We start from the raw sequence: 60,948 nt of genomic DNA, 5'->3' as shown, positions 1-60,948 counted from the left end.
TGTGTGCCAGAGCTGTCTTTAGGTGAGGCCTTGTGCTGGTCTGCAATGTGTCCAGCCTCCAGCTTCATCACCCTGCCCATCTTTGCTTCCACTCTGCCCAAACACCAGCCAAGGAGCTCTCTCCGCTTCTCTGTTCTCCTGCACATGCACACACAGGGACAGGTACACACTTTGCTGGGTAAAAATCTGGCTGGAGGGCTGAGCCCAGAGAGTAGTGGTGAATGGAGGTAAATCCAGCTGGTGACTGGTCAAAAGTGGTGTTCCCCAGGGGTTGGTAGTGGGGCCAGCCCTGTTTAATATATTTACAGATGATTTGGATAGGGGAATTCAGGGCACCCTCAGTAAGTTTGCAGATGACACCAAGTTGGCAGGAAGTGTCTATTGGCCTGAGAATAGGAAGGTCCAACAGAGGGACCTGGATAGGTTGGATCAATGGACTGAGGCCAATGGGATGAAGTTCATCAAGACCAAGGGCTGGGTCCTGCACTTTGGCCACAGCAACCCCAGGGAATGCTACAAACTTGAGACAGAGTGGCTGGAAAGCTGCATAGTAGAAAAGGACCTGGGGGTGTTGGTTGATGTGTAGCTGAATGCGAGCCAGCAGTGTGTTCAGGTGGCCAAGAAGGCCAATGGCATCCTGGCTTGTATCAGAAACAGTATTGCCAGCAGGAGCAGGGAGGTGATCTTCCGCCTCTACTCAGAACTCGTGAGTCTGCACTTTGAGTACTGTGTTCAGTTTTGGGCTTCTTCACTACAAGAGAGACATCAACGCTGTGGAGCATGTCCAGAGAAGGGCAACGAAGCTGTTGAGGTGTCTGGAGCACAGGCCTTACGAGGAGCGGCTGAGGGAGCTGGGATTGTTCAGCCTGGAGAAGAGGAGGCCCAGGGGAGACCTTATCTCTCCCTGCAACTCCCTGAAAGGAGGCTGTGGCAACACGGGAATTGGCCTCCCATGTAACTAGTGATAGGACAAGGGGGAATGGCCTCAAGTTGTGCCTGGGGAGGTTAAGGTTGAATATTAGGGTAAACTTCTCTGACAGATGGGTCAGGCGCTGGAATGGGCTGCCCAGGGAGGTGGAGGACTCACTGTCCCCGGAGGTGAACAAGAAGCATGTAGATGTGGTATGGAGGGACATAGTGGGCATGGTGGTGATGGGCTGATGGTTGGACTAGATGATCTTAGTGGTCTTTTCCAACCTTAATGATTCCATCCTACGATTCTGACTTAAAGCTCCTTGCAACCTCAGCAGTGGTGTACAGCTCTGCACGCCAGCTGCCAACAATGTCTTGAGAGCTCACCCCAAACAGGTTCTACCCCACGGCAGCACAAATATCCGCACCGCTGCAGCCAGAAGCCGTGCCCTCAGCAGCAGACAACCATTTCTTGAGGTGCGAGAGCTCGGCATTGAGCCACCGCGCATGCGCACCCGCCGGAGTCTACGGGGCGGGGACAGCGCGTCACGAAGGCGGGCGGGATGGGGTGGGGCTGTGCGGCTCCGCCGGGGCGGGGGTGGGGGCGGAGGGGAGGAGGCTCAGGCGCGGGGGGAAGGGCCGAGGCGGCGGCAGCGGCTGTGACGGAGCGGGTGGGGGAAGGGCGAGCGGCGGAGCTTCGGCGGCGGCGGCAGGGATGGAGCACCACCAGCCCGCCAGCCGCTACCAAGTGGTGAGCGCCGGGGCTCGCGTGGTGGGGGACAGCGGCTTTTTTTTTTTCTCCCCGTTTTGTCGGCGGTGCGTGGCTAAGGCCCTCGGGGGCGGCCGGCACGGCCCGTCTGGGCGGAAAGCCGCCGCCGCCCGCCCCCTCCCCACCTTCCGGCGGGGCCTCGTTCTCCGGGCTCGGCTCCGGGCGGCCCGGAGGGGCTGCGGCCGCCGTCTGCCCTCCGCACGGCGCGGTTCCTGCGGGAAGGCCGGGGGCTGCCGCGGGGATCCGGCGGGATGCGGGGAGCCGGGTGGTGTGTGACCGCTCTCCGCTTTGGGAGCCGTTCGTGGGGGTGGGCCGTGGTGTGCGCCGGGATCCGGCGGTCCGTGTGCAGGCACGCGGGAACGGGCGCTCAGCGGGGTCAGCCTGCAGCTCTCCGCGGCTCCTGGAGCCCCGTGTGAGTGCTCCTTCGTTCCTCCTAAAGCTCGCTCCGGAAAAGGCGATTTGGGATGTGAAGGCTTTGCCTCCTGCCCGAGTTGGTCGTGGTGTTTGTGTTTGCAGTTACCAGTGTACTGTCAGTTATACTCATCTTGCTATCATTACTTTAATGTAAGTTCTACTCAAAAGGTGCAAGTTTTAGCCGGTGTTGGCTGCAGAAATGGTGTGGGTGCAGTCAGTTTGCTCAGAAGTTTAGGTTTGATCCTTCGGTTCCTATACTTCGTGGCTTTGCTGAAGGTACACTGCAGAAGCCTGAAACTTGTGTTACTGGCCGTGGTTCAGGTTTCTAATACAGCCTTTTGCCTAAATCCTGGCTACATCACTGTTTGTTTTTTTGCTCCTTGAACAGGGAAACAATGTCTACAGAAGTAATTGCGTTTTCTGTGTTTCCTGTTGCCCTGTGTGTCTGAGTTACACATTTCCCTGGGCGTTAATGTTGCCTTCAGGTTCCAGGCCATAAACTCATGTTACTTTTTACATAACATAAATCAGTATTTATTTATCACACCGTTTCTAGGCTATGATGCAGAGAAAGTTAATAGGAAATCCCTTCTGTAGGTTTGGAGTGTTTCCGTTGAGGGCTCTAGGGACTGTGCGGGGCTTCTGTCTGCTCTTGGGTGACGATACATTGTGATCATCATACAGCTGACTAACACACTCAGCAGCCTGTGACCTCAGAGGGGCAATGCACGCCTTCAGAACAGCAGCGGGTCCCGAAGTGCTTTCCAAGTCCATGCTTTCCAGCACGCTTCTCTTCCCATGCCACATGACTGTAATTTAGAATCAGCAGACGTCTTGGAGTCATTCCTTGTTCTTTGCAAAGGAGAACGAAAATGCTGGCAGAGCCATTTCTTAAAAGCCTCCAAACACTGTGTCCTCCCTGAGACCTGAAATAACTTGGGTCTGTTTTAAAAGGCCTTAGAAATTGTAGTTCACTTACTCAAAGGAGTAGAAAAAAGCACAGGGGGATGAAGCAAAAAGATAACTTGTCTCTAATATTTTTGTTAAATTTGATTAGGAGCTTCCAGCTGTGGTGCTGGTACCTAATATTGGATAAATGCTTGGTGGTGTGGCCTTCCAAAAGGGCTGATACTAATGTTAGCTGTAGGAGTTGGCCCATTCGGTTTCCCATGTGTGATAAACTTTGTGGTCAGTTTATGTCACTGTATTTCATTATGGAAGTGTTCTCCGAAGCCTTCATGGTGACAATACTCTTTAGTTCCATTGAATTTTTTGTAAGTCATAACGAAACTGCAGCTTTAACCTCTAGTGTACTCCAGAGTTTAAAATACCTTATGATTACTATCCTGTAAGACCGTGCTGTTTTATCTTTTCTTCAATATATTTGTCTGCCAGACATTGAGAATTTGGTGATGTTATTTACTGTGTTGAGACAGAGAATGGTAGGACCTGAGCAGATGCAGATGTACTTAATTAGCACCTGTTTATTCCAGTTTGTGATTTTGTTATGAGGTATTTCCTTATGTAATATCTGTGATAGGTAGTAGGCGATAGATTACTGTAGATTTTATGGTTATGTACTAATCTTTAAGGGCAAAATACTGAGGTGAAATACAACTTGATGTGGCTAATACTGCATTAGTTTTGTGAGCGTACCGTTCCTTAGTGCTAAGCTTATGAAAACTGATCAGTTTTGATGTGTTCGTTGTATGTCTTTATTTGTTTTGCTTCATGAAAAATAAGCACTCCACACACTTCATCCTCCCACCCCATTTTTGCCAATCTGCCTTTGCTTCTGACTAATCTTTCGTTGCTCTATTCAGTGCAGGTTCTCAGTCGTAACAGAATTACCAGTTTACGTCTCTGTTCATGTCAGTGACAGTAGGTCTTCAGTGAAGTTAAAGGATCTGCATTACTGCTGCCTCTTTTTGCTGGTGCTTTCTCTAAATACATTCGACTAAAAGTCTTTAAGAATGGTGGACGCTTTAATTTTAAGCTTTACACCACAAGCTACTATGAGCAGACATTTTGTTTCATATAGTTAGCCCTCGGTTTGTCTTTGCTGATTTACGGCCAACTACTAGTGCTAAATTCTCCTTCTCATTCTTTCTTTTCCTCTGTGTTTTATTAAGAAACAAACAGTTTAAAAACGTTCAAAAGGTGCAACTGTGAAAAAGCTGCTATTTGGAACTGTAACGAAGTGTTGTAAACTCAGAGCAGTCAGTAAATCAGCATTACGTAACTATCTGCCGCAGGCGTGTGTGACTTGTATGGCTTTCTGCCCCCTCCTTTTTGTCCTCCCTTCATAGGGCAAAAAGACAACTAATTGATGGGTAAGAATTTGTCATGCTTCCCTGCAGGAGCATGACATCAGAAACAAATTAGCCAATCTTGGTTGTCTTGCTTTACTACCTTTTTATTTTTTTTCCCCTTAGTCACATACTGCAATCCCTTTGATAAATGTCTTAAATTTTAAATTTATTCAGGGCATTTTCAGTTGTTTCCCCTTCTTATTTTACCTGTTTTTTTTTTCTTTCTTTCTCTATTCTGTTCCTTGTTGGACAGAGGGACTGAGGCATCAGTACCAGGAAATTACAATGAAATTTCTGCATTGAGTGATCGCTGTCATCTTTACCTTCTTGCTCTTTGTCGTCTGACCTTAATTTGTGCATTGCTATCTTGCTGTTTGAGATGTCTGCTCCTAGTGCAGCTTGTTTGAGGAAAAAGTGATATGAATGATGCTTTGTGAATCCATACTGAAGCAAAGCAGAAGAAATGCTTTCTTTTCCTGCAGCGTGTAAAACGGAGTGAGTAACTAAGTGCTAGAGCTTGGGATGGCCTTTTCCTGTGAAAGGATTTGCCAGGTAAATGAGTCACGAGGGAGGACTTCAAATGCATATCAGTGATTTAGGTGCATAAACCCTACTGTAAGTTAAGAATTTGTATGTTCAACTGTTTAAGAATTGTAATAAACTCCTCCCAAGTCTTTTTGATTAAGGCTTTGGGTTGTTGTTCTGGGATCAGGTAGCCATCAATCTTTGACTTATGGGGGGGTCAAGGCTTCCAAACCTCAGCTTGCTGTTGTACAGCACTATAAGGATGAAAGACACTGATTTTATTTTTTTTAAAGGTGCCAATCTTATGAATGTAAAGTTGTGTGTACTTCTTAGAAACAGGATGAAGAGATCAAAGTTGATACCATAAATAGTTTATTCTAATTAATTTCCCTGTATAGTGATACATGATGTGAATAGCTTTGCAATTATCTTAGAAGATGTTTAATGTTCTGCGTCTCTTATGCAGTGGGTTGACCCTGGCTGGCAGCCAGTTGCTGGCCATGTTGCTCTTGCACTCCCCCTCCTCAGCAAGGAAATTAGATGAGAAACCTCATGGGCTGAGATAAGGAGAGGGAGATGGCTCAGCAATTACTATCACAGGCAAAACAGACTTAACCTGGGGAAGACAAATTTATTGCTAATGAATAAGAGTAGGGCAGTGAGAAATACAACTAAAAGCACGTTCCTTCCCCATCCATTTTTCTCAGGCTCAACTTCAGTCTTGATTCTTCTACCTCCTCTCTCAACCCTGAGTGGCACAGCAGGGCAGTGAATGAGGCTTGCGGAAAGTTTCTAAGAATTTCTCTGCTGCTCCTTTTCCTCCTCAGGCTCTGCTCTCGCTCCAGCTTGGGATCCCTCCCACGGGATGCCGTCCTTCCCAAACTGATCCTGTGTGGGCTTCCCACAGGCTGCAGCTCCATACTGTGGGCCCATCCTTCAGGAGCTGCTCCAGCATGGGTCCCCACGGGCAGCGGTTCCCCCAGCCTTCCTATCTCTCCGCAGTTCCTCTCCGGGCCTGCTCCTGCTTGGGCTCTCCATGGGCTGTGCCTCCTTCAGGCCTCATCCACGGCTCTCCCGTGGGCTCCTCCATGACTGCATGTGGAGATCTGCTCTGCATGGTGCCCATGGGCTGCAGGGGGACAGCCTGCTCCGCTATGGACCTCTCCTGGGCTGTGAGGAACTACTTCTCCATGCTTGGAACATCTCCTGCCCTCTCTCTGCACTGACCTGTCTGTCTGTGGGATGGTTTCCCTACATTTTCTCCTTCTTTTTCACATTTGCTCTACAGCATTTTTTATCCTTTCGCAAATCTCCTCTCCTGGAGGCACAATCAGCATTAGCGTTGCTTATGGCTCAGCTTTGGCCGGTGGCACATCCCTTTTGCATCCAGCTGGAGCTGGCTAAGTCTGAAATGCAGGGGCAACTCCCAGTCTCTTTTCAGAGAAAACACCCCTGGACCTCTCCACTGCCAAAAACTTGGCATGTAAACCCTGTACATCTTAAATCCGTTGTCACTGACTCTTTTCTTTTACAGTGTTGCCTGGTTAATCCTTACTTGACTTTAAGTTGTCTGTAAGTCATGGCATGACAGTCAACCTATACAGGAAATGTGCACAGAGAAAACTTTCTCCTTCCTCTCTTGTCATGACACTAAGCCTAGCAGTGATAGGCAAATAAATAAAACCAAATATTGATTATTCTACGTCTTTGATTTAAGAGCTCTAGCCTAGATGTAGTATATTTTATGTAGTATTTATTCTCTGTGGAAAACTCTTACCTAGTCTCTAAACAGACTGAGCTTGCTTACATGAGGGAAATTCTGTTGCTTTCCACGTATCTGATGGTGAAGTCATAACTGGAAGATAAGATGCTACATTTAGGAGACTCAGTGTATGGTACTGAAGAATATTGAGTAAAGATGCGTTAAGTGATAAGCTTTACTGTTGCTTGTCTGCAATGGTTATGGTGACGCTTTTAGTAGACAGACTTCTTATCCATTGATGATAAAGTCCTTTCAGTGCATTTTGTCTAAATTTTGTCTAAACTTGAAGTTTAGAAGGGCTAAAAAGGATCTTTTCAAATGAGGTAAATTATCTTTTTTATAAGAGTAGGCTGACCTTGCATCTTGTTTATTATTAAATTGTAAAAAATAACTTAAATTTTGGATTTTTCTGTAATATTTTTACTTGTGACAAAATTGTCCATTAAATGGAGCATGGTGTTTCTCTCTTGAAGCTATCATAATGTTTTTATAAACACTTTGACTGTTTTTGTGAATAATCTTGCCACAAATGAAGATGAAAATTTGCAAATGTTTAAGTGTGTTTTCCAATGCAGCAATGATGCACTGAACATTTTAGAAAGTTATAAATTTCACATTTTTTTTAGTTAGGTTTTTGAATATTTTTGTTTCATATGAAACAAGGGAATAAACTTCAAGTCTGCATGCTCTTCCCTAGTTAAGGAGTTGAGATACCAGATAGGTACAGTTTTTTCTGACTCTTTGTAAACTTGAAGCAGGGTGATCTAACTTGTTTTGTTGTCCTGATGGTGTTTTTGGGAGGGCCACGGATGTAATACCCAGCTCAGTATCTGTTTCGCTGGGAGAGATGCTGTCTCACTGACCCAGCAGTCACAGAAGCTTGCTGCTGCTTTGTGGGTGCAGACTGTGGGCATGTGGGCTGTCCCCATCTCTTTGGCGGGGACGTAAGGGGAAGTAAGGTGGTTTTTATCAGCCCTGTGTTCAAAACAGATGAGTTATATAGGACACTAGTGCTAGTGTACTGGAAAAAAAAAAAAGAGTAGTAAAAAAAAAACAATAGAAATGTACCTGGGTTATCTACTTCTGTTTTTTTTTCCAAAAGGCTTTTTAGACCTTAATTTAAGGTTGCGTCAGCACAAGGGAAATAGAAGGAGGAAGAGATGAGAACAGCACTGTCCTTTCTGGTGGTAGCAAGCTGTTGGCTTGGATGAGCCTATCTTGTGAAACTAGGGTTTTTCTTAGGTTTCATAAAAGAAAGATGTACCTGCTCTGAGCAGTGACACAAGGCTGTGAAATGTAAGAGTAAAGCTTCAGGCTATGTTGTGTAAATGTCACATCTTGTAAGTCTCATAATTCCTTTTAAAAATATAATAAAAGGCAGAAGTTGAGGTAGCAGGAACAAAATGCTTTCAAATAACAGGGTTCTCAGCAGAAGATACCTGTAAAGTGACCATTCATGATCTGCTCTGATCGTGGTACAATAAAAATGAGGAACTCTGAGTCCTCTGTCAGCTTCTCTGAAAAATAAGTTAGAAACTACATAAGGAGAGCCTCAGAAACCTTGTACTTAAAAAGTACTGTGATAATGCAAAATGTTAGTAGCTGTCTTCCATATAGGAGAAGATGAGGTACTTAGGAAAAATTACTAATTCTATGCCATTTTGAAATGTTCTTCCTGATGACAATGTTGACAGAAAAAGGAAGATGTGCCAACTGGTCAAGTCATCATACCTAACTTATTGTGACCTCATCTTCAGTTCAGTGTTGTAGATTTGATCACACTTGAGTTTCATAGTCTCCAAACCTCCTAGGCCTAAGGTGCTTAAGCTGATGTAGAAAGGCAAATGAGCAAATGGGCCTGTGCCAACACAGCCACGGTGAGTAAATAGTTTTTGAACTGAGAAGGAAAGTAATCCAAAGAGGAGATGAGCAAAAAGGAGTGAAAAAATTGGCAACTTGTTAGGCTGGAGAGGCACTGCCAATACTTCCTACTGAAGCCGAGCTACTGTACAGCCAAGACTGTGGGTTTGAGCTGCCTCAGGCTTGGTTCTCCCACCTCCTGGGCAAGCACTGTAACAGCTAGCATATTTTAGTAAAATGGGCGTACCCTTTGCCAGCTGCATTCTTAACGAAAATGACTAATTTCTTCTGTTTTCTACTAAAGTCATTTCAAACCTCCTCAGCCAGGGCTCACAGCACACGTCAGGATGTGGATGCCTTATGGCTTTCAGATTTGTAATGAAAGTGGAAAATAAATTTCCATTTTAACATTTAACTGTTCATTCCACTTAAGCATTTCCATCACCTTAGACTGATTAGCCTTTAACTGATACAGTCTAACTTTCCAATCACTCTATAACCAAAACATAATAGCATATCCTGAGTTGGAATGGACCCATGATGGATCCAATCCAACTCCAATTAGGTACCGAGTCACCCTCCAACCCTTTTCCTCTCGGTACTTTGTCCAGCTGAATTTGGAACGGACACAAGGATTTAGCTTTGAATCTGTAGTGTAGACACACACACACACACACACACACATCCAGTCATATCCTGTGTACTACTTTATTTCTGTTTGTAATCCCATTTTTCTTTTCCTTCAGTTATGGTTTGAGGTGCTTGGCAGAGATTTGTTGTGTTCCTTCTCGTATAAAGCAGTTTTTCAGGAAAAAAAAAATAGAGATCTCAGTCTCTAACTTCTGTGTGGTAACTTAACACATTCACAAAAATAGTTTGTCCATTTCAGCTTTGAATATTTTACCTTTTGGCAGTAAACCTGTTTATGTTGACTGATTGTAAGAGAGGTCAGGATCATGTTCTTGGTAAATCTGTACATGTAGCCTGAATTGTTGAACTTGTTTTTGCTTTTCCTTGCTTAATCTGAAAAGGTTATGTGGAACAGATTTGAGGAAAAGTTACTAACAGGAAGATGTTTATAGTATCAGTTAGCTCCTTATTGCAGGAAAAAAACTTTCTTTTTTTCTGAAGTAGCACAAGTTCACACTGAAGCATTGCTCTTGTAATGCTTAGCATGGTTGATACTTCTCTTAGTTAGGAAGTGAGCGATGCCTTAGATAAAGCAAAGATTAGAATAACAATGGTGGGTGTTCCTGAGGCCTGTTGTCCATTTGATCATGGTATTTTGGGCTACTAAAGCCCTGCAGTGTTGGGCTACAGTTGATGAGCAGTGGCCTGTGTTCCTTCCTCGGTGTCTGTTAGTTTTACGTACTTCCTGTGGTTTAGAGGTAGCCCTAGCTTGGTCACCTGCTACTCTCGAGCAGTTCAGCTTCCTCCTAGACTGCTAAGCTCATTTGTTTAGTTTAATTAGCTTAACTAGTCAAAAATCTGATCTGCTGAAAAGTACCTGTCTCTGGATATCTGTATCATGATATCATGTAAGGATTCAGAGGTCTGGAGTCTTGTCCTTTCAGGCCACGTGTTACACAGACTTGCTTTAAAACCCTTAGCCGATGCTCTAAATCCGTCTCCCAGTAGGGCTGAAAAAACTCAGTGCTCTTTACTGAGACATAAAAACTCATTCTTTAAAGAAAGGGCCTGAAGTTCGTTTTTGCTGTGTGTGTTGTACTTACTGAAGCTGTGAGTCCCCTGGTGGATGGAGAAGGGTAAGACCACAAATGAAAGGGACAATCTGTTCAGTAGAGCCTATTCTGCATGTAACACTGATGTCGTAAATTGAGGAGCTTGAGTACTCCACTTCCCATTACCAAAACAATGAACTATGCTCAAAAAGTCACGCATGACTGACCTGTTAATAAGAATAATGTGGTCTTTATCAATATAATAATTTATAGAATCATAGTAAAATCCCAAGTTGAAATGGATCCATAAGGATAATCAAGTCCAACTCCTGGCTCCACAAAGTACCACCCGAAATTCAAACCCTATGTCTGAAAGTGTAGTCCAGATGCTTCTTGAACTCTGGCAGCTCGGTGCCATGACCACTGCCCTGGGCAGCCTGTTCCAGTGCCCGACCACCCTCTGGTGCAGAACCTTTCCCTAACCCCCACCTGACCCTCCCCTGACTCCAAGGACTGACTCCTGCAGCTCCATGCCGTTCCCTCGGGCCCTGTCGCTCTCACAGAGAGCAGAGCTCAGCGCTGCCCCTCCGCTCCCTGTGAAGAGCTGCAGCCGCCATGAGGCCTCCCCTCAGCTCCTCTGCTCTGCACTGAGCAAACCAAGAGACCTCACCTGCTCCTCATACATCTTGACCTCTAGACCCTTCACCATCTTTGTAGGCCTCCTCTGGACACTCTGATTTTCTGACTTACATATTTCATTGATCTTTTCATTTTTGGGCTACTTTGTAGTGTTGAATAGAAAACTGCTCCTGCTTGACTGGGTTTTTCAAATACAGAAGAGATGAAACCTCAGTGTTGTTAACAAAGCTGGGACATTGGAAGCTTTTCTTAAGGTTTTACTCCAGAATTTTTATGGATGCTTACTTACTGCAATATAGGAGACACAAACTAGAGTCTTATTTTTCAGCCACTCTTCAGTCAGAGACTTGAGGTGAAACTTCATGCCTTCTGCAGTTCAGTTACCATAACACTTTTCCGGAGAGGCAGGGAAACCCAACCAATAAATTATTCTTTTTCCTTACTCTTCCCCCCGCCACCACCTAAAACAATAAACAAAAATTCATCATTTTTAGCATCCTTTTGCATTGTCCTCATTAGGAAGATGTGTGTGAGCTATCCTACTGCACTTGGACTTCAAGTGAAACATGCAGCATAACATTTACAGAAGTGCTCAACATTTTGCATGAACCTTGAATTTCTTGGCTTACATGGATGTAGGCTAAAATAGAAGCTGAATCTAACTGTTTAACATTGAGATTGCTTTTGGGTGTCAGCCCTGTCTGTTTTCCAGTTTTACAGGCTTTCCTATTCCTGCTTACAGTTTACATTTTTTTGTGTATTTAGAATGGCGGGAATTTTCTTTATGAACTGATTCTGTAAAGCTGCTGGTATGTCAAGATGTGGCACTTGGATTTCCCAATTCTTGGAGCTGTTGGTTAGTGGTAGCTGCCAGCAAATCTTTTCAATGCATTTTCCTGTTATCAGGAGAAATACTGAGAAGGAGCAAGAAGCATCATTGTATGAAAGCTGGGAACTGCTTTCATGTTGGGAACCATATGCAGTTTTGGTCTCTCACAGGAAGAGCCTAGTGAAGCTACAGAATGTGAAGGGAAGCAGCCTTTTTGAAAGCGCAGTATGAAATGAGTGGTGGGAGTTGGAAGTGACTGATGCTGGCAAAGTCATCAAAGCAGCAGATAAAGCAATTGCAGAACTGTTATTCAACAAATTGTACTATATTAAAGCTGGAGAATGCTTGCTGAAATTTGGTTTATATCACAGCAAGTAAACTACATGAGGAGAAATGAATAGAAGCAGTTTGTTACTACACAAGGTCATTGAGGCGCAGAGTATCAGCAGATTCAAGAATGCAAATTCGTATGCATCGAATCCATAACAGAAGCGAGATGGAGTAGGCAGAGATAGGCCCTTTACCAACTGTGCCATAACAGCTGTGAGTGTTAGGGAAGTTTGGGTAAAATGGAGGGCAAGTAAGTGACTAAGGCTTGTGTGCTTTCCATGTATCTCCTGATGGTTGTACTGGAAATGGTACACTTCCTTAAACTGAACTCTGGTCAGAGTAACATACTTCTTTTTTTTTTTTTTTTTTAACTGGTAGGTCTGTATTTTATGTTTTTATTTCTATCTAGGAAGTATTCAAGGAGGAGAGTCTTTTCTGCTTTTTTTTTTTAAGTAAAATTCAAACTAGCTTCCTCAAGCTGTTCTAGAGTTAACATCTGACAGAAGGCTATGTGGTTCATGGCAATTTTTAAAATAACTTCAAAATTCTACAGTAAGACAGAATTGCAGTTTCTTACTGTGTACAAGCTTTAGAGTAAGCTTTACAAATAATTTATTCTAGAAATGTTTTTACACTCGTGCTTGAAGTTTTCAAAGATGCTGGTCACGGTTGTTCTCTTCATTAATACTAGAGACACCGGTTCTTTGTTGGCAGACTTCACAATTAATTCCTATAATCACTCAATAGGAAGAACACTTGGAGACTATGCCTGACTTGAAATTTTACAACAAATATGAAAGGTATATCTGTTTGGATCATATCAAAATTACAGTGTTTGGAATTCTGAGTAATTCTGTAATAGAAGAGAAACCTAAAGAAGCGGTAAGCAGGTAATGTTAAGTCTTCAAACTCTTTTCTAACAGTAAATATTCTAGTATTGACACATAATATGTTTACTGTAATTTACTAACAGGATGCTTGCTGTTAATGTTGGGGAGATGGGAAAGAATGTATACCTCAGATGTCAAAGGAAATGAATGCGAATGTGCACACTGTGCTATCAAATATATAATTGTTTAAATTTGGATTATAATCCTTAAAAAAAAAAAAGAAACGAACAGGTAAAACTGACCGTGTAAAATAGCAACCGTGGAGATGCACGTTTTTGGTCCAGGAAGCCCTGATCACTATTTCTGATTCCTGTCTTCCCCCAAAATGCTAGTATGTTTCTTTGAAGAGTAACTTGGAAAATCCAATAGTCTAGATTTCAAGTTAAACAGAACTGACTAAAATGATTTAATTATTTCGTAAGTTAAGTGCCTATAAAGCATTTTCAGTGGCTATGGCTCGCTTCATTTTTGCATGAGAAGACTAACTTCAGCGGAAGAGCCATCCTGTTGCGACATACTTTTCAACAACATTCAGTATAAATCTCTCCAGATTCTTTTCTGTACAAGTTTGCCTCCAGAGGTTGTGGGTTTCCATGGTACCTAATCCTTATTTAGCAGACACATTTGGTATTTCTACACAGCTGTGGAATGGCAGCAATGGACTTCTGTTCTGCTTTTCTGCTTCTACTGCAGATTTTACATCTTTGACCTTTTAACACAGTGACTACTGTTGAAAACTTTCTACAGAGATGTATCATTTTAAAGACAAATGAAAACCTAACGACAAAAAAGAAGTCCTCTGTAATGAAGGACTGTCACTAGATTTCAGTATGTGATAGTTGAGACTTGCCAAGGGATGGGATGGGGGAGAAAAAAAACTACGTGGATCTGTTCTGTGCACTTCGGAATGCTGATTACATTTGTTGAGTTATAGCTAAGAATGTAATAATTAAAAGCAAAAGGTTGCTGGACTTCTCTGTTATACTAGAATGTACTGAAGTGCCCTAGAATCTTCACTGTATAGTATTCTAGTATTCATTAGAATATTTTATTGTTTTATTTTATTGAATTCTGTGGCTGGTACTGTATGTTTCAGGAGAATGCATTTGATGATGAAGTACACGGAGCTTATTGGAGCTGATTGATCTTAACACTTAAATGGCATTGATAGGTTAGTGGTATAGGTTTTTTGCTTATTCTTCTAAAAATGAGAAAACTGTAGCCTGTAGTGTGAACTGTTGATCACTGTGTCATTTCTTTTTTACCCCTACAAAATCCAAAGACAAACACTTTGCTATTTGCAGATAAGTAAACTTACTTCTATACTACTGAAGCTGAAAAAAAGAGCAATGTAAGATGCAGTTACAAGACTAGCATTTAATACACAACTCGTATGTAGTCTAGTGAGATTATTTTTATGTACATGGAGCATTCTGCTTTAAAGCCTAAATTTCTTATGAGTAGCACCTTGCATGTAGGGAAGAGTTTTCAGTATAGATTTGCAAATCATTACCAGTAGGTAGGTGTAATACACCTTTAAGCTTTTCAAAAGATTCAAAAAAGGGGAGAAGCTTCCTCAAAGCTTCAATGGAGATGACAGAGTTTTTGTTCTGAACCTATTGTTGGTTCCACCTTTACTATTTACTATGTTAAAATTCCTGTGGAATAAATGCTTGTGTAGCAGTATGGAAGAGGTCGTGAATCTGATGCAGCAGTGTTGAAATAGCTGTTGTGCACTGCAGAGGCAATCTTGAGATAAGTTCTTCTCTACGGCACTAGAAGCCGTGGTAAGTGGATAGTTCTGGTTGACCTTTTGCTGTCTGAAACTTACTCTAGGAAACTATAAATGTAGAAGTGTCAGCTTCTGCCCAGTGAAAAAGATGAACCTGTGTTTCTAAGAGTGTTGCTTTTTGTAGAGCAGGTGTACCAATTGACTGGCTTAGCATATGGAGTTTGAACTTGTATGATCTACTTATGTCCATGCATTCAGTCAAAGCATAATGTAAGTCCAGTGTTACAGAGCTTTTATGCATTGTTTGTTTGAATGGAAAATGGAAAGAACTCATCAGAACTCATCCAATCATGAATTCATCAGTGTGAAGTCAAAACTGGAAGCCAAGCTTATTGAAGAATGTAGTAGTAATATCATTTGAAAGGCTAGAAAGGACACATTAAAAGTACTTCTAATTTAAGACTGCTGGTGAGAATGCTGCTCTACACCTTTGATGACCCATGCAGAACAATTACTCCTGAAACTTATTCATAAGCTTACCTAAAAGTCAGGCTTTGCTAAGATGTGTTGGTAATAAAGGTAAAAAGGAAAACAGAAAAAGCAAGCTAGCTAGGTGTTTTTTTTTTTCCGGTGACAACACTCCTTACAGAATACTCCAGCATAAAAATTATAAGAAGTGGCTTAAGAATCATAAGTATTTACAGCTAGAATGATAAACAGTAGTTGTCTCAAGGACAGAAACAAGCTTTTGTTAGCAATGGATCAAGTGCTGTTTCCTACTTTGTCCTCAAGGCAGTAACTTCAGCTCTTCTCTCAGTAGACTCCAGAGGAAGACAAACAAACAAACCCAAAAAGCAGAACTTGCTCTGGCAGGCTGGAAGATCTGCTCATGCCAAAAGGGTAGGCATTTGTGAGAAGACAGTGTCGCCACTTCTTCCTGCCTTGTTCACAGGGCACTGATCCTCCTCTGTGGAGTCACCAGTTCGCTTGAAATCTGTAGGAACCCAACTCTCTTTGAGCCTCTCCCTTCTCGTTTAATTTTGGCTTATGCTGGCTGGTAAATTTAGAAGCTATTTCTGGAGGCAGGGGAAGAAGAGGCCCAACATGCTGCATAGGTTTCATTTCCATAGAAACCAAGCTAAAAAATATCCAGAAGGGAACAGAAAATGTCTGTTCAAGGTATTACTTAAGCTATGTACTTAAACATTACCTTTTCAGCATTTAACATTAAAAGAAAAAAAATAAGACCTGGAAACTTTTCCAGTAGTAGGATTACTTTGCCTGCTATTTTAATTAAGAATAAAGAGAAGTTACAGCTCATCTGCCTAAAAAAAATTATGGAGGTGTAAGCACTACGGCTGCTTTTGCCAAGATGAAGGTCCTTTACATCTTAGCTTGTACGCAACGTATCTGGCTGACTACAGGAGATTTACAATTAAAAAGGAATATTTTAGAGATTTAATTTCTTGTAATCTATATGCACAAGTGTTTCAACCCCTGCTTTCACGGCCCTTGAACTACAGCACACCGAAGAGTGAGGAGTCATAATGCATATATTTGCAGGCTGTATTTATCTTGGCACAGTTAAAATTCAGAGCTAGATACAGAAGCAATGGCTCTTCTGACACCAGCAGCTCAACGTGTCATGGAGGCTACCAGAGGTTCCGTATCTAAATATTGTGGAAAATATGGGTATCTTTATTTTAGCATTTCATTCTCATCATAAATCGCTTCTTTAAGGAAGTACTCCTTCTCTTCCTTTCCTTAAATCGTCTTTTCTGTTTGTGTAATTGTTTCCAAAGTAATCGGGTGCAATACCTGAAATACATCGACACTAAAAAGAATATGAGCCAGGAGGAAGTGCTTGGTGAAGAGTCCCTTACTGAGGGGATTGACGTGGGTGCTTTTATCCATAAGCCTTTAAAAAAAGAAAAATCCAACCAAACCAAGACTGAGACTTCACTCTGCTTACGCTTTTCTTTTGCTGACAGATCGAGATGCCAAATTTTCTTAAAAGCACAAGAAAACATAGCAACATCTAATGCCCTGTGCATTACATTCGCACAATTAGAATAATGTTTTCTGATGAAGTGAATTGAAGTAGCACGTGCTTGCTCTAGCTAGCTTAACATACAAACAGCTATTTCTGTTAACTGATTTTATACACTTCTTTCAAAAAATGCTGTTTCCCATTTTATAGAATGATTTATAATGTGTATTTAATTTCAACAGCACATTTATAGTGCTTGTAAAATAAAATTCTTAGCATGGAAATAGCTTATATTTTTAAGTATCTAGCGTAGCATAAAGTTATTTCATTAGAATGACCTTGATGCGCTTCAGAATGTCTGACAGATCTGTAGAGTAAATTCCAGGATAAATTGAAATGTTTAGTCCCTGTTTGTGAGTCATACAAAATAAAGACCAGAACTATGCCTTTTCAGTGCACTACAGGTCATAACAGGACTCTTTTGAATAGAGCCTTTAGTATGGAGTTTCTCTGTTTCTCAGACTTTCTGTAACAGTAGAATGAATCGTTAACACTGTCTATAAAGGAAAGAAATCTTAGGTGCATATTCTCCCACTGTAGTGTTACCTCCATCATTTGTTAGTGCTTCTAAGTCTCAAATCTGGAGAAAAGTAGCTTCCAAGAAACGAGGCAGAAGAGACAAAATTAATGTTCTCGGTAAAGGCAAAATGAGCAGTGCTGTGTCTCTTGACTGGTGGGTGCTGTGGATCTTTGTGCATTGGTAGTACGGTCACAACACAAACTGTGTATTGATAGGGAGAGAAATAAAATAACTGAGCTGTTATTGAAGTGGAGGGCGAGAAGAGAGGAGGAATGAAGATAACCAACAGAGCCCTATTACCTAGGCTGTGCTGCTTGCCCTGTTCATAGACCGGAACAACACACACATCCCAAATACCTCTTGATATTTTGTGTACCAGGTGTTGACACAAAAGGGTAGTAATTTTCTGTTGTTTCACTGCTAATATAATAACAGTTTTATTTTAAAATGATTTTGTTGGCTGTATCTGTTTCAGCATCAGATTTTTCTTGCAAATGACTGTACTTAATTTAGAACCATGTTTCTAACTCTTGGGCTATTTTTTCTGACCTGTTTTAGCTTTTTTGGATTCAAGTGTTTTGTCTTTTCACATGCTTTCTGTATCCCTAAATATATTAGGTTATTTTGAAATTGTTTTCTTTTCTCTGACCTTAACTACTATGAATAGATTTGCATATTTCTCAGTTTACTGCTTTTTCTGGATCGCTGATTAGATGTTAAATGACCTAATTGCTCAGTACCCAAAAACCTTCAATAACCTCTATCAGTTCTTTTCAAAGTGACCTTTCCTTAATAGTCTGTGCTTGTGAATAGTGTGTGTGTATATATATATATCTATATGCACTTACGCACGGTATGCTGATGTATGTGTAAACTTATATAAGCTTGCTTATGCTTGTATAGTTAAGCTTGTACTTTATGTCTAGATAAAGCCTTTCCTATTTAAGTTGTTCTCAGAATACAATTTTTGGGGGAGCTCATGAAAAAAGGCTTCAAATAACTATCCCTTTTGAGTTTGACATGTTTCAAGAGATAGTATTTGTAGCAGAAGCCATATGAAAATTGCATGAAGTTGTTTAATTAAATTATTGTATTTTATTTTGTTTTCCCTTGAACTACCTTTTCAATGTACCTGCCTTTTGTAGAATGTCATATTGGCTTGTAATTCCTGCAGTTATTGCTAGCTTAGAAAGAATAGCACAGAATTTATAACCTCCAGAACTTTGATATGCTGTGGACATCAAGTAATTATCGTAAGAGCATGGCGCTACTTAGCAAAACTTACTGAGCATTCTTTCTTCTGAAACTAATCTTTTCCAATAATTTGATTACACTTTGTTTAATAGAAAAATAACTACTTTTTTTTTTTTGCTAGGACAACAATATTCTGTCAGATGTTTTTAGGAATGGAAAATTGCATTTTAGGTCTTTTCAGTCTGTTCATCTGATTGAGTTTTGAATATGAGTGCTTCAGTAGTAGGACAGGTCCCTTTTGGGCTATATTTAAAGAAACAGACATCCAAGCAAGTTAAAGTTGTATAGGAGAAGGATTCTTTCCAGAATGTAGAAAAATTCAGAATATTTTAGAAAGTATAAGAATTTGGATGAAGAAGCTATCTGATGAAATGCAAGAATGTAAAGGTCACTCTTATACAAGTAGTGTTATTTGTACTGCAGCAATCTAGAGGAAATCAAGAAATAGTGTTGCTCGCTTGTATTTTAAAATGGATTTAAATATTTTAGAAACATCTAAGGAAAAAATAATACGTTGAACTACTTTCTATTACATGAATATTTTAAATTTTCATTTTCCCATATAGATAACATTAAAAATGCACATTTCTGAAATTATGTGAACATCACACTGAGCAGAAGTAATCTGTTTTTGGGAGGGGGAAGAAAAAGACATTTAAGGCTGCTTTTGACTGTTTGCTTAAGGAGTATTTCACTGGGTTCCTTAGTGATTATGTGCTGTGTTTGTAAGCAATTTTTGGTTTTGTTGAAGAGCATTTTTTTTCTTTCTTGATGATAGTCCTGTGCGTATGAGGTTATCAGGCAGTTGTTTCCATGACTTTTGTGTTTTTCTTTGAAGCTTCACAATGAGGATGACCCTCCAGAATCTTCGGTGGCTGAGCAGCCTTCTACTTCTACAGAGTCTACACAGACTCCTCAGACAGCAGCCTTATCTGAAGCAGATACCTCCCCTCCACCTTACTGTAGCATAGACGTAGAAGCAGCTGCAACCTCAGGTATTTTTCTTGCATAACAGCTTGTCAGAGAGGAGTGTGAGTGAATCAGCACTCGGTCGACGTGGTACGTGCTGCAGTATTTTTTCTACGCACACAATTGCAGCAAAAAGCGAGGCTTTCATGCACAGCCCTTTGTTAAGTTTGTTCACAAGAAGCATGCTTCTAAATTATGCTAATTGTTCCAAATTACTAGACTAAAGGGTTGTTCATTAATTAGTGTAATGGTTAGCTTTTATTTAAGTCTGTGTGTAGTTCAGTTCCACATTTAATCTACATACTTCAGTGCTCCTTATTAGACCTCATTAGCAATTTTCATTGCTCTTTTAACTGCCACCTCCACCCCACCCCTGAAAGCCAAAGTATGTGCCACGTTTGGTGGAAAATACTGCCTTGAAAAGATGCATTTTTGCTTTAAAGGCTCTTGATGAAACCTCCTGAAGAAAATTAGAATAAAAAAAGTGGGGCTTTTTATTCACTACTCCCTTTCTGATGAGGTTGTGACTTCCCTTTAGGGTATAGGAGACTTAACAGCAGGCAACATCAAAGGCCTTGCTCAAGCAAAGTTGCCTGGATTTGCATCTCACATTCACCAAGTAAATGTTTCAGAATTACTATGACCTAGGTCTTTAATGTTGATTGAAAGAACAATTTCCTGTCCCTATTCTATCACACAGTGTTTGTAACTGTGATAACATGTAGCTATGCTGAATTATCCCTACACTTAATAACCTCGCAGTGTTGTGCTGACGTATTTTTACCTTGTAAGCAATCTCGTTATAAACTGCTACTAGCAGTAGGCAGAAAGTATATTTTAAATGTTTTTGTTTTGTTAATGATGGGATTCTATATGCTGGCATTTTACTAGTTTGATATGTAACAATGGAGTCTGTGGTTCATTTTGATAGAAGGAATATTTTTAAAAGAGTGGTGAAAATGAATTGCTGGAAAAACTGATTTTCATGGAGCAGCTGGAGATAGCAACCAGGTCCTGCTGATAAGAATGTCATGATTGTTACTATACCTGACTAATCAATTGATGCTAATTTTTAGGATGTTTCTTTGCATGTCTCTTGTATGATAAAATGACTGATAGAAACACATAGACATATAATTAGACTCATGAATTCTTTTCCTAACTTGTTTGATCCTTGTAACATTTAGATTGAAAGGCAATTGAAATAACCATTAATTTGTTGACTTTAATTTTATAAAAATATAGTTTTTTTCTCAAAGCTTGTAAGAAATTGAACTATAATATCAATTTTAACCTCTTGAAAGAATGCACTTTAAAGTTAAGTAGTTTTGTGCACATAAATTTTATTGTTCTTGACATCTTTCTAGTTTAAAAATGCATAACCTCTTTATTTTGAACAGAAACACACAATGAATTTTATCCTGTACCACCTCCATACAGTGTAGCTACCTCTCTTCCTACTTATGATGAAGCAGAGAAGGCCAAAGCTGCAGCAATGGCGGCTGCTGCAGCAGAAGTTGCCCAGCGAGTAAGTAACGTAGTCCTTTGTTTCAGCTTTATGAAACTTGTAAGATTTATCTAATGAGTTACAACAATTGGGACCATATCATGGCCTATTCACTAAAATAACGGTGGGCAGGCGATTTTAAATATTTTAAATATTTGTTTTTTTATCAGTAGTGTAAGTTAATACTAGAGAAGCTGTATAGTGTTTGCACTCTTGTGAGGTTTAGTAGGTGGCTAAATATTTCTGAAAGCCAAATATTGCCCTGTTTTGATAGTTTATTCAGTATCTTGTCAACTTTTAATTAAGTGTCCACTAATAATGTTAATTTCTAGAGCTGTGCTGGTATTGTTTCATATGGTTTAAAAAAAAAAAAAAGACTAGTAAAGTAAGCAGAGCTTTGGAGAGGAACGAAATTCTGGTAGTCTGGGAGAGTCAAAACACCAAACAGTGTAGATCTTCATAAGAGAAAAATCCGTGTTACTTGTTACATGAAAGTTTAAATACTGGAAAGCCATGACAGGTTGGAAGAAATGTTCCAAGTATTTAAAGAAAATGTCACATACCACAAGTATGGTAAATGGTAAATTAATAGGTATGCCTTCAGTACTTACGCTTTTGTAAGAGTTAACATTGTAATGAATGCAGTCTTCAAAGAAAAAACAAAAACAAAAAACAAACAAAACCCCACACAACTGACACGATTATTGTTAATGTTAGTTTTGTAAACAATCAATGACTTTGTTTTCTTTTTTCTCTCTGAAATTTTGAAAGTATGCTATTTTATAGGATTGGCTGTAATATGCCATAATTAAACTAAGCTTCCAGTGCTTTCTCTAGTAATCCTCACTTTGAGATTAAGGTGATTGAGTTTGAGATGCTTTTAAAATCTTTCTAACTGGGTTGTACGTGTCAAGTACAACATGCTTTTGAATGGAAAACTTCAGCTTGTGCAGCTGGAATTGGTTTCCTCCTTGACTGCCATGCAGTACTCACAGTGCACAGCAGTTAGCAGGTACACACAGCTGTAGTTAAAATAGATTTATGTGATATCACCAGTGAAGGTGTTACACAAGTCTGTTTTACTAAATGTAGCTATGAATGCAAAATATTTGCATGGTTACTTGCCAAGTTTTTGCTAGGAGGTGATGATTTTGTAACCTTTTAACTGCTTTAACAGAAGCATGGATTATATCTAGTCTGTTACTGCTTGCAATGTAAGTAAGACTTAGGCTGAAACTTCAGTCTGAATGCAACTCTCAATCTGAAGTTAGAAAACTTTAAGTTTATTTGAAGTGTTAGCAACTGAAACATTAACTTCACAGGTACTGTAAGCAGCCTTACAATACTTCAGATGGGGCATATGCAACTCTTGCAATATTCCTGTTGCTTTTAACTTTGTACATCTGGAACCCTGTGGAGGGAAAGCTTTAGACATAGATGCAGTTGTCTCAGACCTGCATTTAATTGGGGGGGAAAAGAAACAAAAAACCTTAGGCTGAGGTATAGACAATTTAAGAATGAATCTAAGTAAAAGACTGGTTTTCTGCTTGTGTTCTTAAGCCTTTTATTGTGAAGTGCTCTAATTCTCACATGTTTAGATTGCTGTGTCAGAAACATCTTTTACCCTGCCTCAGAAAATATGCCTGGCTTTGGCCAAAGTAAGTTACTGAAAAATGAGTTTCCACAGTTGATACACAGAGCTTTAAAATGAGTAAGTTTGTGGAGATTGTCTTCCAGGAACAAGTTCAGACTGTTCATAGCTCTGCAAGGGATGGGCCTGCAGATGTGTTGTCTCCAAGAACATTTACAGATGTCCTATATCAGAACAGCATTATGAGACTAAAAAAGATAGACCGTATGACTGCCCTTCAGTACTTTCAGTACTGGAACTGTGAGTTTCTGATGTGCCATAGATAGTCTTATTATTCTTGGCCTTTGATCAGTAGGGAAGAGGAAGGCCAGTTGACTCAACCGTAAGAACGTCAGCAGTAGGTAGAGCAAAGTAGGGCAAAGACTTTGAGACTCTGAAGCTTAAGTGTTGCAGGAAGAGAAGTCTAGATTTAGCTGGGCAAAGAGATGGCTAACAAAATGAACACAGGCAGGATGAGAGAGGATGGGTCTGAGTTGTAATGAGAAAAGGCAAGGCTGAATGTAAATCTAATTATGTGTAAAGAGTACAGAGAAATCTTAGAGAAGCAAGAGGGAACAGAATAAACGGAGGTTAGTGGAGAAAAGAATGAGGGTTGAAACCAAATGTGCACTGGAAAGGGAGCTGAAGTTGGTGAGTGAGAAAATGGTTATAGAAGTGGAGAAAGAACACTGATAGGATTGTGTTTCTCTAGACACTTTTGGAGCCGAGGAAGGGAAATAACTTTATTTGGAAAATATACAATGTGAGAATAGTAAAAAATCAAATGCATTAGTAAAACTTGAACAGTCAATCAGTCAAGAAAGAATTGCCAGGACAGGAAAGCAAGTAAAATGGAGGCAAGGGGCAGGAATCTAGGTTTCAGAGGCAGGATTGCAGGATATGGTGACAGAGTAATAAATGAACTTCTGCATAAAATCTGACAGTATACATTCTTTTCCAAAATACACAGAAGAACTTGGGAAGTAAGTGCTGATGCTTACTGAAATTCATAAAAATTTCACCTACTTAGGAAAAAATCAGTAGGAACACACCATCATTCCCCCAAGGCAGAAACTTGCTAAATGATTTGTAGACTAAGTCAGTACTGTTAATATCAGAAGCTTTGTCAATGTACCTAAAAGCGTTAGGTCCTGCTGACTGCTAAGGATATCCAGTTTGATGATAGTCTCTGGTCATTTTGCTTCTTATTCTTTTCTTTATTTTCCTGTAAAGGGCACACTGAAGCTACATTAATGAAACAGTATTAAGGTTATGGAAAAAGTCACATAATGGTTAGGGTGGTGATTTGCCATCCTGAGGGGAAACATTTTGATTTTTAGCTCTGAGTACCTGCAAAAGAACAATTAAGTCACTTGAACTTTGCACTACTGGTCTATAATTATTTTCTTGCTTTCACTTTGAGATTACAATCAGTGACATCTGCATATGGTGTATAAGTTACTTATTACATACCTGAAAAACATACATAAAACATGTAGCTTCAATTTCTGATTTCCAGCTTTATGAAATCAGTGCTCGTAAGATTGTGAACTGTGTTAGGAGCTGTGCTTCTAACTTCTTGCTTCTTGAATAAGGATATTTTGCCTCTTTGCCACAAAAATGAGAACAGTTTAAAATGTTAGATGACCTTATGTTACCTTGAGCAATACATGAAGTTGATAACTCTTTCATGATATAGTCTAAAATGTGCAGCAGAGAAGGCTACAAGCCTGTTAATTGACCAAAAGGGAGAAAAACTGTATGCAAAGTGCATTTAATGAACTGATTTCATACTTTTTTTTTCCTGAATGAGATAGGGAAGTTATGGAAAAAAATAACTGTGATCATATTAAAGGCTTCATCATAGTCCTTGAATCTGCAGATCATGTGAGCAATCAGAACTTAAAATTTGCTGACACTTTTGATACTTGATTTTGTAGACCTTTGTGTATTTTGTCTTAGAAGAATGGATTGTGTAAACATTCATTTCTTTCATATGCTCCTAGTTATATGCTCAGCATATCAAAGAAATTGTAGCAATCCTTTGTCGTCAGCTGTAATAGCACTAGTTATGCTGACTTTTCACGTCTGCCTTTTCTTATTCTCAACATCAGTTTTCAAAGGTTAATTTAAACAGGCAAACATACTGCTAACAGGTAAATGACTTGTATGTTGCAATGAATGGCTTTTACTTAATGCTCTTTAGTTGCGTTTGTCTTATGTTTTTTTGTTTTTACATGCTTAGCACGCCCAGTTTAGGGAGTCTAGGAGTCTGTTTGATGAAATATTCCACAGTCGTCCCGAGGTATGGTATAGTTCTCTTTAGTTTAGACTTTAATTGTGAATTTTCCTGCTGGCAAACAAATACTCCTGGGTTTCATTGTGCCCTTTTCCCCCCTCCCATCATTAAGTTTTCCATTTTTGTTTTGTATGCCGAAGATCTCATTTCTAGGTTTTACCAAGTTATTTAATCCTTTTTCCTTCTCAGTTTTCCTCTGTAAACCTCCTGTATTGAGAATAGGTTTTTATCAGTTTAGTTATCCACCAGGTTCCTGAAAACTCTGACTCTTTCCTTGATTAAAGGTGGTTGTCTCACTATATGCCATGGCAGGTTTCAGTTCTAAAGAAGTTATAAAACCTTTGCGGGGGGTGGAAAACAAACAAACAAGCAGCCTTCTCTTCCATAAATAGCTATGGAGAACACTATGGTTCCAGAGGAGCAAATAGGTTTGACTTAAATGCTGTGTACTGTTTGAAGCTCTTTAGCTTATAGATTTAGCTTACAGCAATTCCTCTGTGTGATTTGCCATTCGTATCGATAATATATTTTGCCATTTAACTGTTTCCCTGCTCATAGGAATATTAAATTGTCTGTTTATACAAATTTCAACATGTCCAGCAATGAAAAAAAATTTGTCCATGATCCTTAACATGGCCGTTTTGTCAAAAACAGTATAAGAAATTGAAAAAAAGATTTTTTTTTTTTAGGAATTTGTGTGTAGGTATAGTACTAGATTATCAATGACATTCACATTAAGAAGAATATAAACAAAAGCATAAAATTATTCTCATTGAGTAAAATATTAATATCTAATCGAAGTATGATTATGAAACTATTCAGTTTATAAGCATCAGTTGAGGGGACAGTCATTTTGCATTGTCCCTTTTCATTTCCAAAAACTGGAACCAAAAAGGTGGCAAGTAATTATACTCTGAAGAAAGTTTGATGGCTTTCGTGCTAAGTATACTGAATGAGAGCACTGGTTTGTGAAGGGCAACCTGTATTTGTAAGACTTGAGCAGTGGCCAATTAACGTATTTGATCCCTGGGACTGATGATAAAACCAAGTACAAAGTGATACAAAAGATAAAAGATATGGGCTGAATATGGATTAAAGGTCGGAAACTATTTCACTGAAGATTCTGATAACTTGAATATGCCAATTCTTGAAGACAGTAAATAGAACATAGTTCACTATAATTTCCTTTTGGCATAGAGTATGACAAATAAGTTGCTCACACTGCAAGTGCCTGTTTTCATCTCCCTAGGTTACCTATTGATGCATGTTTATTACATATGCAAGCCTTAGTAATGTGTATATAGATAAGCATGCTAAACTTGTTATTGTAACTAAGCGAAATCATTTCATGAAGGACAGAGGGAGTTAGAGAACTGATTTGTAAAAGCCAGCATGACGTACAGCAGCTAGCAAGTAACTTAAGGGGGGAAAAAAGGAGATTTTACGGACCTTCTGAAATTGAAATTGGAAACTTTTCTTGCTGGAACTTGGAAAAAATAAGCTTCTGAGGCATATACATTTTAAATGTAAGCATATTCAAATGTGTCCTTTTGTTGAATGCATTTTCAGCCTTCCCTTCCCCTCATCAGTCTTGCAGCTGCAGCAAAGTCACGCTAAATAAACTAATGCTTTCATAGCTGCTTAGGAAGACCACTGATGGACATTTGACATTATCTAGACCTGAGTTATACTCTCTTAAGATTGCTGTTCAACTCTCTCTTTTTTTTTTTTTTGTAATTTAATTGGAATTGTCCTTGTGAACAGCAGTGTTTTCAAATTTATTTGAGATACAAAGACCTGGTAAATGAACTGAAATGGAAGATAGCAACTGGAACTTCATTGACCATGTTATAAAGGTTAATACTGGCTGCCTGGAGTTGGTACAGTTTGTTCTAGCACGTTTAACTGTAATCACCATACCTTGGTAAATTTTTTTTGCACTGTTCACAGAAGAATATATGGCAATCGCACGACAGATCATTGTGATTTTTAATTACCTTTTAGTTATGAATAGATGTAAGTATAAAAATACATGTAAAGTAACATTTGGTACAGTGAGTGGATAATACGTTAAAATCAGAAGTACATTATTTCAGTAATAATTGTTTCTCTGAGTAAAACAGCTAAATAAATCTCACTTTAAGCTGATTTTATTTTTTTATTATTTTTAATAAGATATTTCTTACTTCAATTCTAAGCTGTTATGATCAGTTGGAGAGGAAGTGCAGGGGAAGTAAATAAATGCTGCTCGTGTTTCTGCCTAGACTGTATTGCTGCTGTTACTGACAGCCATTATTTAATTTATTACCCTGCGCTGTTTTGCTGTTACTCACTTAACATAATTTTAGGTGTTTTCTACAGTTTTCGTCAGACTCTCTTTACGAATCTGTCACAGTGTAATTTCGGTTTCCCTGCACAACTGTACATTAATTAGATCTGCCAAGTCCTGCTGAAAATAAAGTACTGCGAAACAGTACAGGCCCATACTTTCAGTATGATAAGATTTAGGTTTTTGACACGACCAGAGAATTTTCTGCACTGTTTTGACTGACATCTGTTTACTTTTGTTTAGCTTAATAAAATATTGTGTTTTGAGTCTAGATGTTTAAACAATTTTAATGTGCTCACGCCCTCTAGTGTCTCTAGAGGTTTTGTTTCCTTTACGTATATTTTACAGTGGTTTGAAGGATAATCTATTAATTGATTAGTGCTGTGCTTCACATTTTTAAGATACTAACCTTATTCTAAATCTTTATTCTGTGACTTGAAGCATTAAAAGATCTTTCTGTTAGGGGAGAAAAATAAAACACAAACTTTTTGGAAAAAAAAATCGTTATGGTAACAACATGGCTGCATGTTAAAATAAATATAATAAGAGAGGATTTTTATTGATTTAGATTACCAAAGTAGTTATTGGAAATTTAAGTTAAGATGAATAGACAGTATCTGCAGAAACTGTTCAGTTAAATCCATGCTCTGTCAACATAAGTAACGTAGGCCTTGTTTGCAGATATTATTTTTCTTTAAAGTTCCTTGATGTGGACGTGTTACAGAAATGTCAGTTCTTTTCTAGATTTAGAAACATGATTAATACTTTAATCCTACAGTTAGTTATTCTAAAATAAACTTTTCACTAAATTATCACTAACCTGTAAATCCAGGAAGAAGAGTATCCACCACGGGATGATTTCAGTGATGCAGATCAGCTTAGAGTGGGCAATGATGGCATCTTCATGTTGGCATTTTTCAGTAAGTTATCTTGTATCCCAGACCTACGGAGGTATCTATTAATTGTACCTTATTTCTATGGAATATAAAAGAGAACTGTGATAAAACTGCATTAATTAATTGTAATTTATTTTTTTACCTGTATGCAGATATAAGTACATCCTGTTTCAGATGTAGCAAGTGTTTTGCTTTTTCCTGTGACACCTTTTGCAAATTAGGAGACAAAAATAATCAGTGTTTTGAGATGCAGCAAGACTGTAATATTTGACTGTATTATGGTGTTATACTGTAAGTTGTGTAGTTGTGCCGTCTTTTAGTTGGACTACCAGCTCTAAAGACTGGATCACAGAGACCTGGCAAACAATTTTTAGGTAAAAGAAATTTGAGAGAGCAAGCATGTGCCATATAAAAGTTGCCTACGTTAGTACAGTGAATTAAGTAGTTGTGGGTGGCCTCGTGGAACAAATCCAGCCACGCAATTTCAAACTGAGCTACCCACTAGCACATAACTATGTAGTGTCTTCAGGTAATCTCTGATTACAGCCAGCACTACTTCAGCAATTATTCAGGCACTGTTTCTGTGTGCTGTGCATTCTTTGCCTTGTACTTTACCTACTGTCTTGTGCAAACTTGGATTTAGGCACTGGAAGTTACTTGTAGGAAAAAAAGCTGCTTCAGTTTCACTAATTACATAATTATAAATAATTTTAAGGGTATTTCCCCATTCTGAAATGGATGGGTTTTTGGCAACCTGTATAAAAGTTTGGTGTGGGGGATGCAGCTATTCTTCTTAGCAGTCATCAGGATGAAAGCTGATTATTCATTGAAATCCTTTTTATGCCTTTCAACCTGAATTTCATTTTAGTTCATGTAGCTTTTATGTCTTCCTTAATTTCTTGGTTTGACAACTGGAGATGTAGGTTATAGAACTTCAGCAAACTTTTTTTCATGCTAGTGTATGATGCACAGCTTGGGGATTGCATCTTGGGAGGAGAATAATTGGCCTACCTCACATAGCAAATATACAAATATTTGTTTGGTGACAAAGTGTCTTGTATTCTAATCTGTTTCTGTAATTGGACCATTAAAAAGGGTCCAGTTTGGGGGGATGAAGGGATTTCTTCTTTTTCTCTTTCTTCATCTGGCCATCTGTGCTGCAACCATTTGTATTTAACCTGTTTAGGTTCTTGTATTGTATGAACTTGCTCTTGCTTTGAAGTCCTGATTCAAGCCTTCATTAGCACTGTACTTGGAAGTCAAGTGGGTGAATTGTTGGCTCCAAAATGTTTTAAGTCCTTTATATCACAAGTGAAAGCACTTTACTTTGCAGCTAAGAGTGTGGTAGTAAAAATCATGCTGTGCAGAAGCTGAGCTAGAAGCAAATGGTTTTGGCTATTATACATACTATTTACATATGGGAGTTTACGTAGTTTGCTTGGTATTTATGTTCGTTATATGAGGAGTTAACGACTCACTGCATATATAGATCTGTAGTACTCACTTTCAGTGCTTTTTTTTTGGGGGGGGGGGGAATAGAAGAATTAGATGAAAAATGAACTTAACAACTTAGTAGGTATAGATCTTAAATAGTGTGTGTTATGTATTCCTGTCTCTTCTTCCAAGGAGATAAGTCTCCATAAATTTGATGCATGTAAGGTCGGGAGCGGGAGTTAAGATGAAATTTCCAGAACAGGTTTCTTTTTTTTTTTTTTTCCCTACATGGGTTAGGTTTAAATGCTGGAAACAGAGGTGGCAGATCAGTGAGAACCTAGAACAAGTTTCCTCATGTAGTTAAAACGCAGGAAAACAATATCAGGAACTGTGAGAGGATCACGGAAAGAAAAACTTGTTCTAGGTGTGCTCCTTCACATCCTTTTTGTGACTGTTATGTACGGCACTTGTAGGAAGATCTTGAGATGGTTGCCTTTAACTATGAAACAGGAATTGGCTTTTGTTATTCAATTTATTCAATGAAGTATAATCAAATACGTGTTTTTTCTTTTTTTACTGTTCCTGCCTACTTATTGACATTAATTAGTGATGTGTAGCTACCATCTAGTGGTAGTTGCTGAACCTGCAAAAATATTTGTCTTGAGGCCATCTAGTGGCCAGATATTTCTTTTGTAGGAGCTTGGTAAGTGCAAGTTACAAACCTCTTTCCCAACTAAGTTGAAAAGTACTATTGTGTTTAGCATAACTAAATAGAAGGAGATGATATAGTATAAAGAATAAGTCTTTTACATTAGCGTTTTACTTTGTTTGCAAAATGACTTAGGGTTTTGTGTGTTGTTTGCTATAGCACTTGTATCAGGAACTTAGGTTGGCTTCCAAATTTTTTCCTCTATTTTATCTTGAAGAGGTGAAATCATATGTTTTAAGAAACTGTTGCTTTTGGAATTTGTGATTGTGCTGGTGAGAAAAGGATCCGCTCTCTAGTGATCAGGGCTGGATTTGTATCAGTTCTAATGTCATAGAATGGCTTAGGTTGGAGGGGACCTTAAAGATCATCTAGTTCCAAACCCCCTGCCATGGGCAGAGCTGCCACCCACTAGATCAAGCTGCCCAGGATCCAATCCAACCTGGCTCTTGAAACCTCCAGAGATGGAGTATCCACAACTCTGGGCAACCTGTTCCAGCACCTTACCACCCTCTGAGTTTAAAAAAAAAAAAAAAAAAAAAAATCTTCCTAGTATTTAACTTAAATCTCCCCTCTTTTAAAATTTGAAGTCATTCCTCCTTGTCCTATGATCATCAGACAGTGTAAAAAGTCAGTCTCCCTAATGCTTGTAAGTACTGGGAGGCTGTGATGAGGTCTCCCTGGAGCCTTGTCTTCTCCAAGCTGAACGAGCCCAACTCCCTCAACTCTTGTTCATGGGAGAGGTGCTCCAGCCCTCTGACCATCTTGGTGGCCCTCCCCTGGACCCATTCCAAGAGCTCTGCATTCATTCTCTACCGGGGGCAGCAGGGTTGAACACTGTACTCCAGATGGGGCCTCAGGAGGTCAGAGTAGAGGGGAACAATCACCTCCCTCTCCCTGCTGGCCACCTTTCTTTTGATGCAGTGCAGGATGCTGTTGGCCTTCTGGGCTGCAAGTACGCACTGCTGGCTCATGTCCAGCTTCGTGTCCACCAGGATCCACAAGTCCTTCTCCCCAGGGCTGCTCTCAAGGAGTTCTTCCCCCAGTCTGTATAAATACCCGAGACTGCCCCGGCCCAAGTGCAGCACCTTGCATTTTGCCTTGTTGATCCTCATTAGGTTCTCATGGACCCACTTCTCCAGCCTGTCCAGGTCCCTCTGGATGGCTTCCCTTCCTTCTACTGTATTGACTGCACCTCTCAGCCTGGTGTTGTCTACAAACTTGCTGAGGGTGCACTCGATGCCATCATCTGTGTCACTGATGAAGATGTCGAAGAGCACCGGTCCCAAGACTGACCCCTGAGGGACACCACTCGTGACCAGCCTCCACCCAGACATAGAACTGTTGATCACAACCCTTTGGCTGCATCCAACCAACCAATTTTTAATCCACCAAACAGTCCGTTCTTCAAATCCATACCTCTCCAATTTGGAGAGAAGGATATGATGAGGGACCATGTTGAAGGCTTTGCAGAAGTCCAGGAAGATGGCATCTGTCGCCCTTCCCCCATCCACCAATGCCATCACTCCATCATAGAAGGCCACCAGATTGGTCAGGCAAGATCAGCCCTTGGTGAAGCCGTGCTGACTGTCTCAGATCACCTCTTTGTCTCATATGTGCCTTAACATGGTAACCAGGAGGATCTGCTCCATGATCTTCTCAGGGACAGAGGTGGGGCTCACCGGCCTGTAGTTCCCTGGGTCATCCTTTCTCCCTTTCTGAAAAATGGGAGTAATGTTTCCCTTTTTCCAGTCACTGGGGATTTCACCTGACAGCCATGATTTTTCAAATATGATGGAGAGCGGCTTGGCAACCACATCAGCCATCTCCCTCAGAACCCTGGGATGCATATCATCTGGCCCCATGGACTTATATACACTCCGTTTCGTGAGAAAGTCTTGGACTTATTCCACTGTTACAGTGGGATGGAATCTGCCCCCTACACCCTCATGTAGAGGTTCTAGGTCCTGGCAAATTAGTAACTGGACCAGGAAGTTATCTTCAACAGACTCCAGGAATCTCCTGGATTGTCTGCCACCCACCATGCCGCTATCCCAGCAGATATCTGGGTGAAATCCCCCATCAGGACAAGAGCCTGAGAGCGTGACACCTCCTGCAATTGAAGCAAGAAGGCCTCGTCAGCAGGCTCCCCCTGATCAGGTGGCCTGTAGCAGACCCCAACCTCCAGATGTCCTTTCCTGATCCGATCCTTGATTGGAACCCATAAGCTCTCAGCTGGTCGTGGCTGTTTCTGAGACACAGCTCTTTGCAATCTATCCACTTCCTAACATAGAAGACAACTCCCCCTCCTCTCCTACCCTGTCTATCCCTTCTGAAGAGCCTGTAGCTCTCAGTCACAGTGTGCCAGTAGTGAGATTTGTCCCACCACGTTTCCGTGATAGCAACCAGATCATAATTTTCCAAGCACATCATGGTTTCCAACTCCTCCTGCTTATTTCCCATGCTGCATGCATGAGTGTAAAGGCACTTCAGCTGGGCTTTCTGGCACACTGCCTTTCTAGAAGGGCCCTCCCTCAAGCCTCCAAAAGAAATCTGGAGTTTTTCCCCACTGCTTCCTGGAGGGACACGAGAAGGTTTTGGACGGGGGTTCAGCAACATTATTTCCTCTGAGGAATTCCCAGAAGATCCTACAGGACAGTTTGGAGGCTTTTCCCCACAGTCTCCTGGTGTGACAGCAACCCCAAGCCTTTCTCTGTCCCGCCGCACTCGACTCTCTTGCCCCATCAGATCCAGTATAAAATCCCAGACTACCTGCTCTGCGCTAGCAAGTCTCATTGCATCCCCTTCCCCCTTCCTACCTAGTTTAAAGCCCTCTCAGTGAGCCCTGCTAGCTCTTGGGCTGGGATCTGTTTCCCTCTTAGAGACAAGTGACACTCATCTGCGGCCATTAGACCAGGTGCTGAGTAAATTGCCCCATGGTTGAAAAACCCCAAATTCCTGTGGCTGCACCAGCCTCTCAGCCACTTATTCATTACCTGGCTTTTCCTAGCCCACTCATGTCTCTTGTCACCCCAGGAGGGGTAGAAGAAAATACGAGTTGTGCTCCCGCTCCGTGAACCAACCACCCTAAAGCCTTGAAGTCTTTTTTGGTAGTTCTCAGGCTGCTCTGAGCTACTTCTGAACTATCAGGAATGGGCAGTAATCAGAGGGGTGGACCAGATCTGGGAGTTTTCTAGTTATGTCCTTGATGCGGGCCCCAGGGAGGCAGCACACCTCCCTGTGAGTCAGGTCCGGTCTGCATATGGGGCCCTCCATTCCCACGAGGAGGGAATCACCTCCGAGAATAACCCTTCTGTCTTTCTTAGCAGAGGCAATCTGGAGGCACAGAGTTGACCACCTCGCCCTTGGCAACGTCTCAGGCAAACCTTTCCGTGCCTCCTCGCTCACCTCCCCTCAATTTCCAGTGCCTCAAATCTATTACTTAGGGGCACCTGGGGAAGTGAGGTTGGCAGGGAAGGGGTTCGGCCACGATGCCAAGCTGGGACTGTCTTCTAGCTCTCCCCGTCTCTCAGGTCCTTCCTCTCTGCCCGACAGGGACAGGGCTTGGGGTCCATCACTTTCTGGGGGTATCTCCCTGGTGCCTTTCTCTCTGGCATGCCAGGGAGTTACTCCACCAGTCAATCTCCTGCTCACACTCCCTGATGGTCCTTAACCTCTCCACCTCCTCCTTGAGCTCTGCCACTATGCTGAGCAGATCTTCCACCTGCTCACACCTCATACAGGTGGAGTTCCTGCCTCTCTCCCTGGGCAGCAGCAGGCTCAGGCACTCCCTCCAGCCGGAGACCTGAATAGCCACGTTCTTGGGATGGATCGCCACAGTCTCTGTGGGGCGAGCTCATTGCCTGGTGGAGACCATGGTAAATCTGTGGTGTTGGAGACTGCCAGTAGGTAAGCTGGTCTCCCGAGCAAGGCGGGACAGTACTTCTGTGCTCTGCTGCACAAGCTCCCACACCTGCTCCTGCAGTACGTTGTGGGCGCTGTGCACATGCTTCCTTCTCCTCACCGCACATGGATGCCTTGCTGCCCTCTCGAAAGCTTCTTCTAAGACAAGAGGAGCAGATGTGTTTCTGTTGCCCTGGCAAGATAATGCTGAGCTGAGTGGGGGCTCGATAGATGAAAAAGCCAGACGTGAGCCAGTAGTGTGCTCTTGCAGCCTGGAATGCCAGCAGAAAACACCAGAATTTTAGCCTATTGCTCTTCTTGAAAAGTGGCTTCTTAGCTGTTGCTCTGTATGAGTGTTGTTTTCATGAAATAACTCTAATGGCTGTTTTGTTTTTTTTTTAATATAGTTTGAAATACATTCACATGTGCTTATTCTGCTTGTTTTCACTTCAAGGGTTTATTAAAAATAAAAACCTCATCCTTTAACAGTCCTGCTTGTCTGTGTGTGGTTAGAGTAGTAAAGAGAGAGATTAAAGTCATGGCTTCAGTGCATCCAGTGGACGTTTCATCTGAATATCTTAAATTCATTAAAGAGGAGAGGACAGTAGCTGAGAGTGAGGATCAAATATGAATATGACCTTCGGGATAGGAAACAGTTCTTGTTGCATAATGCAGAAGGTCGAATTTGTTGCAGCAAGAAGCTTGCACACTTTAGTCCTCTCTAAGCTGTAGACAGAGTTGCTTCATTTTGGCAGTCTCTCCCTCTTCTAGTCTGAAAGAAGTAGAAACTTACATAGGGAAGGCAAATCTCCCTACTTAGATTAGTTTTATTAGGATGTGTGAACTTGCATAGTTTATAGCTTTTATGCAGTTAGTGCTTTTTGTTTCCTACTTTCATTGTCTACTGCTAACTTGATGGAACAACACACTGAATAAAGCAAAGGGGAAAAAAGTTATTGTGTGCAGTACTGGAAAATGTTGATGCCTTGTCTTTCAGGCGTTGTGCAAATAGCTCAGTGTTACATATTTTCCTGATAATCAGTTACTGTTGATTCTATTTTGAATTTTTGTTTAGGTTAACTTGAAAGGAATGTAAAATTGTGTTTAAAATTTGATTGTAAGAACTTATTTCCCTTTGTATGCTTGGGTAAATTATTTTTTTGCAATATACACAAAATTTAGGTGCTGTAAGTCCTAACCTTTATATAACCATTGAAGTGGTAGGTATTATGCTTAGTCCATTAGAAACTTGTCTTCTTTTTCCTTGCTGGCTTGCCTGTCAGAGCCACAATCAGTCACACTTTGTAGCCTGAGTAATGAGGAGAGGAGGAAGAGCAGTAACTAGTTATGCTGAGGCAGGAACAGGCACTCTGAAGAACTAGCTTCTGTAAATCTGTTACTCTTGAGAGTATGGTGAATTTGGAAAGTATGCTTAAAAATGGGAATTCCTGCTTCCAGAACGATGTGTCCAAGCTTTCTCAAGTGTAAATGCTGTCTGTTTTGGAAAGCTGTGTAAATGTTAGGATTGCTAATGTGTTGTTCTGCAGCTGATATGTAATTAAATGCTGGAAATATAAAATATATTAAAAATACAGAAATACATATAATACATATTTATTGTATATATAACATAAATTTATATAATATAAAATATATAGAATAATTTTTTATTTCCTTTCTGCATATGCTGGGTTGAATCAGTGTTTATTCAAAGTTTTGAGGGTTTTTATTAGTAATGAACAAAAATAAACTTTTTCATCATCATCGGAGGCAAGATGTTTTCTCACTTGTACAAGATGACTGTGATGATGATGTGAAGTCTTTCAAAATTTCTCTTGAAATGTCAGTTCTTTATGGTGAATGGAACTCCAGTGTTACAAACTATTCCATTTCTGCATTTATGGAAAAATCATCACAACTTAATGCGGGTTGTTGGAGGAATTGTAACAAGGTTTTAAATTACAAAGAAATAAATAAAAACCCATTTGGAAGGATTATCTAGAAACAGTTTTTCTGTTCCTGAAGTTTTACTATGTGTTCAAATTTTTACTGCAAAGACAGGCTTACTTCCTTTGATGATGGAGTGCTCTGCCCCCAAGTGCTGGACTTTAGTCCATTAAGAATTTGTATGCAGGAGTTCTCTCCTCTGTCTTCCTTCCATTCCTGCTTGCCTCTTCAATGTCTTCTGGGCTTACCGTGGGCTTAATTTCCTTCATGTAAGCTGTCTGGTCCTTTCTAGGAGTTGTTGTCTTCCTTTAGCTCTCTCAGATGTTCTGAAATGTGGCTTTTTCTTTAGTTCCCTCACTCCCAAGGCTGGTACACTGCCTAATTGGGAATACGTCACTTTGACCCAATGCACGCAGACTCAAGTCCATGCGTATGATGTTGTTGCTTGTCAACTGGATAAGCAGTAAGACATGAAACATTTAATCATGTAACCACTGTAAGCTGTATCAAATTAATGGAAGTAGCAACAGTACTCATGCTCAATGTCCTTTTTGTTGGTTTGTTTTTAAGTGTCTATGTTAAGCATCCAAGTTTTCTTATCAGATGCTTGGATACAGATCTAAAAGAAAAGACAGTAACCAATGAAACACCAACCTCTGAATTTATCTTCATCTCTATACTGTGTTCGCAGAGCAAGATCAGATGCTTTTACTCTGTTCTATCCAAACTGAATAAAGCTGAATATGCAGCCTTGGCACATGCACGTATGTGTGCGTATAACTGTTTGGATTATAAAAACGTAGCAAGGTTATTTTCTGTTTTAATCCAAATATTGTATGCTCAAGTCCTTTGTTTGCATTCACCCTTCTTGTCTAGTGTTGTCTGGTCAGATTTCTGTAGCAAAGTATTACTATCTTTTATGTTGGAATGTTCTCTTGTTTAAAGTGTTAGGTCAGAACCTGTTTAGCATTTACTTTATTATTAAGTGACTATGCCACTGAGAATATCTTGGTTCAAAGTAAATCTGACAGCCTGAATTACCAAAAAGGAACTTCTGACTGTAAGCATGTCCCTTTTTAGTTAATAAGTGAAATTAATGTTAAGTCTGTTTACTTAGCTATACAGATTAACAAAAGCTACTGTTTCTTTTATTTTATAGTGGCATTTATTTTCAACTGGATTGGATTTTGTTTATCCTTCTGTATAACAAATACCATAGCTGGAAGGTATGGTGCAATCTGTGGATTTGGTCTCTCTCTGATCAAATGGATTCTCATTGTACGGGTATGTTTTTTGATTCTGCTTGTAGAACCAACCCATAACAATTTATCCAAGCATACACAGTATTGGCATTAAAAACAAGTATATTAATTTCCAGCACTTAGTGCCTAGAACTTTTTCTAACTTCCACTTTGGTAGGGAATTTACTTACTATATATTCATATATACTTAGTAATGATGAAGCTTAATCTATTTTTATCCAATTTACCATTCATGTTGGACTTCCGCTAAAATAAATGTAGATTGACTAATTCTTTGCACAAATATTTAAAAGCATGTTTAAGTGGAGCAACTATAAAAATGTCATTTGTATTATTCAGAAAGTTTCCTAAAAAGACTACTCTCACCACTTCCTTTCAAGACTTACAAGTGGTGGCTCAGCATATCAAGGGAAAAGAACCACCACTTTCTCACTTGTGTCTTACAGGGAAAAGAAAACCAGATACATACATACAGTCTTGAGTCAAAATCAAGTTTGAAGTTAGTTACATTTTTACCAACTTAAATTCTTCCAGAAAATTATGTTAACTAAATGGAGGCAGTATCTCTAAGAGAATACTAGGTGAAACTTAATGATTCCGAACTTGAATTCCTCATGTCTGTGACACAACATTAAAATCTCATCCTGCCTAGTGAAGGAAAAGATCTTGGATTATTAGTCATCTTTTATGTGCTGCCAACTCTGATTTTATTTTTTCTCCTGTACATGCTAGTAACATAACTTCATTTGCTCTTTGCACGATAGTGCAAGAATTGTAGTGAGGAAAGACTGCATGGGGCCTTGGAAGGCACATGTTCTGCATCCTTCTTACATCTGAAAGGTATTTTCTTTCCTTCCCCAAGACGGAGGAATACTACCAGACTAGATGAGATTCTGGTATATTTCAGTGGAATTCAGGTTTGGAATGGAATTTGTCTCAATAGACAAGACACGAGCTTTTAGATTATGTATCCACTGGGGCTCTTTTGAACTTTACTTGAGGCATACTAAACAGAGGGCAGAACTTGATCATTGTATCAGTTTTATTATTCTTGTCTACTTGAAAATATGTTCATAATACTAAAATGAATGTATACGAAACTTCTTTAAAGAATTACTGAGTTGTAGCCTGTATTTAAAATCTTTTGTATAATCTGTTACTAATTTGGAAACGCTAGGGCTGATCAATTCCAAGACCTCAAGGCTCCTTTTTCACAGTGGAGATTATCTTCCTGTGCTGTATCCCTTTCTAGAGAAAATAACAGAAGCTCATAAGATATATGCTGACAATTTTGTTTTAATGGTGATGCACATGCATACGTATGCACAAAAATATTCTGTTCCATTATTTCAATCACCTCAAAAGGTTTGTACTGCACTTCTTCACTCAGTAATAAGAAAAAAATTGTCTAAGCAGTCCTATTTTACACATATGTCTAAATAAAAAAAAATTCTAGAAAACAAATATAATTGGTTTTGTTCAGTAAATTCTGCAACAATGATTTCTTTTGCTTGAAAAAAATGAGTAATACATATAGACCAGTACTTGTTTGATCAGTGGTGTTAAGATACATTTTTATTTACTTGGAAAGATGTTAAGTTCTGTTTCTTTTTTTTTTTTTTTTAAGAATATATGCTTAAAGAATTAACAACATTGACTATCAGGTGAAGTGGAATTAATAATGCTGTGATCTTTCTGGGAATTGAGAACTCATTTGATATTTTAATAAACTTACAAAACACAAAATGCTAACTTTGCTGAATAATAGAAATTGTAGTATTTACATAGGGGTAAAGTGCGTACTGGTTCTTTTAGTTCAATTTAGCAATTCTGTTTATAGATTTTTTTTTCTTGGTTTACTATTGAAGATGAATACAGTATAGCATTAAGCCTTTAAAGGTTTCAGGGGAGCTGGCTTTATTTTGAAGGAAACATTTTAATTTCAGTGCAGTTACTTGAGGGGAACAAAAAAACCCAGCTATATCTACAGTTCTTTTAGCGTCTCCGATTTTTATCTGTTTGAAGAGGTTGCCCAGTATTACCTTTTTTTTTTTGGTAGAGTAAATGATGCCTGAGTTGCACGATTTCTTGCTTGATAACTACTGAAATGCTCTAGAAATGAAAAAGAGGTCTACTGGGACATACTGAATGACAGAGGGAATGGAGGTGTATGAGAAATATACAAAGCTCCTGAAAAGGTTTTTTAGTTTCATCAAGCAAGTTTTCACACATCTCCTCATTCCTATTTCTTATGTATGCTTTGGAGACATTTGATTAGCCTCTTTTTTTATCAGTGAAGCATGCAGTCTGGAGTCTGGTAAAGGCAAAGATACCTGTCTCCAGCATCATCACACCCTGCCCTCCAGCTGCCTCCCACATCAGAGAGGACAAAACTGTCTACCATGGTCACTAACAGGAACAGTTGAAATGCCTCTTCAAGGTTCATTTAGTTGCGTTCAGCTCACTGCTGGGAACTGAATGCTAGTTTGAAAATGAAAAGACTTTAATGAGTTGGGGGTCTTTATGGGGCTGGTATTCTTGGCAGCGATTAACAGTAGGGGGTATACAGAAGGTCAAAAGCTCTTCTTTTGAGGGGTCAGCAGAACATCCCCGTCTGATAAGATTAAACTAATGTGGCTTTTGGTGTTAATATCTGAAGCAGCAGGCTGCTGTAATGTGCTTGGGATGGCAGGAAAAAAAATTGTCAGTGGATTCATCCTAATAGAAAATGTCAGATGATTCTAGCAAGTATTACCTGCCAGGATGAATATATGCTACGTATATGTATATATAATGTCTCTTTAAAGGTATTGAAATAACTTAGGCAAAGTTGATGTCACACTGGTACCTTTACTTGTATATTAAGCTACTGCACGAATACTGGTGTTGCCTTTTAGGAGAATACATTATTTTAACTTAAATTTACTTTTCTCTCCGCTTCCAGTGTTTGCATAAAGCATTAAGTATGTCTTAGTCATTTGTCTTACTAAGCCTTGTGTATAAATTGCAGTTTTCAGATTACTTTACTGGATATTTCAATGGACAGTACTGGCTTTGGTGGATATTTCTGGTACTTGGTAAGTGGCAATGGAAAATATTTGTTTTGTTGAAATACATCATGTCCTTGTGAGTAGAGTTCATGTTCCGCTGCATATTTTTCTTTTGCTGTTGATGGTTTTGTATGCTGTTCATATTTCTGTAGCGCTCACTAGATTACTAACATATTATGTTACTGTGTGAAATGCAGATTATTCAAATAACGTTCAACTCAAAATTCTGTTCTACATGTGTAATTGTGTACATGTCTGAGGCTTGTGCTTTTTAATTTGCTCATGCTGATCTAAGGGTGCAGAACTGTGTAATGAAATGTCTAGGTTTTATGCAGAGAGCATAGTGAAAGTGAGTGATACCAAGTACTTGTATATTACTCATATGTCAAGTCTTAAAATGTTAAGAAATATGACTGACCCTAGGAAGGAAGAGTCAGTTACCTTGCACGAAGGTTATAAAATGTCCTTTTCTAGTCCTTTGAAATGCATTCTGCATCAGTAGTTCCTCAGTCATACAAGAGAATGGCTTCATGCTTTCTGATCACAGTGCTTCCATGACATCGGCTTTTTCTTCAGTCTGTCTGCCTATTCTCAAAGTTTTAGACAGAAGAGCAGAACCTGATGGGTATATTTTTAATGATGATATACCAAACCTAAAGCATTATGCCCTTTTTCCTACTGTGGATTTTGTGATTTGAATGTGAAATTTGGAGTGATTTGCTTTTATAGGATGAGTGCTACTATCCATTGTATTTTCTAGCTCTGGAAGCATAGTAAACTGCTGGTTCAGTAGGTGGCACTCTTCCCTTTGAGTCTAACAGCACATTTTAGTAAAATGTTGAGTAATTTTTTTTTTTTTTGAGAGAGAGATTCTGATTACTTTTGACATATTCATCTCGAGAAATGCCAAAAACACTAAAAATTATTTTTTTCCTGTATTTTTCTGTATCTTCCTCTTAATAAAGTTTGAGGACATTCATTAGGCTTCCTAATAACTTCCTCTACTGTTGTGCTCTGTATACCTCTTGGTTACTAGAGGCGTGTAGAAACTGCAGATGTAACATTCCATAACATCAGTACCTCAAATACTTTCACATTCTATTTGAGATGATTGTGTTTAAGTAGCAAGTGAAACACTTCTTTGCATGCTAAAATATCTCCAGATAAACTTCTAGTTAAAGCAAAGCTTTCTGGTGCTTTTTCACTGGTCTTTTGAAGTACTTGTCCTATTCAGAACTCAGTCCACTTTGATTTCGGAAAGCCTTATTTTCAGCCTGCACTTAACTCACCTTTTACTCCAAGGCACTGTGATGCATGCAGTTTATATCCAGCAATTAGCATTCCCTTGTCTTACAAATGTTTTACGTGATGTTTTACCAACATTGTTTTTAAACTGATAACGTGGTTTAACCTGAAATTGCTAGAACACCATACCAGGCTTTACCCCTATATACCTACTTAGTAGCAAATGAAGGAGTATTATCAAATCATGGAAGTTCTTCCAGCTAGGTCTGCGTATCATTGTTTCAGGTAACTTTCCAATCAGAATATCCGAAGTATCATATCCTGTTCCTCTTTAAAAGTGAGTAAATAGAATCTGACTCTTTCTTCTGCATTTTGACATACTTAAGCCCACATTTTGCTGTCTTTCTCTTCTGGTGTTCACCCATCTGTTCATGCTCCCTCACTTCTTCTAAAGTCTGGAAAAATCATGGAAAGGAAAAGTCTATTTCCAAAGACTTGTCATGCACAGCGAACAAACCTAGGGGGAGAGAGACAGTTCTCACTTTTAAATTTAAATGTTAGACAAGATTTCTTTCTAAGCAACACAATGGAAACTACATTTTGTGTTGTTTTTTCTTTCTTCTCTACAAATAGAAATATAAAATATGGGTTGAACATGAACTGGTTTTCCAACTTGTAATACAGAAGATACGTTTTCAGACACCTTAAAATCTTCCTGATCACCTTTTATTGTTTTGGTTGATTTTGAGCTGAATATGGGGCTATCTCTAGTAAGGTCTGTGTAGCAGATTTTGTAATAGACTGGTTTTTGATCTGGATCTAACCACTCTATTTTCCATCCAGTGTTTACCTTAATCATAGAGATGTATCTGGCTTAAGTCAAGGTTCTGGTGGTTAGCATAGTATTCTCTAGGGTTGTTTTCTATTCTTTCCTTTGTTCCATTTCTTTTTTTGTCTGTGTGTGTCCTAAGGATGTTGGAATTTGAAGATGCATAAGGGAAGTAAAACAAAAATTGGCAAAAAAAAAAAAAAAACATTTACAAAAGAAATGAGAGTAGGAAACAGTATCTCATCAAGGACAGCAAAAAGGATAAGCACATCAAATAGCAAAATGTCTGTGTAACTGTCAATCATTTTTATTAAGATGGAGAGAACAGAATTAAATCCTTTGCTGAATTTGTTAACCTTTGTTTGAATTTTTATTTGAATCTTTGGAATCTTATTGTGTATATGTGTATATGTAAACACAGGTATATATTTTCAAGGTATCTGCATGTTCTTTAAAAGTGTAAATGAACCCAATGCCTGTATACTGAGAACTACCCATGGAATTTGGTTATCTACCTAAAGTGTATATATGGTAAACTTAATTTTCTGATTGTGGTCATCTTGCTTTTTAAATGCTAAGATGCATACTTAATCTAAACTTAGGCTTTTCCTAAAGAATACTACTCAGTATTGATCTTGCCTAGTGTGTCTTTTCTAAGGGCAAGTACCAGATACACTGTAGGGAAAGTACAAAGATTTAATGTGCCAAAGTATCAGTCTTAGATTATTTAAAAAATTAAAATGTTAGTGGTTTGCATTGTCTCCATAGACTTTGAAAGTATTTACTAATACTTGCTGTATTTTTTGATGCTTGTCAAAATGATAAATGAGCTCTCAAATGGATAGCATGACATTTCTGCTCTGCCCTGAACATTTACAAGTTGGTTTTCTGTGTCTGAACCACAGGCTGGGGGCATTTTCTCACATATGAAGGGGAAAAAAGAACATGGACTTGGTTAGATAGTACATCCTGTTCTAGAATGAATTGCTCTCTAGATTTCTGCTTCTCTCTGCTGTCTGTATAAGTGAGATTTCGACCTCCAACTTTTGGGGGGCAAATTGATATGTTGGATCAAGGAGAGTCCAACAGAGCTAAAATAATCTGTTGAAGCTAACTTAGCAGAAGAGAATGGACTGAAGAGCTATACATCTCTATAGCTGTTCACTATGCAACGGTGCTTTTCTGGGTGTGACTAAATTTAAAAAATAAAAAATAATTGAAGTTGCGGAGTTGGCAAAAAGTAAATTGTTACACAGGAGGAGTAACTTTCTTTGAACTGACTGCTGTTCCCCTTCCTCTTGGACAAGTGCGTTTTCCTAGAGGGTTTAATCTCGAGCCATAATCGATAATCGATAATTATCTCGATAATTCCCCTCAATAATCTCCTATAATTTATTATTGGCTTGTTGCGGGAACAATTTGTACTGTCTTTTTATTTTGACTTGTTGAACATTTTTCAGTTTAAATATTTCCAAGGTAAGTTTTGTACTTCATATAACCTCCTAACACACTAGTAAGTTCTTTTGAGTTTGATCTTTTTAGTGCTTTTCATGTAGTGTCTTTAGCAGATGATACATTAACTCAGGGTGAGTGTAAAACTATTGAAAAGCATTCCATACTGATGTATTCTTATACAAAGTACAAGTAGAAGACTTGCTTGTTAAACTTGTAAATGATGCATAAAGACCTCAGTTTTTCATATAATCTGAATTTTTAAAAATAATCTTAAGTGGGGTATTTCAGGTTGATATACTTCATTTTGTTCATTTTCTACGCTTTCAGGACTCCTCCTGTTCTTTCGAGGCTTTGTCAATTATCTTAAAGTCAGAAACATGTCTGAAAGCATGGCAGCTGCTCACAGAACAAGATTCTTTTTCTTGTATTAAAGGTAAGCAGTTTGTAGGTTGAGATGAGATTATCTCCCAGGCAAACTAGATGAAATATTTGCATTTAAAAACAAACAACCTTCAGTCACACAGCAAGAACATCTTGTTGTTGCATGATTTTTTAACATCTGTCATGAATGTTGCATCTATTCTACACATACTTGGGAATATCTTAAGTCTCTTGAAATCATTAAACTTGAAAATAAACAATGTATACTCATTGCTACCCCCAGTCCTCCCTGGAACTAATGTTCAGTAACAAAAACAAAGTAGAACTAGTAGTTTATCATATGCAAGAAGTAGTATCTGTTACCCATCAAGATACTGTCCTTTGTGGAAAACTGGCTGTAGTAGTCAACCTGATGTTAGCAAGCTCGGAAGCACTAATCTGCCTGCATAATACATCTGACTGACATGAGTCTGAACTTGCAAACAATAGATAAGTATTGCTTCTCTTTACATGACTGGCCTAAGATAGTCATGTACAAGGATGATTATTGTGTATGCGACAATGTGCTTTATGTATCCTTCAGGTAGCTGACTGATCAGTCTGGCACATATTCACTCTTAATGCTTTTTATCCATTAGGTGGACCTATTGGACTTCATCGTGTAAATTAAACACAAATGGAGATGTCTGCTTTAACTTTTTACCTGAACTTCACGATGAGATAAATCTAAATCCAGAAATAAGTACTGCAGCATCTCCTTTACTCTGAAGTTTACTTAAGTCAAAGCACAGCATTTAAGCATTTTAACTGTGTAGCAACATTTTGTGTGGTAAAGCAGACTTTTAACTTTTTCTGAGATTGGCCACGGTATTAATATGGAGTAAAAAGCAACACATTGTTGGAAATCTGAAGGGGAAAAAAAAAAGCATTTACCTGGAAAAGATGATTTCTTCTGTTCAAGACAGTGATATATGGTTAACAGCACTCATAAATAATAGTGCCATGCTGTACAGTCCTTGATCATGAAATGAACCTATTAACATCACTGTGATTTTTTTTACTCTGACTTTTGTGAAACTGTGGTAAGTTAAACTTTACTAAAATGCAGTATATCATTATTTATCAATGTAAAGTGGCAACTGCATGGCAGAATTACCTTTTTACAGGAGTAGCGTGTTTCTCACTTTCTTAAATAATACAACAGTCTTTTCAGAATATTGAAATTCTTACAAAGGAGACTGTGAAAACTTGTACCTATTAGTTTTCATTATAATGAAGTGTAAAAATACTGTTTTAAAAATAATCACTAGGACTAAGTGGTATTTGAAAATTACCTTGTAGAGAATGAGAGTGTAGGGTAACATGGTCTGTGATTCTTTGTTATCCTTCTGTTTAAAATTCCACATTTGGACAAAAGACTGAGACCTTACTCAGTATTGAGTGATGTTAATGAGTTGTCCTGTCTGACTTTGGTGGCTTCCTTTAGCTATAAGCATTTCTCACCACTGGGGTGTATGAGTTGATAAGGTGTCTGGAATTTCCTTAGAGAACTGGACACCTAAATGCTATTTAAGTGTCGTAAGTATTGAAACAAGAAGTTCAAATTAATTGCTATCACACTTCAAACAGCCTTATTCTTCTGTAGACAGGTAACTTCCTGTATAATGGCTTTTAGCTTTAACGAAGAAAAAATGTAATGTTTAATAAAATATTCTCAGATGTTGTCTTGAAACATGGCTTTGACAAAATACTAAGTTGTCAGGTTTTTTTGTACCACCCGGGGGAAGGCTGTTCTTTGCTGCTTCTACACTAAACACCATTTAGCAGTGTTGCTTACGTTTAATCTCTCCAATGAACTGAAGTACAATTCTTTCTTTATCTCCAGACTGCATCAAACAGACATTCCTTTCTTGTACCAGTGTGAAATTTCCAGATGATCTGTAATCCTGCAAGTTAATAGGATAGAAGACTACTAAAAACAGAAGACAAATTAGTGAAGATACAGCTTCAAAAATGAATGACAGGATGGCTTATGCTCAAGTGCCAGTTGTGGTCATTCTAATAAATATTTATAATTGCTGCCTTTTGTTTCAGCACATTTGCATATGTGCTTACTAAAAAAAAATAGTGCTGAAGTAAGAGCAAACCATCTATTAGTATAGACTAGGTACAGTCAGACTTGGTTAATCTGTGCTTGTTTTATCTGACACATGTAAGTGGTAACTTGTTTCACAAAATGTATGTACCACTGACTTGTTGATCTGAACTTTGAGTAAAATGAAATACCTTAAATGATTTAGATTAACCAGTCCAGACAATTTTTTTCTATAAATTAGTTTAATCTAATGATTATGTAGAACAATTTTGCTAAGTTTACTAAAGTTTCCTTGGTGTCACAAACTTGCATTCGTCAATATTTTATCAAATTCACACCAGTATACTGGTTTACTTAAAGTTGATACCCCACACTGATTCCCCTGTAAATAATTCTGCATAGATTACTATTTAAATTGCTTCTTAGGAACTGTGTCAAAATATATTTTGTAACAGTATATTCTCCAAATTGTTTAATCTTCATAAGAGCTATATGCATTTTTTTTGTTAGTTTGACTATTTTGGTATAGTTACTGTTAGATGTAATTTTTGAGGTAAAGGCATTGAATTGTTTCTCATCATGGCTTTCCTCACAGGGATTTTAGTAGGTTTGGGCTTGAGCCTGAAAGCCCTTCTTCTTATGTATGTATGATCCTGTTATTTAATGGAGCCCATGTTAGCAGGGATGGACGGCCTTGCGCCTGTAGTCCTGGATTATGCAGCTGGATCCTTGTGTGTGCACCTTTGTTCCTGAAACAGAGTATTACAAATGTATTCCCTGATTTATAACACTGGCTCTGTTTAAAAAGTCTTGAGTTGGTATAAACTCAACATCTTTTTAGGGTATTCTCAAGAAAAAGAGGAAAAAAGGCTTGTTTTAGAATAAATACTTCGCCATTTCATAAGAATGAACTAATTGCAAGATACCTTTGGACATAATCTGTGAAGGAAAAGAAGTCTTACTTTTAAAGCTCTGAAATTGGAAAAAGTGTGTTGCACTTCTCTCAGTATTCATTTAAGTTATACCGTTACTTTGCTATAAATATCATCTCTTTGGAGGTTACTCTAAGTGTTCATGCACATTTGATTTCCTTTAATGTTTATCATTTATGCTTCTACCTAAGAAGGAGAATGCATCTCTCAGTCCTTTGTACAACTGGAATCTCAGTTGCAAAATGCAAAAAATTACAAATACTTTCCTCCAGTTTTCTTTTTATATTAGAATTCTGCCTTTTTATTACTAACATTAAAAATGAGGTTTATGTTTTGACTTAGTGCTGTATTCAATTTTGTATCTGTAATGAATGTTTAAAATATGTATATGTAAACTGGTTACATTATTAGTTTTCTTAATCTTTCAGAGATTCTGAAAGTGGTTAAAACCTTAGGGGCACCTTCACTTCCCAGCTTTTTATGGAAAATAAAATTAAGTATTCAACATCTGATTGGAAGTTCCTTTTAAACTTAGCTGTTTGTTTCTCTGTTCTTTTGCATCCATTGTCCTTATGAAATAAGAAACAGATAATAAAACAGTGCTTTGTTTTGCTAATTAAGACTTAGGCTTGTTGTTTTTTTTCTGTTTCACATTGAAAACCACACTCTGCAATATTTGTGGAATTACAAGCAAGTTACTTGACAAAAGAGATCAGAACTTTTCCCATGTTTTATGGCAACATACTCTGTAATGGTATTTCTTTTAATGAGTAAATGCAACTGTGCAAAGCATGCAATATTGATTCCTTTTTGTATGTTTACCACTAGTACAATTCTCCACCTGTGTCAGTTTCCTTAAATTACATAGCAGTCATCTGACAGATTTATTTTGCTTTGCTCCAGTGCATTCTACAGAAGGTTTCCTGCAGATGCTTGTTTGCTTTTCATGTGTTTTGTTTTTTTGTTTTTCACTGCACTAGCTCAGAAAAATTCTCTGTCAGACAAACAGTATGTAGGGTTATCTAATCCTCTGTAGTTGATGCAGCAGTTTGGTAGCCTGAAATCTCATCAGCAGGAGGAAGGGAATTGGAACACAATTTTCAAAGACTCTGCAATCTATTCCAGATGTTTCAAATACTGCATATTTGCCTTGCTATTTCCTGTGAGCTTGGTTAGGAACAGCTGGCGCTGTGGTTTAGAGACACCTGGCCAGCTTTGCTTTGTGTCTTAGTTGGTGTTAAAAAAAAAAAACAAAAAGAACCAAAAAAACACCAACTCAACAGTGAAGTTGACTGTAAACAGATTTTGTATGAATGTAAATAAGGCTTTGAAAGCTTGGGATAAAAACGGTTGGAGGGAGTAGAGAAAATTTCATTTTATTCAACTATCTGAATGTAATGTGTTTACTTTTTATCATCTACTTTTATTGATGTGGACACCTCAGGAAGATGGATATCATGAATGTCATTCAAGTAGCTTGCTGCTCACGCTTGGGAAATGATCCATCACTAACACTTCCAAAGCAGATGACTCTGAAATTGCACTTTCAGGGAGGGGGAGAAGGTTGCCTTTAAGCTTTCGCTTTGCAGTCTCAGCTCTAGTGTATGGGTGTAGTCCTCATCCTGCAATACATTTTGACCTCTTTCTATGCCCTGCTCTTTCTGAGTCTGCTTCCCTCTCTTTGAATGATGACAACAGGTGAGGAAAAGTGATTTTATTAATATATTGTAACATCGGAAGGCTTTTAATCTCTTTTATGCCTTTTGAGAACATTCTCCCCTGAACACTCTGCATCAGTCCTTGTGTGTTTGCTTGCTTTTTTTCACTTGAACGAAACGTTCACCTCATGAAATTACCATTGCTTCTTGGACTTTGGAAAAGTGGCCAACATCTGGTATGAAAATAGGTATCTCTCAGTAAAGGAAATGTTTCTAACCATCCTAAAACTGGATTAGCATGTACACACAGCCAGTCGGATGTATGTTTTTTTCCATTATCCCAAGATCCTTAGCATGATTTTCCTCTGCTCCAAGGATACTTCTACTGTCTGTATCTTCTCCACTTTGCACATGGTTGCAGTTATCCTAATGTTTTTGCGTCTTCACTCTTACATCTTCTTGTGGTAAAAGAAATGCTGTGTGTGTGAGGGTACCCTCAATGTAATGCAAGAAATGTTTCATTGATTCATCATCATGTGTGCTTGCACAAATGCCTAACCTTAGTTTTCTAGATTGCTGTAGTACCGTGACTTCCAAATGCCCGGTTGCACGTGGAACAGACTGCTACTGGTATAATTTAACAATAAAAGTGTGCCTCACTTGCACATGTTCACTAAATTAGTATTGCAGTTTAATGTAATTACAGTCGTGTTGCCAGTTTTGATAGATCCTCTGCTTCTTTGAGGAATGTAATGTCTACCCAGTTCTACTGTATGTAGCTGATGAGTGCTCACTCCTAGACTTTGAAGCTGTAAGTGTATTTTTCCATTAGTAGCAGCCGGTTGTTCCAGTGAGGTCTGCTGGTCTTGCTGGAAGTGTTATTGTGAAGGCTGCTCTGAAAATAATGCCTCCTATTTTATTATGTTGGCCCATGATGTCAGAGGTGGATGTGGATGGTATGGCAGTAGAGGTTGAACCTTCCCACCAATATTCCATCATTTCGTTGGTGTGCAATGGATGGCAGCAGAGGGGCAGTATGACAGAGACCAAACTGGGTGTGAGCACAGTGAGGTGGTGGGTGGTGCACTTCAGCAGTGGCAACAGCAAAAGAGGTCGTCTCTGCTGGTGCAGATTTTTATGAGCACAGTGTGCAGGTTCTTGTTCATTGCAGATGAAAATGCACAGCTAATGATGGTGACTATGTTGAAAAATAGTGTTTTGTAGCTGAGCATTTGCTCTATCAAATAGTGTTATTTTGCACTTTGTGGCTATTGTAGGTTCCATGTAAGTAAACGAGAGACATTACTTTTGGAGCAACCTATGCAGATTAAAGCTGATGCTAATAGCTCTAAAACTCTAGTATGAAGTCTGTTCTTCCTTGCATCCATAGGTGACCTCTAATTAACTAATTAGACAGCTTTCCTTGTAACTTGCATAGAAAGTCTTTGTGCAGCTTCCACAGGAATCACTTTTGCAGAAGAAATTGATGAGACAAATCCTACTGTTTTTACCAGAAATGGGAATCAAATCCAGCTGAAAAGCTGTTACTCTGAGGATAGTCTGACACTTTATGAAAGCAGGGATTTGTATTGTAAATAATGATCAGCAGTCAGCTGTAGCGTTACTTGGATTTCTGAAATGCTGTTATCTTTGATGAGGAGTCAGTGAGGATTCAAACTTTGTGGGTGTTTTTTTTGAAGTAGGAAACTCATAACACTCATTCCAGTTTTGCTGATATCATTGTAAGATAGATGTGTACTGAATGCAAGAAATACAGCATAATCTCCTGGTTTTAAAAAAAAAGAACTGTACATATTCAAAAGATTTAAATGTTTCTGAATTGTGACTGTGAACTGACGTTTGCATTGGACTCAGTGGGTTACATGTAGCTTGGCTCAGGACTGTGCCTGATCCCTCATCCTCAGGTACAAGTGTTGCCCTGCAGCATGCTTTGGAAATGCTGTGTGTTCAGATTGAAGTTGCTACTTACTCTCTTTCTGCTCATTAAGCACAGATTTACTGAGAAGGGATTGTGTGTGGAGGGAGGTGGAGGGAGTGGAGAAAAAAAGACTTGGACATTTGGCTATGCATTTGCAACACCTGATTTAGCTGGGTTTTCTGACAGCATGATGTGAGCACGTTTGTTTGCAGTCATTACCCTCTTTCCTAGGTGACCACTTTGTGTACCTGTGTAATTTGTGAAAATAGTCCTTAAGTTTTCTTATCTTTCTGGAGACAACTGGAATAGCAAATTCTCCTCCACTGGCACAGATGGAAGGTCCCAGCTGGCTGTCCATGAAGACACTTGGACAACGGTTGTGAGTGCAGCTCACATGTCCATGAGACAGCAGGGGGGTTGGAGCTTGATGATCCTTGAGATCACTCGCAACCCAAGCCATTCTATGATGATTCTATGGGCAGTACCTCTGGCTGTCTACCTGCCTTGACAGTAGGAGTGTAAACTTCAGCCCTGGCTTTGATTACACAATTTGCCTGGCATACACTGCCTTCTCAACTCTTGCAATATTGAGGATTACATTAACGAAGAAATTAGTGTTGTCAACTTTTATATTTTGGCACAAATCTTGGGATGATAGCTTTCTTCATGTCTCTCTGAGAATGGTAGCGGCACAAGGTTCTGTTGAGAGTGGAAAAAAGTGTATTTCTCTCCAGGCTATTTTTGAAGATCTTCTAGGTTGATGCAATGCATCTGTGAACATTTGCTCCTGATCTTGAGTGAAACTTTCTGTAATTACCTGATACAAAGAGAGTGCTGTGATTTGTGACTGACTTCTTAGGAATTACCATTTTACTCATAAAATTTTCACTCTGTAAGACAAACGGCTGCTTACTAGAAATATTATCTATCCAGTTACAACAACAGCTGTAGGAGGACCATTACCCAGAACAGTTATTGCTCTACTAATGAGGTCTAATATAATGCATGATTCCATTATATAAAAACTCCCTAGCAGGAAAAAAAAGCAACACATTTTATAAGTCAAGAAAGATATCTATCCTGTGATTAGTAGTTAAGTTAAAATTTTGTGCACTGTAATGAGAAATGTCTTTTTTAAGTGCTCTGCCCCACCTCATTTCCATGATCAGACTCTTCAAAGGAATGGTGTGAAGTAACTGGGTACCTCTGACAAGTGTGTGGTGCAAGATGAGTGTTTCTTGCCTCCATCAGTTCTCTTTAAGATACATAATTCAAGACGATCCTTCAGTTTTGTTGTCTCTACTACCAAATTGATAATTTTATAACATGAGAAGATATGTTGTTCTTCACATGCTTTTTGCTTTCAAAATCAAAGAACTTAGAAGTCATTCTTTAGTTTGTTGTCAGTAAATGTTATTGCAAAGCACTTTTTGTGTGTTTATTTCCCTGTTGCTTATATTAATCTTTATCATGGTGGTAACTGGACTATATATACGTTATATGTAGAATTTTATCTGTATCTGTGGTCTATACCCAGAGTGACCTACTGCATTTTATGGACATACAGTAGTATACACGTCATCTGTGATGATGTTAAGAGAAAAGACGGCGTGTGTTTAAAGAATAATACAAATGTGGTGAGTTTTGCTTTGGGATTTTCAATAGGCAGTTTACTGCTTCTGCATCTCTGCCCTCAACTGTACAGTGCAGTGATAATGGTGATTTTTGCTTTTCATTTTCTTTGGATTTTTTTTCTGTTCTGTTTTTTGAGGCCTAGTTGTTGTGCAGTGCTGAGCACAGTCCTGCTCCACATCTTTTTTAGAGCTTCTCATTATACATCATCTGTGTTATAGAAGTGATTAAACAGCCAGTGTGTATGATTTATTCCAGATTTCAGGCTTGTGAAATGCATAAAATGCAATCCAGTAGTATTTGTGCTCCTAATTAGTACAGAATTGTTTTGCCTTCCAATGAAAAATGCCATACAGCTAACTCTCAATTATCCAGAGGTAGTTTATCTGCATTATGAATCAGTGAATGCCATAGACCGACACCTGCAGTGGTTTTGTTTGGCTGCCAGCTCTGCACTCATCAGTTTAGTCACGGCAACAATACTGCTTGTGAGTCCTGATTTAGGTTTGAGTTTAGAAGTGTTATCGCTGCCATTACGTGTCACAGACCCTGAGCAGATAGGTCCTCTGAAGCTGAGCTGGCTGCATTCAGAGCCGTGTTAGATTTCCTGTGCTGTACGTTTGGTACCTGGACTAGTGGGAAACATCGGCAGAAAATTCACTTTGGAGCCAGCTTGGATCATGTCTCCAACGGAGGAAGAACAAATTTGATCAGACTCAGGCTTCTGCCTTTTGTGCCACCGTGAGCATCAGCATGGTGCTCTTTGGCACATCTTATCCGTATTAACTAAACCTTTTCTTGGTACTGAGAAATGCATATCAAGCTGATATGTGTAACAGGTTCCATTATGAATGTGTTTTCTGGCATGTTGCTCAGGTGCATGATGGGTAGGAGGTCAGTTACTACTCTCAGGATCATTTCTCTTCTTTGTGTAATGGAAAATCTAATTCCCTGACTATCCCAGCTCCCGTCTGAGTGCTACAACTGGATTAAAGAGTTAGGTATCCTCTTATCTGCTTTCCTTTGGACCAAGTTTCCACACTTGCTCCAGGGCCAGGAGGTGGCCTAGTGCAAGCTCTCATTCAAAGCAGGGCCAGTGTTGAATTTGGACCTTGTTGCTTAGGGCTATGAAAACCCCAGAGAGCAGGGATTCCACATGCTGTCTGGACAGCTTGTTCCAGTGCTTCGTTATCCTCATTCATGATCATCGTTGACCTAGTTTCCATGAGAGAGAGAGTCAGTGGCTCCTTCCACAGTACCCCAGAGCTCCAAGCAATTTCCTGGCAGGCAGATCCCAGGCTTTGAGGCATGAAGAGGGATGTCTTAGTGCCTAAGCAGCCATGCAAACTGCTCAGCTGTCAAGTGCTGAGAGGGAGAAAGAGCATCCGGACTCTAATGAATTGCTGACATTTCCAACACTGACTAAGGGATGGCAGGCCTTCTTCCACTGTTTCCACTGTCAGCTTTTTCAAGGATCTTGCTGCTCAGAGCATGCTGTGAATTTTTAAAACTCACTTCCAGGAGGCCTCTTTCTCCATACATGGCATTAGGTATTCTTCTGTGACTCTTATTGTAGACTAACTCCAAGCTGAGGTATCTAAATCGCTTGGAGTGGTATTTAGAACTTCTAATTTCATTTATCTAAATGTTCAGTCATCTGGTCTAAGCTAGTCACCTGGGATTACTTTGCAGTCAGCTCAAGAGTCTCATCTGCAAATGATGCTTTTTCCATATGCAAAGGTGCATGTCCCAAATGGAGTCAACTGAACCAGTGTTGAAAAGTACTAGGACTGCAAACTGCACCTTTTGATACCTTTTAAAAATATGCCCAGCAGATTCATAAGAAAACAATAGCTTTTGGTCACAATGAAACTTGTTAAAGAGTTTCTCATTTATAGGAAACTGACTTTTTGTCTTTGGAATTTTATTAAGCAATTTACCCCTGCTCCCAGTGTTCCTGCCCTTCGGGCACATCTGTCCTGTGTCTGAGGATACCATAACTTCCAGGGTCGCCAATTCTCTGGGTTCTTCCAGGATCCTGCCTCATATTTGGCAGTAGGCTCCAGTCTGTGGTGTTCTTAATGAAATGGCTTGGGCTTTATGAAATCCTGTTTTCCTACTGACTTTGTTTCACAAGTAAATAAGGATCAGCTGTTTGCTCTCTTCTCATCCAAGAACTGAGGGAATATAATGAAGCAAGTATGCAGATGCTGAATTTTTTCACAAAACATGCCATTTATCTGTGGGACTCCTTTCCCCAGTATTGTGGTGATGAGAGTGACTAAGTTCTTTACAAAGACTGGAGAAACAACTTTCCATTGCTATACTCCTTTTCGATATGGCTTCTGGGGCTGTATGTTTTCACAGTAAAGCTGACGAGATGTTAAGAGTGCCAGACAATGAGTTGCTAGTCAAAATTTGTCATGTTCCCAGCATGTTTACCTACCTTATGAATGGCCTTTATTATTTCTGGATTAATTGCTACTTTGGATGGATTTTGAGATATCGAGTGCTTGTGCAAACACTCTGAGACCTGTGGTCTTGTTTGATTCTCAAATCCTCCTCCCCAAAATACCAAGATCTCTACCAGAACAGAATAGGCTCCTTGGTCCCCAGGCCAATGGTGTGGAGTGGCTTACCTCTACACTAATGCGACTTAGCCTGCTCCAAGTCTGCTGGCTGCATCCTTGCTGCGTATATCCACAGCACTCGGCCTTGGCTGTTGTTGGGTCTTAAGTCAGAAGTATTATTTTCCAAGGACTTAAGGAGTAGGAGGGGAAAGAGAGTCAAACCTGGTGCAGTCTTAGCCATGCTGCCTTTTGGGAGCCGCTTCTGGAATACAGTTTCTTGACAGAACTGCATCCAAGTTCGGTCATGGGGAGAGAGCTAGCTAAAGCAGTCCGAAATAGCGCCAGAGAATGACCTAATAGCTCAACAGTGCAGAAGATCAGGGCCCCAGTGCTTGCATTCAGCGTTCAATTCTCATTTAGCAGTGTGAACGTAACCTTAAAACCTATTTCCATTATGATGCAAAGTTACTTAGCTGTGAGCTCCATCAGATAAATTTGGAACAAGCCCCTCTGTACTGCTGAAGAAATTGTGTAGATTCTCTCAGCTCTGGTAAACTGTTTCATACTGCTGCAACACAAGCAGAATGTGAGGGTTGTCTAAATGTTCCGGTCTCTTATGAAATGAGAAGTGATTCAAAATGCAGTGTAGTAACCAGAAGGAGTTGGAGTATTTAATTGCAGACAGCGGGGAGAGTCTGCCGCTACTCAAAATCTCAAACCTGCCCTCCTCACTGCTCAACAAGTTAAAATGCTGTAACTGTGTGAATTCCAGGCAGGTAGCAGGAGATGTATGTTAATATTTAATTTCCATTCTTCAAGATGTAGGAGTGCCTCCCAGCTCCTGATTCTGCTCTGCATCCCATCTTCTGGCGTGCTGGTTTCCGTACAAAGGAAGGGAGTTGCAGAGAGCTCTGAAAATATCCCTGGACCTGAACAATTATGAAAGGAAGGTGTGTTACAGAATACACTTGCCCTGCCCAGCCAAAGAGACCAAATTCAGATACTTTCACAAGCTGTAAGGTCTCAAATCCTGCCAACATTAGCACATAATCTTCACTTTACATTTGTAAGTGGTCCCCTTGCTTTTGAAGAGGAGGAGTTGAGAAGAGAGGCTTCTTTTGTAGGGTTGGTTTTTAGTTTGATTTTTTTTTTTTCCATCTCAATTAGTCTTTCTGGTTAAAAAGAAAACACAGCAAATGTGACTCGTTTAATATTGTAGTCAAGTTTTCCTCCTCTAGGCTTCTGTAAAGAGGTACAAAAACGATTACAGAGCTGTTTACATAAGGCTAAATAATAACTGGCTGCTTACTGAGGAGCTAGATAAGTATCTGAAAGGTAATGCCTCATGTAGGCTTTGGATTCTGCCTGGTGCTTGTGCCCACCCAGAAGGCTCAATAAAACATTTTTTTTTTTCTTCTTTACCGTTGTTCTACTTAGAGAAGGCTTCCTGAATTCAGCTATATAAACTTTTAATGAGTGACCTATTTGCAAAACTCCTTTCCGGATTGGCAAACAGTGTTGATACGGAGCTCCTAATGCTTTCTACGCCACAACCTCCTTTTCCTCCATGTCCCCTCTAACTGGAACGTGACCAAGGCAGAAATAGTTTGAACCGAACTTGACAGCAGCAAAATACAGCACTGACAACAGCTGGACACAGCATTTCTGCACCTTGCTGTATCAACACCGGAAAAAAATAGGCACCTTGTGTTGAAACTGGTGTTGTGTACCATCTGCCCCAGCCGATGAGAGGCTTTTCAGCCCTAAAGTAAATAGCTCTTGCTAAATGCTAAGGCCTGTACTATTGTTGACATAGTGATAAAATGGCATTTGCAGCATACAGTGTGCTTTCTTTCACTGCTTTTGAAAGGTGCAGTGAGTTCTAGCACCAAAAAAGCAATGGAGTTGGATGTGGCATGTTGTGCTTTAAAAGGAAAGATGCCAACATCTGTCTGGACGGAGCATAACCCTCACTCCCGCTTCCTCCTTACCTGACAGTCCCAGGATCTATGTTTTTTTTATCCAAACATAGGAAATGTTGGATTAATTTAGCCATACAAAGATATGACACCTGCTTGAAATATTTCTTTTTATTGCATCTTGATATTCTTTGGGCTTAATGCCTGAACTAGAGCTGGGGGGCAAATAATCCCCAAACCTCAAAGGATCAAAATAATTGAAAAACAAAAAATTGATGGCAGAAAGGGAAAGGGAAGTTGCGATGTTATACATTGTTTGAAACCCAGATGACTTCACACTAGGCAAGACAACATGGCTAAAGGAGGTTTTGATGAGTAATCCAGTTCATCATATGATATCCCAGTAAATGCTGAAAAGCAGAATTATTGCTCGTGGGTGTGCAGTCAGGTGATTTTTAAGCAGAAAAGGAGTTGAATTAACTCCTATGGAGAGCTGTGATTAGAATTTGTCCCAGAGACAATTAGCTAAGACTTTTTACAAAAAACGTTGCCGGAAAATTAATTGTGTAACTTTGCTTTAACAGAAAAGAGCTCTTAGACTTTACTGGTTCCAGCTTAAAAGATATCCATACTGCTGTGATGAAGGTGAACTGTATACATTACATATGTTGTAAAGAGAAAGGGACAGGGAGAGGAGAACAAACAAGCGTCAGTTAACATCTGGTTTCACCTGGCACACGTGGGTTTCACATCTTGGAGTTTGTTCCATTTTAGAGTTCACATACAGGCTTTGTGAGAGGCCAGATGCACATGCTGATTGTAAGCAGTGTCCATCTTTCATATATAAGGTACCTAAAACTTCACTGTTTATTGCTATATCCAGGGAGAAGGACAAAAGCACCCACATTTGTCTCAAAGTTGTACTCAGAAATTGAAGTAAAAATGCACATCTGCTGTCCAGAGCATTACGCTGTTTCAGTGGTTTCCCAGTGGGCTGCCCTGTAGACCCTTTTGCCTCTCAGTAGAAATTGTTGATATAATTTCCCTCCCCCGTATTAGGCTAGCTATTTTTCTAACAGCAGTTAACAAAAGGCACAAGATATCCGTTGGAACGAGTGGCCTTGAAATGCCAAATTTTGACTGCGGTGCAGTTGAAGGTTTGTGTAAACGTCTTCAGCCTGAGACTTGAGTTCAAATATTGGTTAATTCAGCATGTTGGAAAGAGCTTGAGAGTTTATTTGTGTGCATCTCAAAACCACTGCATAGTTTGGCATGGGAAGGGAATAGCAGAGAATTTGCAGGTCAAGAATGAGGTCAGTTGGCAGAAGGGTGAGGAAGCTTGCACAATACCTGCCCGCAGTTGGTTTGGCTCTCGCCGATACGAATGTCCCTTGCTGTCAAGAGCTCTGAAATCATCCACAAATCAAACAATTTTAAAGAAACATCCGGTATGTTATAGACATTTGTATAAAACTGTAAGCAGGAATCAAACTTATGAATGAAATGGCCTTTATCGATGGAAATGGGGATCTGGTTTTTGAGGAGTGGAGATTGATGGGAGATGTGTTTCAGGGGGAGGGAGAGGAGCCTCTTCTGTGCAGCGAGATTCATCCATCTGGACTGTCCCCACCAGGTGTTTTGGTGAAGTTCTCTGTAGGAATGTGTGCTCATAAAAAATGGAGATTCAGTGAACAAGCCAACAGGCAGGGATGGATTTATGTCCTTGGCAATTCAGGCCATTCTCCATATGTTGTTAACATTAGATGGCGAGAGAAATTAACTGTATCATATGCTGTTGCACAGCCTGGATTGTGAGCCTCTCCTGTTTAAAAACGGCTTAAAACAAATGGAAAAGATAAAACAAGTATTTTCCTCAAGTGAGAACAGATGGCAATGTTTTCAGGCTCTGGAAGGCAGAAGGAGGCTTCTCCATGACCAGGAGGCAGCGGAGGTGCAATGAGTGCTCCTCAGGGCACTGGATGACCTCCTTCTGCAGCAGGAATGTCTAAATTTTCCAGAAACACATTTTTTTGTCACAGTAATGTATATTTTTTAACCAGCTGCCCTCCTTTTGCCTTACTGTGGCTTAAAGTTGAAAATATGGGTATGAAGCTTCTTGATGGACATGGTTGTTACTCATGATGACAGTTGGTTTATTAGACTGAATTTTTCCTGTTGTCCTTCTGCAAATCTTCTGGGGCCTTTAATGTGGTACCATTGAGCGTCTCAGTTTTCTTCCTTTCATATGTGTCAGGAAACGTGGGAGTTTGTTATTGATTTTTGCAGCATCTGATTTGCTTATAGGCTGTCTGTTTGACCAGTCGGCATCTCTAGCCCTTCATGGACTTCAGTGCCAGGAAGCTGAGGATCCGTACCTGGGTTTGGGTGAGGGACCAGACGTTGACAAGGATTGGAGGTAACCTCCCACTCACATGAATAAACCAAAGAGTTGCTTTGGAAAGCAATTAGCTTGATAACTCTGCAGTTCAGCCCTATGTATAATTAATTTACAAAATATGTTGGCTGACTTGAGTTCCTTAAAAGCCTGAGTTGCAATTTTGCTTAACAATGTGAATTTTAAGTCTCTGCAACACAAACAAATAGGAAACAAAATGGAAAAAAAAAAAAGAAAATAACGCTTGCTGTTGTCCAGCAGTTTTGCCAGTAGAGCACCTGTCTGAGGAGGCTTCAATTTTGATCTCTTCTGTGGGCAATTTCAGCTTCCCAAAGGGGTGCCCAAGCACCAGGTTGACCGGGGGCTGTTTTCACAATCCCTGATGATGATGTTTTCTTCTTCAATAAAAATGACTGGCTTACTGAAATAATGACATCATTAATGAATTATTCACTGGGTTGCTTTACTCCCTTCAAGTCATTTCCCTCTCTTTGTTCGATGTATGTTTAAGTAACTAATTTATACAAAGGAGTGGAAGGGCTCCTGGAGGAGAGCTTGGCAGAGCAACCACTGCTTTATCATGGCGAGCACCATCCTCTCCCAAGAGATGGCTGCTGTGGCTTTCAAATCTCCAGCAGGGAAAGCGAGATCTTGTACCAGTATCTCCCAAACCTTGCATGCGGGCTGTTGGATAAAAGCACTGCTGCCTTCCTTTTGTAAATGATGCCTCAGCACTGCTGTTAAACCATTAGGAAAGAGATTTTGCTTGACCAGGACAGATTTTTGTGTTACATTCTTTTGTTTGAATGTCAGGGAGAAGCCTCCTCTTCAAGCTACATTTTGCTTTGGAAAAAAAATTACCTTTTGGATTTTTCAGTGGTTCAATTCTAAGGCTTAAGTAAAGTAAACAACTAAAATGAATTTATTCACCCACCTGTAACTACCTGGGCCTTGCAGAGAATAGACAGAGGGGAATGCAGCTGCAAGTCAGTCCCTGCAGGGCAAGGAGAGACCTTGTTATTTCATCTTCCATCTGCTGCAAGATGATGAATTTTGCTGCATGTGGAAAATAGTCATGGCTATAGGATTGCAGTTCAGCTCTGACCTTCTCCGCAGTTCATAGCGCTGGGGAGCTTGAGGGTTTGATGGGTTTGCAATCGCTGTTGCACTTCCTTACGCTCAGTAAATGTTTTGAAAGCAAATGCTCTAGCTCCAACCACTAGAGACTTTATTTTTCAGTGTAATCTGAGATTGGAGAGCATATTTTGCAGAAGGGCTGAAACGTGGGCCTTTGTGAAATATAGAGCAAAGGCTGCCATCATTTGTTCACACCTGTATTTCTAAGCACTGACAGTCTGGAAGCAACCAAAGCACTTTATACCTTCTGCAAAAGAGAATGACTGAAATACTAGGCCAGCCAAATGCTGTGATATGACTACAAATAAACTACAATGTCTGGACAAATCTAGGGTGGATTATCTGTCTA

General features: G+C 39.5%; 1 protein-coding gene across 2 annotated transcripts; it reads left to right on the top strand.

The window, feature by feature from the left end:
• Positions 1,305-47,969, top strand: NDFIP2 (Nedd4 family interacting protein 2). Of its 2 annotated transcripts, XM_021416891.1 has the most exons (9): positions 1,305-1,663; positions 19,319-19,475; positions 20,850-20,977; positions 24,832-24,891; positions 28,047-28,134; positions 37,260-37,384; positions 40,373-40,439; positions 44,269-44,374; positions 46,208-47,969. In XM_021416891.1, the coding sequence occupies exons 1-8, from the start codon at positions 1,628-1,630 to the stop codon at positions 44,370-44,372; spliced, it is 765 nt and encodes a 254-aa protein (XP_021272566.1). In that variant the 5' UTR covers positions 1,305-1,627; the 3' UTR covers positions 44,373-44,374; positions 46,208-47,969. The 2 variants fall into 2 exon arrangements, with proteins under 2 accessions (XP_021272566.1, XP_021272557.1); XM_021416882.1 differs by lacking the exon at positions 24,832-24,891 and having other exon boundaries at positions 1,506-1,663.

This window comes from Numida meleagris, chromosome 1 (assembly GCF_002078875.1).
Source record: "Numida meleagris isolate 19003 breed g44 Domestic line chromosome 1, NumMel1.0, whole genome shotgun sequence".
NCBI classification, from domain to species: Eukaryota; Metazoa; Chordata; class Aves; order Galliformes; family Numididae; genus Numida; species Numida meleagris.
This window is presented reverse-complemented; position numbering and strand designations above follow the sequence as displayed.

Excerpts from the sequence above, each read along its gene's own strand:
- NDFIP2 (XM_021416891.1), top strand. The coding sequence starts at position 1,628 with ATGGAGCACCACCAGCCCGCCAGCCGCTACCAAGTG. Across the intron at positions 24,892-28,046 it reads TATTCCACAGTCGTCCCGAG|GAAGAAGAGTATCCACCACG; the intron begins GTATGGTATAGT and ends CTGTAAATCCAG. Across the intron at positions 40,440-44,268 it reads GTGGATATTTCTGGTACTTG|GACTCCTCCTGTTCTTTCGA; the intron begins GTAAGTGGCAAT and ends CTACGCTTTCAG.